Raw genomic sequence first — 69,079 nt, 5'->3', positions numbered from 1 at the left:
ATAAGGGTAAACTTGGAAAGCAAAAGTTAGCTTGTATAATATCTTAATTACATTGTTTTAAGTGTAAGGAGAATGACACATGTCAAGCAAAAAATGGAGAAGGTCCAAAGGAGAAGGTTAGAGAGAAGGTTGCTAGCATTCCCCTTTGTTAAAAATGTATAAATCTATTTTTTTAGGTGTTCTTAAAATGTTGGGCTCAATATACCGTTTCATTTTGAAGTAGGCAATATTGCATTGTTGGGAGAGTAGGTATATTTTGCCTACTTATTTGTCTCTTCCATGAGAGATACTCTTAGACACCGAAAAACATGACTATTAGTATCATTAGTCACCAATATAGTCACCAAAAAAATGTGACCACTACTCACTTTTTTTGTAGTGACTGTGGTCACATTTGTAATATATATTCTAGGGTTAATGACAGTTTTGTACCTTCTGGTTGCACTCGTAAGGCATGTTAGTCCATGTTCTCTCGATTTTTGCAATTAGATACCCCGGTCTTCTAAATTTATTACAGTATGGTTCAACCGTCATATTTTTTGTTAGTTACCTACGTGGCACTTATAGATCCCACATTTTTCATTTACTTTTTATTTAGGCGTAATAAAATATTTATAGATATTTAAAAATCAATTAAAAACATAAGAAATTAAAAATTTTAAAAAAAACCTATCATCCCAACCCTCTTCCCCAATTTCTTCTCTCTCTCTCTCTCCTTTTGTATTTTCTTCTCCCCAATAATCCAGACCACCCTCAGCATCAGTGGCAACCCAGGCCCCACCCACCCCCCCAGCCGCAACCCACACCCCACTCCCACCTCTAGCCCCCAACAACCGCAACCCTTCGCACAGCCCCCCTGGCCTCTCGTTCTGTCGAACCTCCAGCATCTACAACCCACCATCTTCATCTCGCTGAATTCAGAAGCCATCAAATTGGGTTGCAGACCTTCGAGTACAAAAATTGTGAATTTTTGTTATTCAATTTGTTGGCTTTTTGAAGTTACAGAGAGAGGGATAGGTTGGGTTGTGGTTGGGCTGAGAGTGGGGCCCGGGGGTAGGCCTTGGTTGCCACTGAGGCTGGGGGTGGGCCTTGGTTGCCACTGAGAAGAAAATACATAGGGAGAGAGAGAGAGAGAGAGAGAGAGAAGAAATCTGGTTGGATTCTGCCGGTAGGGGTAGTGGTCTTGGGGGAATGGGGGAGAAGAAATCGGTGAAGAGGGGTGGCTTGGTGATGATGGGTTTTTATTTTATTTTATTTAAAATTCTTATTTTTTAAATTGATTTTTAAATATTTTATTATATATAATTTTAAAATAAATAAAAATATGGGACTCATAAGTGCCACATAGGCAACTAATAAAAACCCTAACGGTGGAATCTCATTGTAACAAATTTAAAAAACTGGGGCATCTAATTGCAAAAATTAAGAGGACATGGACTAACATGCCTTACGAGTACAACCACAGGATACTAAACTGTCACATATTTGTTGTTTGCTATATAAGCATTAAGTGCTTTTACTAGAAGTACATCAGAAAGTGCTTTTATAACACATAAACACTTTAATTATTTCTATCTAATGACATTGAAAATACTTTTAATTATAAAAAATTATTTTTGACATTTCTAAAAGCATTGTCAAACATATTTGATTTTTTTTTTTTTTTTTAAAGTCATCTTACAATAGTAAGATGTTTTTAAATGCTATTACCTTTCTACAACACTAGTAACTACCATTGTATTGGTATTCATGTGTACAAGCAAGGGCGGACGCACAAAGGAAAAAATGGGGTTAGGTGACCCCATGGCATTCGAAAAAAATGATGGTGAAGGTCTCAAGCGGCCACAAGGCTGACTGGTGTGCGACCCTAAGGCACACACCACCTGTTCGATGAAATGTGCAAAAGAGCCTGCATGTTGTTGCCTTGTGCAGCGTGCGCGAGGCCAAATTTTTTATAAAAAACACCAGGCTAAAACAACACCGTTTTGGTCCATACGAGTTTTTTTTTTTATATAATTTTTTTTAAAAAAAAAACCTGACTTCAAAACGACGTCATTTTGAGCCAAATTATTTTAAATTTCCCTCTCCTCTCTCAAAACCCTAACTAATCCTTGGATCTTCACCACCACCATCAACCACTCCATGACGTCGCCGACCACCTCTTGCCCTCCGCCACAGCCGCCACCACCACCACCAACCAAGTGAGTTATAATTCTTTACTTTACATATATTATTTTGGGCTTTGGATTTATCATTTTAATGAAATTGATATAATTTTAGAATTTATTGGTATGATATTGATTGATTTACTTATTTCTTATTTGGATTAGAATTTTTATTGATTGATATGTGGTATTTTTTATGAATTAGAATTTATTGATATGATTTTGATATTGATTGATTTTGTTATTTGAATAATTGAATTAGAGTTTTATATTGATTGATATTATTATTTAGATTAGATTAGAGTATACAGTACACTTTATAAATTATAATTGATTGAATTAATTAATTAATGTGTAGAATTATCATGGAACGATACTTTAAGAGAAAAGTATCTCTATGGATAGTTCACCTAATCCGTGTAGTTTAAGTGCAAGAGAAGCTATGAATTAGAGGTTTAATATTCATTATGGACCGGTTGGTAGTGTTCACAACCAAACTAGAGACGGTGCTTACAATCTGACGAATCAAAAAGCACACATTGAAACAATTGTGATCAAGCAAACAAATGAAGCTCGTACTACTTATCGCACTTGCTTAAATGCATCACTCAAGTGCGTAAAGTATTTACTTGTATTGATAACGAAGCTATAATGCAACGTTTTCAAAAGATAAAAACTTGTCGTGGACAATTATAGATTGTTTTGTTAGTTTTGTCATGAATTATGAAAGAAAGTACTATCTTTCTTTTCTTTTCTTTTTTTTGTTATTTTCTTTGTAAAAAAATTTCGAGACTTTTATACTATGATCCTATGAGATCATAATCCTACGTCCGCCACTGTGTTCAAGAGTGTGATATTGAGTCTAAACACGTAGTTTGTATTTTATTGTAAGAGATATTTAGTTGGAATATAATAGATGACAGTTGTTGAATAAAAATACAAGTAACACAAAAATACTTGAATTAGGGTTGTGGGTAGGTTCTAACACATCATGTCGAACTTATTGTTGTACAACGTTCATTATAATAAATGAAAAAGGTCATTTCATTGGTGATTTGTTAATGGTTGAATTGAGCATAAGATTATAGGTGGCGTTTCATCATAAGGTCCAAACCCTATTTTTTCCTCAGCCCATCAATTTATTTGCCTCCACCTCTCCCAGACAAACCATAGTCCGAAAAAAACAAAAACAAAAACAATTTATTTGTATTTATTGGTTGCCGTTTTAGGTTAGGACCATTTGCCACATCGCTATATAATAATTAAAACATATCTGCCAAGTTCTCAGCCGACGATAACTCAACAGTCCAAGGAAAGGGATTTGCTATAAGTTCTCAACACAACAACGATTTACATGTGGATATGTTGCTTTTGCTTTTCAAAAAAGCCCGTCCAATAAATTCGAATTTAAGGGCTGTGGTCTCTACAATCATAATGTTATACCTACAAATTTTTCATAGAGAATGTAGTGGAGATGCCAAAAAAATATACGCTTTGTGATTAACTTTCGGTGATGAGACGAGTGAGAAGGGTTTAAATTAGTTTTATTAATTATGAGAACGACCTTGTGTTAAAAAACCATGTGTATAAAATTATATTATATTATATTTAAAATTTGAGAACAAGAAATGAAATAATCAGATGTTATCTACTTTTGTGATATAACAAATAAATATTAATGGGTTATTTATTCAAATGGTTCTCAAACTTATACCAGAGTTGTATTTTGGTCATTCAACTAAATTATTCGCTCAAAGGGTCCATCAACTCTTTATTATTCGATAAATTGTTCCCACCATCTAATTTTATGTTAAATTTAACCAAAATTTAGGGTAAATATGACTTTTCATAATTTAAAAAAATGGTTAAAATTAATACAAAATTATAAAATAAAAAAATTGAAGAACAAGAGGAAAAAAATCCTCATATCCAAACCAACCCCCTCCCCCCGATTTCTTCTCCCACAGACTCCTTCCCCATTATGTTTCCCCCTACCTTTTGTTTCTCTCTCTCCCATTTGCACCCCCTGACAATTAGGGATGACAATTTTCTCCGCGAGTAAGGGTCTTCGCGGGGATTTACCCTAATTGGTTGGGTATGAAGGAAAAACGGGTAGGGGATGGGTACGAGGAATTTTTTGGGTATGGTGTTCGGGGAGGGGAGAAGATGATATTTTAATCCCTGACCCGAACCCTCCTCATTTAGAATATATATATATATATATATATATATATATATATATATATATATATATTAAAGTGATTGTGCCGATTAAATTTTATATTTTCTATTATTATATTATATGTTTATATAATTTAAACGAATCTTAAGCCACACTACTTACATATTTAGTTGAGTTCTAGTCAATTTGTAAACATTCTTATATTGTCTTATACGTATATATTATATATATTCATTATCTTGTATGAATCCTATTTTTTCTTTCAACAAAGTAGTTTTATATTGATTTTTTCTTCCGTAATGAGGCGGGTAGGGGAACTCATTCCTCAACGAAGGTGACAATGGGGAATCCCCGATATGAATATTGCGGGTATGAAGGCAGGGATGAGGGGAAAAAACTGAACGGGGATAGGGATGAAAATGACATACCCACCCCCGATTCGACCTATTGTCATACCTACTGGCAACAGATCCCTTTCCCCCTCCTCATAGAAGTACACATACTTTGTATGTGGGAATTATGTGCATACTTCCGTATATAACATTCGAGCAAGCATGCTTCTTTCGCTACATGGTTTGAACTCAAGCTCTGTTTTTGTCTAGTAGTTACTGGGCTGGCTGGCTACCAACTTAACTCTTTGTACATAGAAATGTTAAAGGACGTTAGCGAGCCAGACAAGAAAAGAAAAGTTCACATGCCCGTTGAGAATTCACCAGACAAGAAAAGTTCAACACTTTATTTATTACGTTACACCAACTTAACACTTTATTTAAGTTTTTTTTGGTCAAATAACACTTTATTTAAGTTAGACTAGGCTTTTAGCCACTCTCTCTCTTTTAATTGTTTCAAGGACGTTAGCGAGCGAGAAAATTCTCCTCCCCTTCAGAAGAGGAGGCCCAAAGCTACATTACAAAACCCTACTACCTTTTCCTTTTTGGCTTCTTTTTTTTTCCTCATGTCATCACTCAAAATGGAATTACAATACTGTATGTATATGTATAAGCCAAGAGCCATGCACCTGTGACGTGATTAAAATACCGTATGTATATGTATCGTTTTGTTTCATACCACAAGCCACCCTGCACATACAGAGAGAGAGAGAGAGAGAGAGAGAGAGAGAGAGTGATTAAAATACTGTTACGTCCCGGAGGAAGATTTTGCATTAATGTCACACACCTCGAAAGAGGCACAAGTAATAAAGACAATCTGAAGTAGGATTGAATTGTCAAAACTGGCAGAAGTGATTTTGGAACTTGGCTTGGCTTCATTGATTTCTTGGGATTGGAACTGATCTTTCATATACGAAAGCAATCTGACATCTTTTTTTTCTGGTCTGCAAGACGTGCAACACCGAATGTGCACAAATAATTAATACATTGTCTTCCAATAAAATACTTTCCTTTGTGAAATGTAAAACACTTTCCATTCATCGGACGGGGAAAACTTCGGTGCAGTCTAGTTAAAAGTGGGGTTATGGAATGATTAGGTGGTGCTTTTTGTCATGTTTCGGAGGAAGATTAAAGGTGGTCTTTCTTCTTTTGTCGTCGTTTTTTAGTTTTTAGTTTTATTCTCGTTTGTTCAACATAGTTGAGTTTGCTAGATGTAAGTAGTCTCTTTAGAAAAGTCTTTCTAGTTAGTAGCTGGTTTTGTCATAAATGTAATTGGATTTTATTATACAGGATAAGGATAGCTTTGATTTGTAATTTGGTTCAACCGAATTCTAGCAAAGATGGAGAAATTAGCATCTAGTTCCGACACAATTATGGCGGTACATATCTATACAATGTACCAGAAGATGAATATAAAGACGTGTGTCAGTTAAGTAGTTGTTGAAATGAACTTGATTAGACGATTCAATTCAAACTGTGCTTCTGAACTTTCAGTGTTCAAACATGGCTGCATGAGACATGCCAATTACTTAAAGTGACTGGCACGATCTGCCCAGCCCAACCAAACCAGTGAATATTGAAAGTGAAAGTGAAAGCTGCCCTCTCAACTACTTGCTTTCCAGCCGTTTTGACTCAAATTACTTAATGAAGACGAGGACCTGGATCACTTGCATTGAGTTTGAGACTATTGTTCAACAGAGTTTCAGAGAAATACCTGCAAATCATTTCATTATATAGATTGGAAAAGTATCTTTTTCTTTTTGAGTATCTTGAATAACCTCATTGATGAATGTTTAGAACTCAACAGTCCAAGTAAAGGCCCCTTGCTATAATGGGACGACAATGATTTTGCATGATGATTTACTTTTAAAAAAAGCCCTTCCAATAAATTCAAATTTAAGGGCTGTGGCCTCTACGATCATAATGTTACACCAACAAATTTTCATAGCGAATGTAGTGGAGATGCCAAAAAAATCCACACTTTGAGATTAACTTTCGGTGATGAGATGAGTGAGAAGGGTTAAAATTAGTTTTATTAATTATGAGAATGACCTTGTGTTATAAAACAATTTGTATAAAATAATATCTTTTTTTAATTATAAAATTTGAGAACAAGAAATGAAATAATCAGATGTTATCTACTTTTGTGATATATAAAATTAATATTAATGAGTTATTTATTCAAATGGTCCTCAAACTTATACCAAAGTTGCATTTTGGTCCCTTCACTAAATTATTCGCTCAAATAGTCCATCAACTCTTTATTATTGAGCAAATTGTTCCCATCGTCTAATTTTCTGTTAAATTTAACCAAATTTTAGGGTAAATAAGACTTTTCATAATTAAAAAAAATAAAAATATGGTTAAAATTAATACAAAATTAGAAAAAAAAAATTGAGGAATAAGAGAAAAAAAATCCTCATACCCAAACCTAGCGTCCCCTCCCCCCGATTTCTTCTACCCCATTCCCCCACAGACTCCTCCCTCTTCTAGTTTCCCCCATCTCTTTCTCTCTCTCCCATTCGCACCTCCTAGCAATTAGGGATGGCAAATTTCCCCGTGGGTAAAGATCTTCGCGGGGATTCGACCCTAATGGGTCGGGTATGAAGGATAAAAAAAGGGTATGGGGAATTTTTTGAGTATGGTGTTTGGGGAGGGGAGTGGATGGTATTTTAATTCCCGACCTGAACCCTCCCAGTTTAGAATATATATTATAGTATATATAAATTTGATATTAAAGTGATTGTGCCGACTAAATTATATATTTCCTATTATTATATTATATGTTTATATAATTATATGAATCTTAAGCCACGCTACTTATATATGTAGTTAAGTTCTAGTCAATATGTAAACATTCTTATATTGTCTTATACGTATATTATATATATTCATTATCTTGCCCCAATCCTATTTTTTTTTTCTTTCAACAAAGTAGTTTTATATTGATTTTTTCTTTCGTATTGTTGTACTCAAAGTGCACAGAAATCTGACTCACTAACCATATATGTTTGTCCCACTAAAACCAACTATATGTATATGTATCGTTTGTTCCATACCACAACCCACCCTGCACCTGCACAGAGAGAGAGAGAGAGAGAGAGAGAGAGTGAGAGAGAGAGAGATTAAAAGCTTTTTATTTCATTTTTCAGTATTGATTTATTTTTAACATATGAAATGATCAATTTGCCCTCACGTTTAACAGTAATATTGACAGAATGTAACGGTGGACCAATTTGCCGAATAATAGAGAGTTGGTGGACCATTTGAGTGAGTAATTTAATTGAGGGACCAAAATGCAACTCTGGTATAAGTTTGAGGAATATTTGAGTAAATAACCCTAATATTAATATGTATGGAATAACATCAATTATATTTAGTACAAAAAATAGTCTAAATTATAGGATAGGAGTTTTTCACACACACATATAACCAAGATGCCAAAATATCAAGATTCTTTTTCACCAAGTTAGACTCCATTGGCTAATTTTATGTTTTATATTTTGAGGACACGAAATGAAATAATCATATGTCCCTTACTTTTGTGAATTTATTTAACCTCTTACAATGAATTTCCACACCTTATAAATGGCAGAATACATTTTGGAACTTGGGCTGGCTTCATTGATTTCTTGGGAGTGATCTTTCATAGATGCAAGTAATGCAACGTTTAATTTATGGTCGGGAAGAAATGCAACACCATAAATAATTAATACATCGTCTTCCAATAAAATACTTTCCATATCACAGGGGGAAAAACTTCGATGGCAGTGCAGTTAGTTAAGAGTGGGTCACGGAGTGATTAGGATAGGAGACACTTTCTATTAGTTATATACATATTATTTATAATAAGCATTAATCTCATATATACACCTCGAAAAGAAGTACAAGTAAAGACCATCTGAGGTAGATTGAATTGTCAAAAATGGCAGAAGTGATTTTGGAACTTGGCCTGGCTTCATTGATTTCTTGGGATTGAATATGATCTTTCATATATGTAAGCAATGCGACATCTTTTTTTTTTAGGTATGCAAGACATGCAACACCGAATATGCACAAATAATTAATACATCGTCTTACAATAAAATACTTTACTTTGTGAAATATAAAACACTTTCCATTCATCATACGGGAAAAGCTTTGGTGCAGTCTAATTAAAAGTGGGGTTATTGAGTGATTAAGTGGCGCTTTTTGTCATGTTTCAGAGAAAGATTAGCGACAGCTGCTCTTCTTTTGTCTTCGTTTTTTAGTTTTGTTATAATTTGTTCAATATAATTCAGAAATTCTTTGAGTTGTCAGTTTTGAGTTTGTTAGGTGTAAGTAGTCTCTTTAAGAGAATCTTGCTTGTTAGTAGTTGCAATTAATTTGGTTAATTTAACTCGTGAACAAGAAACAACATATATCTATATAGTGTACGAGAAGATGAGTATAATTTATAGTGCCCTCTCAACTACTTGCTTTCCAGCCGTTTTCTGAATGTTTAAAATTTTGATTGGCTGAACTTTTAAGGGAAATTTTTGAAAATATCAGCTCAACTTAATACACTACAGTTTCATTTTGTCGCATTAAAGAAAAATTTAGGAGATATGCAAACTGGTGGTTGGCTTTATTTTTTTTGTTTTTCTCAAATTTTCGTTTACTTTTTACTAAGCGAGACATTAATTTTTAAACAAATTTTTTTTTTCACTCCTTGTTGAAACTGTTGATAAATAAAATTTGCTATTGTCATTTATCGTTTTGGTTAGCCTAATGTTTTTCTTTGAATAGCCACTTTCAATTAAACTAACTACTTAATTGATTCCTATAAATGAAACTTTGGATTCTCATCCTAGATCTCCTATGTTGAGACCACAAATTGTATTTAAATGGAATTTAAAATTTTGGTTGGTTGTTGCTTGAGGACCATTGTCCAACAATGGACCACCTCCCTAATTTCCACCTTCAAATTGGCATTTCCTAATCTCCCTGTTTGCAAGTGAAGACCAATAAACTTCCCTCCTTCGGTTCTGTTCTTATCTTGTGAAATCTTTCCGAACTTAAAGAACAGAAATTAACTAGGTACAAAATAAATTAAAAGAAGAAAAGAAACACACAAATGAAGGATGGCCCAAGAGGACTACACTGGGCCAGCCCGTCAAGGCCTAACCAGTTCATGCCGGGCCTGCGCGACACACCTGAACGGCGTCGTTCCTCATTTTGGCGGGTAAAAGAAATCAAGCGCGCCATTAAAAGCTCTGGGAACTGAAGTCTCTGAGTTCAGCTTCCTCACTCATTACGCTTCGAAACCCTAGCGAGGCAGGCAGAGAACCATAACACGTCGTCGTTTTCCCTGCCAAAATCTGGGTCTATCGTCTGCCCTTTTTCTAGCATGTAAGTCTCTCTCTCTCTCTCCCTCTGTCTCTGTTTTGTCATTTTCTTTAGAAAGTTTGTCTGATTTCTCATTTGGGTAATTGGGTTTGTGCAAAGATGAAAATGTTGCAACTTGAGAAATGTCACCCAAAAAAAGAAAAAACAATTGTTTTACTTTCGGAATGACGTTATGCGATGTTTGGTTTCCGGGAAAACATAGGAAACGAGAGAAAATAAAAAGAATCTGAATTCACCTATTGGGTTTTAGGGATATGGGAAACTGAAATGTTAGTGTGTTGTAGCATATAGCTGGAGCATGATTTGGGCTTTGCTGGTACTTTTATGAACAATTTCAACACGGTTAAATCTCTTCATCATGATTGACTGATTTTTACAATTGCCTCCTGCAAAAGAAAAATTCAGCTCAGAATTTAAAACATTTTCTTACACCATTAACTCGAAGCAACTCAGTTCAGAAATTAGAACTCAAGGCCCAAAGGCCAACGGGAATTCCTCATCTTGGCTTCAACTATTGAGTATTTTTTGGTAGTGGAAGTTGGATTCTCATGTAATTGTCATTCTCATTTTGTCCTTCAGAATCACATCTCTGTGTGTAGAGAGAGAGAGAATGGAACCACCATATCCAGACCGCAACGGTGCAGAAGCGGTACTAAATCTCCAACCGAGCTCATCAATTCCTATTACGTATCACCCTCTCTTTGGTCCTCACGATGATCTAATCCTCCTTGAGCTCGATCAGAAACTTCTCCCTGATGTCCTGCACCAAAGGTGAGGAATAACTTAACTCTAGTTTCTAGAGTCTTATTTCCAATTTTTTCTCGCGCATTGAATCTAGTTTAAGGCTTCCTCTTGTTTTTTTTTTTGTTTTTTCTTTCTCTAGAGTAACTGTTAGAGGACAGCCTGATGAAGATGCGGTCCTCTGCACGGAGTCAAAAACTTATGCAATCAAATCCGTTGGAACTTCAAATTCTGTTTTTCTCATTCCCCCATCAGGTCAATTTAATTCTTTTGAAAGCCCATTATGTTGTGATGAGAATTATCATGATCCGCAATCTGTTGCTTCTGTCATTAAGATTGCAACTGGTAACATGGAACTTGTTGAAGTTGCCCCCAGACTTGACAAGCTAAGGTCGCTACTTTTTGAGAATCCTTACAGATCTGAGGAGGACGTAGAAATGGTGGACTTGGAGGAGATGGAAGGAAAGAATACAGGACTGTATAGCTGGGATGATCTTATTGAGAAGGTTCAAGCTAGTGATGATGAATTAAGGACTGGGTTGCAGGCTCTTTCGGCAGTGGAGATTTATGGATATTGGAGAATTGTGGATGAGAAGTACATGGACAGAATTCTTAGGATGCTTTTGCACAATTCAGTGCTGAATGACTGGTCATTGTCTTGTCTTGATGAAGACGACGTTGTCAATGTGTTGGAATCAGATGGCTTTCCCCGCAAACTTGCAAACCACTGCTTGCATGTTTATGGTAGCAAGGTGGTTGAGGGTGTGAGCACAAGTAGTATATGGAAGTTGGATGAGAGGAAGGTATGTGTGCATTTTGCAAGAGACATCTTGAGAGACGGGAATAGGAAGATGGAGAGGTTCATGGAGGACTGGACGCGCAAGGTTCCCGAAGGGATGCCAGCAAGTTTAGACATGTTGGAAGGTGAAGTTTTGATAGAGAAGCTTGGCGCAGAGACATGGATTCGAGCCTTCAGCGTATCATCTCTACCCTACAACCCTGCAGAGCGATTCTCCGTCCTCTTTAAAGAGCGTCCAAAATGGGAGTGGAAGGATCTACAGCCCTATATCAGGTTAGTTTATATATTCTTGTGATCATCCTTTTTATTTTTCTCCTGTCCTGCATTATTGTTTCTTAGATTTTACTCAAAAGTAATATACTTCTTCCTTGTGTGCATCTACTTCTCAGGGACTTGAGAGTGCCGGGTCTTTCTGCCGAAGGTTTGCTTCTCAAATACACTAGAAGAACACAACCAACTGCTGATGCAGAACCCGTTTTCAGCATAAGATAGTGTTAAAATATATGTTAATTGTCATCCGCATAATTTTATTCCATGTGTCCTAATCAAAAGATTACATGATTTTGCTAAGAAACTGATATAATATCTTCAGATGCATCCTTTATTTTCTTTTCATCTTTGGCATAAGAGAAAACCTGAGCAAGCTGGCATTGCAGTAACTAACTGGCCACTTAGCACAACTCATTAACACAAATTGCCACCTCTGCTTGTGTTTTGGTTTATTCTCATTAGATTTTACAACTTTCATTGATTTCATATTTCTCTTTATCCCATGAGTGAACGTTAATAGAAATGTCAATTAAATTGAAATCTATTGAAGTTGATGTAAGCATTATTACTACAAAAATAAAAATAAAAATTGCAGGTGTCCAAAGTTCATTATAGACGAACTAAACTGAACCAAATCGAAAAATTAATTTTTGGGTTGGATCACTTTGGTTCTCGATTTTTTGTAAGTCCTATACAAGAATCCATCATATACAACCTAGGATACTAACTTGCAACAATAATCGGAAAAATTGAACTCCAATCATGCTTCTCTTTTGCCCATTTGAAAAATATAGGATCACCCCCTAGTGTTCAATTTTTTGTTATGCAATTTGGTTCGATTTTCGATTTTAGAGATAAAACAAGCTGACTCGGACTATGCCCAACCGTAATGTTTAATAAGTGGCTTATTTGTTGATTTGCCTCTTATGTTTTGCGTTAAATCTCACTTCCCTCTAATTTACAATTGACTCAATGTGGCCCCTAGGCTTTTGTTGCGTGTCCCATGTTCCCGTATTTCGTCAATTCAGTTAGTTGCACATTGACAGAAGAACCTGAACCTGAACACAGAACAAAAGTATAGGGGCACGTTGAGCAGTTGCAAACTCAGGGGAGAAAGTGAGATTTAGTGCAGAGCAGAGGGGCAAAATGTCCTTAATAAATTTGGGGAGCTTCTACAATGAGGAGCTTAGGGTGAGTAGCTTATTTGAGGGGTTCAATCCCACCATCAAATCATTTAAAATGTTTAAGTTCATTGATTTTCTCACATTTGTTGATAGTTGGATTAAATCCCTCAAATAAGCTCCTCATTATAGCCTTTTCGATGTGATGGACATAAATTACAGGCTCTAACATTGGGCCATTGAGCCGGGTCAGTTCATCTTCACCCGTAAGCCCAACTCCGCCCATTTTTAATTTTTCTTTTTGGAGCCGTATGCTTCATTTGGGCGGGAAAATCACAAATCAGCTTATAAGCACCGAAACCCCCAAATTCCAATCTCTCTCTCCCTCAATTTGAACCAGCACACCAGAAACTGGAAGCTACCACACCATTACTCTAATGCCTCCAAGAAAGAAACCCCTTTCTTCTTCCACGACGTCTGCTAAGAAATCCAACTTGAAAGTTCAGCCTCAGCCGTCCAAGTTCGGCATCCAGCATTTCTTCGAGCGCCACACCCAGAACTCTCAGAACCCCAAAATCGCCTTAGTTTCTGCTCCTCAGCAGAACCCTAAACCCGCCGCTCGCGCCTCTTCCACCGTTGCTCCGGCACAATCGGTTCCGGAGATCCAAAACCCTGCGCAGATTGATACGAGTAATGCGGTTTTGGCTTCGGGAAGTCATGAGATTCGGTCGAATTTGCTGTCAAGTAGTAACAACAGTATGTCGCAGAATACGCCTCCAGAGAATTTGAGGGCGGTCGGAGTTGTTGGTGAGGAGGAGAATATGGAAGATGAGGCCTCGCCGGAGATTTCAAAGTCCAAGTCTTTTAAGCGCTTCAAGTTCTCGCCAGGAATGGTAAAATTTTAGCTTCAACGTTTTATGATATAGTTTTCATATTCCATAGCTTTATGCTACCATTGATGGAAATGCTTGAGGTTTACTGATAGTATTACGGGAATTAGCCTCAATTTGTTGTTTGCTTTACGTGTGAACGCTTAATCAATGCTAATTTTATGATATTTATATGCGTGGGAAGACATTTGGTGTTTTAATTGCAACGAACTTTTCTTTCCTTTTATAATTTGATTTTGGGAATGTCAACATGGTGATAGTTGATAAAGCAGAGCCAGGATGATGGAGGTGATGAGGTGACATGGAGGATATCTCCGGTAAATGAAAGACTCCAAGCTGTTTCAAAGCGCATGCCGGAGATTATTAGAGTGCTGGCGGACTCTTCAAGGCTTAAATCTTTAACCATTAACCAATGCTCGCAAAATAAGGCATGTTTATTTGTTAATTTCTTTTTCTTTTAATGGTTTTATTATCAGATGATTAACCAATGATGAAATGTACAGACTTCTCCGGTTAAAGCTGGAAAGGTTGAGAAGTGGCTTCCTTCAAAGACACTGAATACTTCTGAAAGATCTTTGGTATCCCTGAATAAGGTTGGCGTAAAGAGGGTTAACCCAGATCAGGATATGGATAGTAACGGAAATGTGAGCGATATGACTATCTCTGGAAGAGCTAGTAGGCAGAGTCCATTCCGAACACCACCTTCTCTATCGTACTGCCATGATAAGGTAATTATGACTTCACAGTGAACATATTTTATTATTTATGGCTTTGTTTGTACTTTGCAATTCATGGAAATGGAGAAAGCGAGAAACGGAACATTCTCTTAGACTGGTGTTTGATTAGGACCCAAGAGAAAACAAACAAAAAGAACAGAAAAAACTATATCTTCTGCATCTGATACTTTGTTTTGTTTGCATCAGTCATGTTCTAAATTAATTTTCCTCTGTTCTTTATTTGATTCAAAATATATCTATACTATTTCTATGACTATATCCCTTTTCTGTCTTTGGAGCTGCTAAGTAGAGGTCGTGGAATGATCTTTCTCTAATTGTGCTTTAACTGAAATGCAGCTTACGAATGGTGTTGCATGTAATGAAGGTTCTGATCAGCCGGGGTTTAGGCAGCATAAAAAGGTTTGAATGTAAAAATTATCTATTTGAGACCAAATTCTGGACCATGTTGCTCGCAGATCAATCAATATTTATGATATATATTCTTTCTCCTGATTTAATTAATAGATTTTCTCATGAGTCATACTTCAAAAAACAATTAATCAGTTATTTTTCAAAGTTGCAAGTCTGCCTGGTTTTTCTGAGCTGTGTGGCAGGCATGAGTCAATTATATCTTCTCATGGTCTGGTGCAAATTTAATTTTTTCTCTTTGGTTTTTGACTATTCTTTTAGGCATTGCTTGAACTGTTAGATCAAGTGGAAGATGTTATTTCTGTCGAAGATTCAGTATCTAATAATGTGGAGGAATCTCCATTTCATGTTAAAGATAGAAAAGGTGATGATATGCATGTCAAATTGCATCGGAAATCTTCCTATTGTAATTTCCTTGTATTGGAGGTATGGTTTACCACTTTAGCATCTCTTTGATGAAAGAACAGAGAGTTTCTTCAAGATTGGTTATCCTGCAACTTTTTTGTTTTTTCTGCTACAGGTATCTGACTGTGGACTTGCTGACTCATCTGATGCTCATAAGGTTTCTAGTAAGCAAAATCTTCAAATTTGAAAAATTTGTTCTATGATTACTTATGATAATAAAGATGTCCCATCGATTTTAAGGTTCTTCGGTTACTGGATGAGCAATGTGGAGAGGAGCATGCTGTCTATTTACAGGATGAGTGGTAAGTAGTTCATGATGTCTTGTTTCGAAGCAGTTTAATACTCATGCTATTGTTTCTTCTGAAATCATTTCCCAATAATGTGGTTCTCTGTCTTATGAGTATTCTTCAGAGTTTGATTATTTCACCCCAAAATAGAAATGCGCTTTCTGTGTGATTTCAGCTTGATCCAACCTGATAGGGAACTTTTTCTAGTATTAGCATATACCTTGAAAGGCTTTTCATGGTTTCATTGGCCTCATCTCCATAGTTATCCACTTTAGGTAATAATGCTCGAGCATACTTAAGTGTAAGTGTGGTGTATTGGCTGTAATTTGGGTTTACAATTTCTGAAGTTGGGCTAGGGGATGAGTCATCTTTACGGGCATCAGTTTCCCCTGTCTTTAGAGACATTCCTTTTAATATTCTTCATTTTGGATTGTGGACAATCTCTTGTCAACAGCTAAGAACATTTTTCTGTAACTTTAGAATTTTAGCATAAGGTCTTTGTTTTGTAAATTTTAAGTATCTCAAAGTTTTGCACATTCGGATAAAAATGAATGCTCTTGGTAGGAAACAAGACTAGTACAGTAGAATTCAAATCATGTGTTCAAAATATGATTAGTAACAATGTCACTCTTCTTTTCAATTCTATTTTTCTCAGGTTTTACAGTGTCATTGCACCTGGAGATACTGTCAATGTTATTGGTGAATTTGATGACAAAGGACAGTGTCATGTGGATCATCACCATAATTTTATAATTGTTCATCCAGATGTGCTAGTGGCTGGAACTAGGGTACTACGGCCTGCTTGTTCAAATATTCTGGACATGTATTTTGTGAGTATTGTTGCCCTATTTAGTTATAATAAATAGAAACACTTTTAGGTTGCAGCTAGCTTCAGTTGCCCGAGGCGAACTGTCCTGGATGAGAGGCTAAAAGGCAATGAGCATTCAAGTGCAGCACTAAGTGGTACAATATTGCACCAAGTTTTTCAGGTCTGAGAACCACCCTATGATTTTGTAAACTTTTTAATATATACAGGCTTGGTTATGTATTTTTTTCCATGAAATATCCACTAAGCTTTGTTCATCTATAATGTGTAAAAGTTCTTTGTTTTTGTAGGCTGCGCTTGTGGAGGAGACACCTACAATAAATTTCTTGGAGGAACACACAAGATTTGTGCTCCAGAAAAACATTGAGAACTTGTATGCTTGTGGAGGTTGGAATTTTTAAGATGTTACTTTGAAATAATTTCTAATTTCTCTGTCATCATCATTCAGGTTAATTTCTATATTTGTGGTAGATTGTTATCCTCTTGAATTGGCTTGTTAGTAATTTTTTAAAATTTGATTAGTCAATTTTATGGATCATCTTATTAAAACTTCTCCTCTTTCATGTGGACTTTTCAGTGAACGAAAAGGGCATGTACAAAACGTTGATTGAGGCTGTCCCAAGAATATTGAAATGGGTTAACCTATTCAAAAACACCCAGGTACACCCATTTTATTTATTTATTTATTTTCTGTGTCCACAATTAAGGTGAAGAATTTTTTTAAATTGCACATCTTAAAGCAACAGTAGAGTTTAGAGACTCTTAATCTGAGACTAATGATATTGTGGCAGAATTCAGAAGTTCCTTCTGTTGATTTTGGATCTGACAATGGGATAAAAAAGGTCAAATTATCTGAGGTAAGGCATCACAGTTGGTATATTTGTAGGTAATTCGTTGGACTATCCTTTAACAATTTTGCATCTGTGGATATGTTTCCACATATATTCAACTTTATGGATCATGTACATGGAATTCATGCAACTTACCCACTTATTCGGCAGCATGCATGAGTTAGGTACCTTCCTAAGTTTGAGAATTGACAGGTTTTCCTAATACTGGATATATTCACCTTGCATGTATATGCATCCATATGCTAATTGACTTTATAATGGTTTCTTGTACTTGTATTTGCCAGTCGAAGGAATTCCTGGTTGTGCGAAGTTTGCACTTGTAAACATGTTTCTAATTTGTGATTGTTGTATGTTTTCTTGTGTTATTGTATAATGATGTGCACTCTTTTCAGAAGCATTATGCCATCTCTGAACTAGATCCATTTTCTGTAGGTAATTGATATTGAGGAGATGGCCTGGGCTCCGAAATATGGTCTGAAAGGCATGATTGATGCTTCTGTCAGAGTGAAAGTTGAATCTAACAAAAATGAATCTCATGAGATGGTTATGCCTTTAGAGTTCAAAAGTGGGAAAATACCTAATGGCCAGGCAAGAATAATCTCTTCACTAGTTTACTGAAACTTGTCTAAAATGATATTAAACTTGTGTAATGTATTCCGTACTATTAACTTATGTTGCTTAAAGCTTTTCATACAGCTGTATACATATGTACAGCACTCAAGGGCTAACCAATTAGTAATTTAATATAGCGCCAACCACTTGTTGGACCCATTCCACAATTTATGGTATGATCCAAACTGTTCATTGTTTATATTTAAAAATCGTTAGTTACCTAACTATGATAAAATAAATAGATGAATCCAATATTTTGATAAACAATGAAAATATTCATGGTAAGAATCAAATGGCTTAATGATTTCCGATTTGGGAAATTATGTAGGGATGATCCTTGAATGAGGACCTAAAAATTGAAAGGTCCGGATTCTAGGATTACAGAATGGAGTGAGCCCAAATGAGTGGTTAGCACTGTATTAACTTATTATTTAGTGCTTGAATGCTCTTGTATATAAACATATATTTCTTTATTTTGGCTCATGCTTGTGATGTATGCAGTCATCCATGGAGCATACTGCGCAAGTGACATTGTACACTCTTCTTATGTCGGACAGGTTCTTATTCACACAATTTTGATTTCCAGAGGGCCCTGGCTCCTTGTACAAGTTATTATCATTCATAAAGATTTTCATTCATTTGCTCTGTATCTCTTGTCTTCAGGTACCAGAAGCATATTGATACTGGTCTTCTATGTTATCTCCAGTCAGATCAGACACAGGTAGTGTCAAGTGCACATGCATCATGTATTTCTCTTTAGGTTTTTAGGGCGTATCGATGGAAAAGAGATTGCACTTGTTGAATTAATTGATTATTTTTTAATAAAATAAAACAGGGAGTTGCGGTTAGAAGATCTGACTTGGTCGGGATAATCATGCGACGTAATGAACTTGCAAATGATATCCTCAAGGCATCACGAACACAAGTACTTCCCCCAATGCTAAAGGTATGGCGGTTGCTGAAAGATCAGCAGTGTTTTCATGAAGCTCTTTGCTGACTGTCGTTTCGGTTCTTCCATTTTTTTCTTTTCCTGCTGTAGAGTCAGAGCATGTGCAGAGGTTGTCGCCATCTAAATGTTTGTACCATCTATCACAAGGTAATTCTATTTATTCGTGAAGGTACTGTCGAGCATGAATAATCGTTGCTAACAGTGCAAAAAAAAAGTGTTTATCATTGGCCATCACCTTTAATGCCACAGGCACATGGAGGAAGCTCAGGGAGCAGTGGATTGGGAGACTTATTTGATTCAAATACTCATCACCTAACAAATGCTCATGCTGCTTTCCTAAGGCTGTGGGATTGGTTGATTGATTTGGAAGCTAAAGAGATGCAGGTGCCAATTTTGAAGTCACTATTTTGATAGTGTAAAAATGGTTAACTTCCAAATTTTTCTATTTGATATGCTAGCACCTTTTTCCCTTCTTCAGCTTGTAAAGAATGAAATATGGCGGTCACATAATTTGAAGAGTGATTATGCCGCGGGTTGCCTTTCTTTTGTTGTTCTTGATTGGAAGCTTCCATATTCGAAGTCTGAAAAAGATAACAGATTCGTGTATCATTTTCTGCGTAATGGTTTGCCTTCTCTCAGCGAGAGGACATCTAAGGGAGATTTTTTGAATGCTACTTCATCTCCAACAAAAGAGGTGGATTGCGCACTAAGATGTGGTGACTTTGTGGTATGCTTTCTTTTCATAATGTTGTTTCTGCATAGTTCAGATGAGGCTAGTTGTACAAGTTTGACAGAGTGCTTACAATAGGTGTGCACTCTTTGCACTCAAGGTTGTTTATGTAGAGTTGTCTGAACTATAAAAGAACATGTAATGTTTATTATTCATTTTCAAGAATCTTTTGCTTTCACTGTCATCTTGTATTTTCACCCTATTACATATTTTGATGCATGCCAGTTTATTGCTGTATGGAGTTAGATATGTAAGATGATTTCCTTTTCATTAAGATCTTCAGATTTTTAGTTAAGATGTCCAGGGCAAGTATCTATGAAGCATGATTTCTGTTCTCTGATCAGCTATTCATATCTGTCTCAAATCAGTATTTGGATAATATTGTAATAATACTTGTTGGACAATCTTGGGGTATATATATTTAATATTTAGTAAATGCATAAACACTTTGACAATAAAATTTGGAACTATAAAAATTGATCTGATACTTTTTTTTTTTGGGTTGAGAAGAAGGAAATGTATATGATACTACTTGCCTGCAATTTTCTTGATTACATTTATGCCTTTTCAAGTTATTTTTCTTTCTTTCTTGGATGGGGTTTCTTGTTCTGCATAATAATATTGCAAGACTTGTTTGGCTTTCCTGTCATTCCCTAAGAACTCAATCATGTAAAATAAACCAATTAATTAAATATAATAATTCATTTTTTTTTTCAAAAGAAACTATATTAAATAATCTGTAATGATCAAGGATTCCAAGAAGTGGCAGTTGGCCTGTGCATGCGTGCATGCTTGTTCTATGCAAGATAGTTGTTACAACTCCAATTCTGTTCTCTCCTGTTTTCATGTTAATGCATGAGAATTAAAGAACATGACACAATTTTTCACATATGTTATATATTGGGAAATTTGCTATTACATAATGCGTAGTTGTTCGTATCTAGCTTCACTAACAATTTAAAACTTATTGGTTTTTTGTTTATTGTGTAGATACTTAGCAGTGAATCTAGTCATCTACCTGTTGCAAGTGGGATTATAACGGATATAAGTCACTCCCATGTATCTGTAAGGATAATATCTGCCATCTTTCTGTAAACTCAAAATCTGGCTTATTAGTGCTTACCTGCCCTTTTGGCAGATGTATGTACTATAGCTAGTGGATGTTATAGTGTTAATCAACAAATGAATCAGTTTTATAATTCTAATATCTTCTGCAAAACTCTAGGTTTCTTTCTCTAAGCTCTTACGACTTCCTGGGAGCAGTAGTTCTTCAGAGGCAAGTCATCTCCTTCAGGAGATCTGGCGGGTTGACAAAGATGAATTCATGACATCATTTTCAGTAATGAGGTATTGCATGACTATAATTATGCCCCAACTCTTTTGTGAAATTTCCTTTTCCAAACTATCTGTCATAATATAGATGTCATGTACCCTGTCTAAATTCATGCTTGATTTTGTTGCTAGGTTGAACCTTGTTCAACTTTTTCTTCAAAGTGCACAAGCTGCTCACGTGAGAAAAATGATTGTTGACTTAGAGGTGAGGTTGGGTGACTTGTATTGCATAAAATTTACCGTCTTTTTGCTAACTCCAACTCACATTTCTGTTGGTCTGCATCTGTGCATTCCTTTTAGGCTCCTAGATTTGACAAGGGACGTATATTGAGCCAGGATCCAGCAATATCTTATGTCTTGTCCCAGAGAAATTTAAATGTTGATCAGCGGCAAGCCATTCTTAAGGTTTCCTATAATTTTTTTATTTTCCTAATACTCATCATCTTGATTTTCCCTCAAAAAGTCTGTCTTCCTGAGCCTAAGTTTGGTTGGTACTAATATGTCAATATCCATTGCATGTGGACATTCACTAATTCAACAAATTTATCCAGATACTTGCAGCAAAGGATTATGCACTTATACTAGGAATGCCTGGAACAGGCAAGACATCTACGATGGTGCATGCTGTGAAAGCCTTGTTGATTAGAGGTGCATCCATTTTGCTTACGTCCTACACAAACTCTGCTGTTGATAATCTACTTGTCAAATTAAAGGCTCAGGTCATCTCTATTTCACATCTTTTCATAAGCATATTTGTTTTTGTTTTCTTTGTTTTTTGTTTTTTGGGCTGGGTTGGGGTGCTTTCTTTTCATGCCATGCATTATGTCCAGGAAACGCACGCTGCCCTGAAACCAAATTTCTTGTTGCTATTTACTCCAATTTTCTTTACCATTCGTTCTAACCTGAGGCCATTCTTACTCACGTAGCACTATTGGGCATGATACTAATCTTAGTTGATGGTTCTTTTTGTACTCTCCTTAAATTTATGGCTGTGTGGTTTACCCGTTTCTGTGCCATATCTCGCGTCTAACACTACATTGGGTTTCTTTCCATTGAATTTAAAGCATTGCAGAATATAGATTTTTTACGCATTGGAAGACATGAAGCTGTGCGTGAGGAAGTTCGAGGGCATTGCTTTTCAGGTCAGGTTTTATATAATAGAGAGCATTTTCTCAATAAATCTCTTGATTTCTTCTCAATGTTTTAACAGTGGTTTCCGTGACAGAAATGAACATACAAAGTGTGGAAGACATTAAATTAAGACTAGACCAAGTCAAGGTGGTAGCTGTTACATGCTTGGGGATCACCAGTCCCTTGCTTGCCAATAAGAGATTTGATGTATGCATCATGGATGAAGCTGGACAAACCACCCTTCCAGTACGTATATACTTAGTGATGGATGTCTAGACAGTGCAGTTATAGATAAATGCAACTGGAGTAGGATTTATATGGAGAGATGAGATGCTTTTGGACAGTGCACTTTCCCAAAAGTTTATATCAGCTGAGGATTATTTTCCTGTTGTTAACACTTCAGACTTTATGTTAGTATTTATCTTGTTGACAATAAAGATTTTAAAAAATTTCATCTCAGCTTGTTTTTCATGTTACATTAGTTGGAGACGGGCTTCAATGGGTTGAGTTTATTCAATGTTTCTTTTTAGGATTTATTTTAGTCTAGATGAAAGTTAAAGTCACTGTTTATCAAGAACCATCTCAAAGTTAAGGGATTCATGAGAAATTTTCTTTCCTCTCAGGTATCTCTTGGGCCTTTGATGTTTGCATCAAAGTTTGTTCTGGTTGGCGATCATTATCAATTACCTCCTCTGGTCAAGGTGTATATCTTTGTGTGTGTTTGTGGGGTTCTAATTAGTTGTTATGCTCTTAATTTTGTTCAATGAAATGCTCTATGCTTTTTTCTTTTTTTTTTTCTAGAGTACAGAGGCTCGAGAAAATGGAATGGGGGTAAGCTTGTTTTGCAGGCTCTCAGAAGCGCATCCTCAGGCAATCTCAGCCTTGCAAAGCCAGGTTATTATACATTTACAATTAAAGATATACAATTTTAATTTTTGTATCACTTTCTGTAGCAGTGATACTTACCAAGCTGTTTGCATCCAGTACCGTATGTGTCAAGGCATTATGGAACTGTCAAATGCCTTGATATATGGCGATAGATTGCGCTGTGGCTCTCCTGAAATAGCTAATGCCAAACTCAACTTTTCAAGTTCAAAGTCTCGTTCGTCGTGGATACAGGAGGTTTGATTGATTTGCAAAGCAATTCCATATTCCTATTGAATTAAGTTGTCATGTCTATACATGGTGTGTGCTTGCATGAAAAATTATACCTGGAACCTTGTTTGGCCCATTGATATGGGGTAGTAGTAGTATAGGATATGGATATCAGAATCTTTTGACACAGCTTGTACATCTTTCCTCTGCTTCTATGTTTCAGATACATCCTTCCAGGTTTTCTACCATATCGTGTTGTGGGCATGGAAAACTAATGAAATATCATGCCGAAGAATTATGACATGATGTTGATTACAACCTTTTAGCATGTTTTAATCCTAGATTGTGCTTAGGGACTGTGCTTAGGGAATTCATTAAGGTGTGATTTTGAAATGGATTAGGTTCAAGCCTATCGGTTAGATGAGAAATATCACTTGAAGAGGTTTAATAGTGGTATCTGTTTATTTTGTAGAGCAAAGTGTGTCTTGTCATCCACAACCTTCAGGTTGTGTGAAATAGAAGGGATTAGTTTTAAGTGAATGCATTAGATACTCTGCCCTAATTGAAAAACTCGTTCTATGAAATTGTTGTTTTGGTTTGAAAACTGAATGCAGTTTTCATGTGTGAAAAACTCATTTAATTCAAATGTTTTAGCAATTTCTTATCTTCATGGTTGCAGGTGTTAAATCCAACCAAACCAGTTATATTTATTAATACAGGTTTGTGGAAGTACTCTTGTTTGCTTTCCATAATCCTTTCCACTGAATAAACAAACAGTATTGGTTTGTACCTTGGGTTTTCTAATCTTCATCCCTTTTCACAACATAGATGCTTTACCTGCTTTTGAGGCAAAGGATCACAAGATTGTGAATAACCCGATGGAAGCTCACATAATTGTACAGGTTTGATCTTTGCTTGAATATATAATGCAAATAATGCTCGTTGCTTTAGGAAAATATGTTTGTTCCTTTTAAGTTGTGTGAGGCAAACCGTTTAAGTAGATTGTACTGAAATAAAATCCTCATGTTGCTTATAGGTTGTGGAGGAACTAGTTAACAGTGGAATTAAGGAGGAAGATATTGGCGTCATCACCCCATATAACTCTCAGGCAGAGATTATCCGGCTTTCCATAAATCATACCTCTGTGGAGATACATACCATTGACAAATACCAGGTCAGGTTGACAGGTTCATGTCTACAATGATGTCTTACTGCTTTCTTCTAAGTTTGTTTAAATTCACAGAACTTCTATGAAATAATAATACATATTGGTGTAATCTGTACAGGAAGTGTTGTAGCTTTTAATAAAGCTGCAAAGTTTAAGAGCCTATTCAATATCCTAGTAATTTTGCTCTAGCTTTTGGTTTTGAAACCAAAAGAACAATGACATAACTATAAAATTTCGATTATCATCAGTCCATTATCTCTTATTTGCAATTTTGGTTTATCCAGGGAAGAGATAAGGATTGCATACTAGTGTCTTTTGTTAGGTCAACGGAAAATCCAAGGAATTGCTCTTCTTCACTGCTTGGAGACTGGCATAGGATTAATGTGGCTCTTACTCGTGCCAAGGTAAGAATCACATTGGTGGTCTGGTTCGATTAGAAAATCCCATTCCAACGTAAATTTCAAAATATCTTGCACATGGTGGTTGCATTTTTAGTATATCTTCTTTTCTGTGCTTGATGATTTATCATGAAAGTAAACTATGAGATTAAAGAGAACAAAAGAGGAAAGAGTTAAGCATCCTCAGTTTTTTTGTTTGTGTTGTTTATGGGGATAGAGAGCATCCTCAGTTCTTAAATTTAAGAGAAAGGGGTGTCTGAAGCTGTCATCTATGTTTTTTTGGAGTGATCTCAGTAACATGTTTTCTATTATTTGTTTTGTAGAAAAAGTTAATAATGGTTGGATCATGCAAAACCCTATCAAAGGTTCTGCTAATGAAGCTTCTTATTGAGAAAGTTGACCAACAATCCGGCATCCTAAATGTATCCAAGAAGGATATCAACTTTAAAGGAGACCTAAGGAGATGCTCTCAGGCCAGATGAATGTAAATTTTCGATCTTGTCCAGTTTTTGTTAGTGTACATATGTTGGTTATTTCTGCAGAATATTTGAAAAATGTATAGAAAGAACACACTCTCTCTCTCTCTCTCTCACACACACACACACACACACACACACACGGATCGCCTGGGCGGGGCGGGAAGACATGCCTTTTGTCAGTCCTTACGCTTTCACGACATGAAGATTAATTTGAGTGCATATTTAGTGCAAATGTGACATGCGACTATTTTCAAGAGAAACCACTTATATTCTTGAATTTTATCTCCCATCTAGCATTGGCTTTAAACTTAGCGAATGGGTCACTCTCTGAACTGTAAACTATCAAACCAACCAGTTATGAGTTTATTTTCACCCAATGGACGGGAAAGTAATGGTGGCAATCACCCTTCCCCTTGAGGAGATCTCTCTCCCCAAGTCGAAATATGTACAATTTTGCACAGTTAATTGACACCTCGTGAAGCTGGGTTTCGGTCTCATTTGATTTAGTGTGATGCTCCCAATGAACAATTCACACAAGATTTTTTTTTGGTTCTTGTTTTATAGGAAGCAAAATTTTATTAAAAGAAATACATTAGTACAACCAGAATTTTACAGTACTGCAGAGGGCAGGGTGTCTTTTTATCTGACGACCAAACCTAACAGGTACACATTAAAGCATGTAAACTGCAATACAATAACCAGCCTTCATTCTAGGTTATGGCGAACCCCCACACGCAGGGGAGGAAAAAAACAAAAACAAACAATAGTAATTCTCTAAATTGTATAGAAACTGAAACCTGCAAGGAAGACCACAAACGAACTTTATCCCACAATGTCTCCATCCCCTCTTCCCTAAGAATCCTGCCATCTCTTTCCAGCATCGCATGTAAACGATCATGTCAAATCTCATTTTCTGTTTCTAGTCACTTAAATTACAGATATCCCTCAAGCACAACATTCTCACTTGAAACCTTAGGCTTCAAATTCTTCACTTCTAGTCTTTTTCTTAGACTCTTCAATGCAATAGGAAAGTTCCCACCATCATTTGCATCCCACAGGGGCAATACTTCTATAACGATTTTTTGCAACAAATTCTTCTCAATACCGTCTTGGAGAAGCTCTTCGAAATCACCTATATTTCCCCTTAAATCTAACAAAACGCTACACAATCCTCGAGAGTTACAAAATTCCAAAATAGCTTCTAAATTTATCCGATCCAACACCACCGTTTCAATACCTGTTTGAGCTCTTTCTAGTTCTACTGTTGTCTCTTTGTCTGAAAAGATTATTAGCTTACCAATTGGTTCAATGGTCAGAGCAGGGATTTGGATTGGAGAACTGCTATTCCTAGCTATTATAATCTGGACTGGTTGATTGGCTCCAGCTTCTTGGGATACTGGAATAGAGACGTTCTCGATTATTGAGGAAGAAGAAAGAATAATTGCATCATATTCCTGTAACAATTGTGAGTAGTAACCACCAGACTTAGCAACTCCTTCTCCAAGCTGATCTAGAAAGTGTCCGTTGACTGATATAGAGTATCTGCTAATGAGAAAAAAGGCTTAAATATGATAATGGTAAACTTCAGAGTACCAGCAAATGAACAGAAAATTCTTTAGGTAACAAATGACTAGCAAATTCTAAAGAAAAGATAGCATAACATCCATTCATGAACTATCAAATCTCAACAGTCAAAGACATAAGGCATGATTTCCACTTAATTTAATGTTCAATGATGGTATTTTTACTATTGACTAATCCAAACAGAATAAATTTACCTCATAGTGACAAAAGGATTCCCCGTTAGCATATGATGGATATAAGCCTCGTTTAACCTCTTACATGATTCTTCTTCTACACCCGTAGTAACTTCAATTCCCGCATCTCTTAATCTATCCAACCCCTTTGATGCTACGATTGGATTTGGATCCACCATTCCAACCACCACCCTTTTCACTTTGGCTTTAATTAGGGCTTCACTGCATGGTGGAGTTCTCCCATAGTGATTACATGGTTCCAAGCTCACATATGCTGTTGCATTCTCAGCCAAATCCCCGGCATCCCTCAGAGCAAAAACCTGAAACATTTGACTTGGTATAAATTTTCATTAACAGATGAAGTTCATGTAAAACAGAAGATAAAGTTGGCATAGATCATCATAATGATCAAACCTGTAAATTATATAAGTCTAAGCAATCATTTAGTAACCATCTCTCTTTTCGTTCTTCGAAGTTCTAACTGATCTCTCTCTCTCTCTCTCTCTCTCACACACACACACACACACACACACACACAGAGGGACCCCACCATAGCTAAACTAAACTTCTAGAACTTCAGATTATTTTCAAAAAAACCATCCATAGCAAGAACTGAAATAGGAAGAGAATTCAAGACTGCCATCTCATACAAACCATTCAACTAAATGTTCCACTAGGTTGTAAAGAAAATACCAGTGGAAATTTAACAAAAACAAAGGGAAAAAAACTAGAATGAACAGAACCAAACTTGAAAGAACCAGACTGTCAGTTAACTTCTACGCAACTAAAGAAAGAGTAATGTGACTGAAGATTCTAGCACAACAATTCATCACTTGCATAGACACATTTCAGAAGGAAAATTAAAACAAAGAAAATACAAAAAGGAAAAGAAGTTTACTTCGGCATGTGGCTGGCCAGCTTTAGGGTGAAAGCCTTCACCAACAACCTTGCCGTCCTTGACAATAACACAACCCACCATAGGATTCGGGCTGGTACACCCGATAGCCTTTCTTGCAAGCTCCACACATCTCCTCATATAGAACCCGTGATCAGTATCTTCTTGCTGTGCCACTCCACACCTGACCCCCACCGAACCACCATGGCTTCTCAAACCAGTTGGTGATTTGAACACCATTTTGAGCGAATTGCAAAACCCAGATTTGGAATTTGGATTCAACCTCAAAATCTTGGAGGAGAGTTGCTGTGATGGTGAGACACTGGGTGGAGTGAGGGTGTAACTTGGAAGTGAAAGCCTTTGAACTTGCATTTCTTTTGTTTTAAAACCCAGAACACAGTTTTGCAATTTAGGAAATTTTGTAAAAGTGACTCCGGTAGAGTTTGGGGTTGCTGCGATAAATAAAAAAGCAGCTTTTAATAAAATTTTTGTGTTCCAACCCGTTTGGTAAAACCAAGAAAGGCTGACTTATTTTAAAAACTCAGGTCAGTGGCAGCAGATTCTCAAAGCGTCAGTGGCAGCAGATTCTCAAAGCAGCCAAGACCTGCTTCTCAAAGCTGCTTTGAACAAAAATTAACCGGTCCTTTAATGAATATTTCATATTCCTCATAACGCCCCTAATAACTTTCTAAAATGACAACACATATCCTTAGGAAAGAATAGAATCTCGTTCGAATTGGTTCGCGGCCGAGTCCAAATTCTCCAGTCCACCTGAAAATATAAAACTTTAGATCCCTGAAACGATGACGAAGATGATGGACTTCTTCTAAAGACTAGAGAGAGAGAGAGAGAGAGAGAAACAGAGAGCTCATTGATGAACGAATTGGCTTGCAGAGCAGAAACTCTCTGACTTCCGCATTGTATCCTCTGCTGCGGCGCACACACGAGAATATTTCCCAATTGCTGGCAGCTAGCGTCTGCTTTGTCCGGCGAATCAAAGTTTCGGTCTAGATTTGATTGTGATTGGCTTGATGATGATCATGGCGTGGTGAGCTCTGTTTGGAAGGAAGGAAAATATCGAAGGAGATTTTTGGGTTTTTTCACGGGAAAGGGTGGGGGTGTACGGTGGGATGGGTTTGTTTCCTTTTTATGTTTAGGTTACTTTTTTAATTTAATTTTGTTTATATATTTGTTTACTTAACCCTTCTTATTAATTATTAAATTTCATTACAATAATAATTTAGAATTTATGGTAAAATATGTGCGTTAAGTGTTAACAAAAGAAAAAAAATTATATGTAGTGAAGTTGGTTTCCTTTTATTATTAAAATAAAAAGAAAAAAGGGACAATTTCATCATCATGTTCTTTTTGGTCATTATATACACTAAAAGCACTTTTGATAAAAATTTACCAAACACTTTGACTCTTCACAGCACTTTTTCTAATACAATTTATCAAACGCCTAACTGCTTTTATTCACAGCTGCTTATTCTCGCAGCGCAGTAGAAACAGTTTTTTTTAAAAACACAACAATACCAAACTAGCCCTGAGTGATTCTCGGGTTGTTTCCGCTCTTTAATGTCTACGTTTTGACTATAAGAGACGAGCAGCGTAAAGATACCTTCGTTTCACTTTCTCAGAAATTGTGTTTCTGCCAAATGCAAATAAATCAAAAACAAAAGAGAAAGACTAAAACCCAGATAAACAACATCTTTATGGAGTAGTAGCCTGTCAGAAAACGGTTCCTGCATGAACACTTGTGTACTGACAATATCTTCTAATAATAGATAATGGGACTTGTTTTAAGAAGGCTTCTCAATCTAAACCCAATCATAACTACAATACAATACCTCCAAACCACAGCATTAACAAAAATAGTGTTTCTTTTCTTCTTTTTTCCCCCTAACAAAAGAGAAACTCCAATGTTCTTAAGGCAACACACTTACACACGCATTTCGTCAAACACCTAAAGTTCAACATAAACTGTCAAACCCACAAACAACTAAATTGGGATATGCGTACGCTAGATGAAGAACCCAAGACACAAAATAACACGTGCAATAAGAATTTGTGCCTGTCAAATGCAATCCCATTCAATGCCCTCATCCAATCACTGCCACAACAAGTTCAGTTCATAAAATTCTAAGAGTTGCGAAAAAAGTGAGCAAAGCCTTTACCAAAAAAATTGATGTGGTTGCAACTTGCAATCCTTCCCTTAAAATGCAACAATCAGAATGATGTGTTCCTCACCAAAAATTTGAAGAAAAAAAACAAAAACAAAAGACAAAGACTGTTGGCAGCCAACCTGGGAATGAAAGAAATGGAAAAAGAATCAGACAAGACAAGGATGCGACGTGATAAAATGGTATATCCAGAATTAGAAGACTGAAAAAATGTCTGAGCCCGGGTTCGAACCGGGGACCTCTAGTGTGTGAGACTAGCGTGATAACCGACTACACCACCCAGACAACTTAGTTTGAATTTGTAATCTGATCTATTTAACAGGTGTGAGCGAAAAGAAACACCATCATACGTTTAGAAAAGAAAATAGTAGTATGGGTTTTTTTTTTTTTTTTTTTTTTTTTTTGAAAATTTGAACTCACAATACATACGAAAACATCATATATATCAAAAATTATATTGTATATTCATCACAATCATAATTGTTCTCATACAAACCATTCATAATCATATATATCACATATATCAAAAATCATATATGCATTTTAATTCATCACATCATATATATCACATATATCAAATCATATTGTATATACCTTTTGTTGCAATTGTGAACATTGTGTTGGTCAATTTTTATCAATATCGATATTTCCATTGAAATTTCCATGTTTTTGGTGTTGAGAGTTCTTGTTGACAGAGAAGGAGATGTCAGGCCATGTAAGGCTTAGGTATTGGAGACCACCAACAAGACTACAGTATGGAGGTTGCATCAGTTGGGGAGGAGCCATCATGGAGCACAAGTGAGTCAGTGGTGGAGAGTGGCGTACTGACAGCCTTTGCACCATCCATCTTGGCATTGATCAGGAGATCATGAATGTATTTTTGCTGAGAGAGAAACAGACCAGTGGCTGTGGGAAGGACCTCAACACCAAGAAAGTAATGTAATAAGAGCCATAGACTTCCTTCTTGTACTTCTTCCCTTACAAGCCATGGTCCATTAGAACTTTATAGTGATGTTTGGGGCCCTGCCCCGTATTCTTCCATTGATGGTTTTTCTTACTATGTGATTTTTGTTTATCATTTTACCAAGTACATATGACTTTACCCTCTCATTCTACCTTCACCACCTTTAAAGCACTTGTTGAAAATTATTTCAAAACTAAGATCATCACCTTACATGCTGATGATGGAGGGGAATTTGTCAAACTCAAAAACTCTCTCTTCCACTGGTATCTCTCATCTCATCACACCACCAAATATTCTCAATATTTGGACCATCGATATTTCCAAAACCATAGATATTTTAGACCTTGGTTTTCATATTTTGAAATCATTGCATAATAGCCTCATCATATGCAACCAAACAATCATTCATCCACTAACTCAAGCTTTGATTTTCTTTTGAAAAAAACTTTCGCTAATGAAAAACGTTGGTCAAGAAATCATGATAAGCAAATTGGAATAGCAAGCACAATTAAGATATTTTTCGGTTTGAAACGAAAATTATGATATTAAATATTATAATACTAGTAAAATAAATAAATAAATAAAATTAAAATAGCACTTACTTGAACTTGAAAGTTGGAAGGATGAGTTTAGTTGTAAGGTTATGGTCTGATGTGATGGGGATGTCAATGTCAGAAAGATGTTGAGAAGATCTTTATGAGAAGATGGAGGCGTTGAACAATTAATTAAAGTAAACCTCTTGGGCTGCCCTAAGCTGCCCACCTTTTCAGTTTTATATAATATTAATTAGCTCAATAATCATTAAAGTTGAGGCAGCCACTTGCAAGTGAAAAAAACACCAAAGAGCTGCTGCACGTGGCTTTAAGTTTTGTCAATTAATACATATCAAAGCTGCAATAGCATTGGATTGATCTGACGTTTCACCTTTAGTGTCAGCATTTTAATTAAAATCCAGTCATCCTGATGTAAGCAAAACAGTATATATATAGGAATAAAGTAAAATTAAAAATTGACCAACACAAATGTTCACAATTGCAACAAAAGGAATACACAAGTTGTCATAGAATATATTAAAATGCATAATAACACAATACTTTTTTTATATAATAACAACCGAGTAGGGGCCTAGGATCACTCTGGTCCCAATGTGCCTTCGCCCTCATCTACATTTAGATATTGTACATTTACCCGCATTTTATAGGGCCAATTTGGCATTATTGTGCTGTGAAAATAATCGGTGTCAGATTTGCTGTGCGAGAAAGCAGTTTGGCGTTTGGTAAACTTTTTGTTAAAAGTGTTGTTGGTACTGATTCCCGCATAATCAGAAAATGATTGCCGCATAATCAATAAACCCATCGCCTCTTCGAAACTGATTCCTGCATAATCAGAAAATGAAAGCACCTCATTAGCTGTTTTCCCTTATAGCTTTCTCTCACAACAATTTTTAACAATAATTGATTTTCTCATAGTTTACCAAATGGGTTGGGCTTCCCAAAATTTTTTAAAAATCACTTATCATGATAAGAAATGCCAAATGGGCACTACATCTCAATCGTCTTAATAATACAACCACTAGGGTGAATTTGAGAGAGTAGATTAGGATATGTGAGACGCCCAACATAGGTGCAACCAAAATCAACGTGGAAAATGGAAGACCGGTTTACTAACTTATCCTTTAGCTTAATCTAAATCATTAGATCATTTAAATGGTTGGAATAAATATACGATATCTAAATGTAGAGGTTCGAGATAGTAATTTTTTGAGATGTTCCAATTGTATGATATTTTCTCTCGATTCTGTAACATTAGAATAATCCAATTTTATTGTCATATTCTCAATAAATCAGTCGCGTGTCTTAATAATTTAAGCATTCAATTGCAAGATATTTCCCTAATTAAAATTGAAAACAGATTAGACCACTAATTTGAGGTTAATGATTGAAAAATCAACCATTTTTGCACAAAAAAGGACAAGTAATTGCATTGACTTATTTTTTTGGTAATAATTTCATTGACATTGCTAAATATTCAAGAAATTTCCATATCAAACCCCACATATAGAAGGTCCTTAATTATTGCAGTTATATTTGTAACAATCGGGGACTGCTCTGTTATGGAAAGATATCACAAAATCAAAATTATAGCAATCTTTAATTGGCCTCAAGGACCAAAATTTTACTATAAATTTGAGATTTGAAAACCTTGTTTGTCCATTTATAGCTTTGCAGTTACATTCATCTTCCTCATTATATTTCCCTAGAGTCATCATGGCTTCCAGCAAAGTCTTTGGTTTGCTTTGCTTGTCTATGTTTCTATTGACTCATAATTCAGTGCTTGCTTCATTTGACTATGGGGATGCTCTCACCAAGTCTTTGTTGTATTATGAGGCTCAACGATCTGGAAAGTTGCCTCCAAACCAAAGAGTGCAATGGCGTGGAGATTCTGGGCTTAAAGATGGTAGTGATACTGGTGTAAGTTTAATACATAGTTTGATTCTCCCATTTGTTATAAACCATATTATGTCGAGCATCTACGCTATCATGTCGATGTTTTTTCTTATAGTTAGTTTAGTGGTATTTCTCTTTCTAATATTGAGGTCCTGGTTTCGAATATACTTACCTTACCATATTCATAAAAACCAAAAAGTCACCATCCATATATTTATTGACATAACAGGTTGATCTTGTGGGAGGATATTATGATGCTGGGGACAATGTCAAGTTTGGATTTCCCATGGCATTCACAATCACAATGCTTTCATGGAGTACTATAGAGTTCAGGAGCAAACTTGACGCCAAGAGTGAGCTCTCAAATGCATTGGATGCCATCAAATGGGGCACTGATTATTTGATCAAAGCACACGCTGCGCCGAATGTCCTCTATGGCGAAATTGGCGATGGTGATTCTGATCATGAATGCTGGCAGAGACCCGAAGACATGACCACTCCGCGGACCACCTTTAAGATCGATGAGCAGCATCCGGGAGCTGACCTTGCTGGTGAAACCGCTGCTGCTTTGGCTGCTGCTTCCATTGCTTTCAAGGATAAAGACTCTAAGTATGCGTCTGAACTTTTGACCCATGCTAAAGAGGTAATACTACTAACTCTTCTGCGAAATTAAACATCGTGCATCCTATTACGTACTCTTTGTACATAAGAATTCACCCGATCAAAGAGTCGACATTTATGGTGTGATAACATATCATGTCAGATTTCACTTCAGTGCGTAAAAACATTTCCTAATATATAGTGATCATTATAAGACATTTGAGATACTTAATTATTATTTTTCTATTCACAAATCTCTTTTATGCAGTGCTTTTACTTTTCAAATATAATCAGTGTAACAATATCTAATTATTATTTTACTTTTGTATCTGTTGTTGCATTAAAAAAATTTGCAGGTATTCGAGTTTGCTCGTGATCACTCTGTTGTTTATCAGAATAGCATTAATGTAGCAGGAAAATTCTACTCCAGCAGTGGATATGAGGTAATTTATATATATATGAGAAAGGGTTTATGCAAATAACAAAGCTAATTAATCAATTAAAAAGTCGTGATCGATCAACTTATTTGTTCAAATATTTTACTAAACTACAAATTTTGGGAATTAAAATTAGTGTATTTTTCTTTGTGATCAGGATGAACTATTGTGGGCTGCTGCCTGGCTTCATCGTGCTACCGATGATAAAACATACCTGGATTATCTTGGTCAAGCAGGCAATACTGGTGGTGCAAGAACTGTGTTCTCTTGGGATGACAAGTTTATTGGTGTACAAGTGCTTGTTGCAAAGGTAAATATATCGCGATATTTTTTTTTTGTCAAATAGTTTGATATGATATGTTATTAGTTAGACAATATGAATCAAAATCCGAATAAATGAATGCGGTGTTCCATTTATAAATTTGGCAAGAGAACGTTCCTCTATATGCCTTAGACGTTTTTTGGTATATTCACAGCTTGTGTTGGAGGGCAAGGTGGAGTCTTCAGGCACATGGAGCCAATACAAGAGCCAGGCTGAGCAATTCATATGCTCTTGCATTCAGAAGGGCAACAGCAATGTGAAGAAGACCCCTGGCGGGTTGTTGTGGTTTTTGCCATGGAACAATCTTCAGTACACTTCAACTGCTGTGTTCGTCGCAACTGCTTATTCTGAATACTTGAACGCCAAGCATGCCCCCATTCAATGCCCCGGCGGCATTGTCCAGCCTAAAGATCTTATTGACCTGGCACAATCGCAGGTATGATTATCCTTCCTTTCTACTTAGTATATATATATATATATATATCTAGTTACAATTTAAGGTAGAACAAAATTAATCTTGTAACAAAACTTGGGGTTCTTGTTTTGGAAAAGTAGACTTTGATCCTTAGATAATTTCCAACTTATACATTCATAAACATAAATCATATCAGATTTTAATTTTTTTTAAGTAATTTTTTGTGTGGATTGTCTTCCTATAATGCAGTTGTGTATTACATACGGTTTTTTTTTTGTCCCGATTTTTAGGTATATTTAATTTCCAGTAATAGATCTCTTTAAAAGTCAATACGATTTGCATTTACTTTTCTACTTTCATCTAAAGAGAAATTGCATTTATGTCTTCCTTTTTGTTTTGGTATAATCTCTTTTTTTTTATGTACAATTATCTTCCATCATGATGAGAGGAAATCAAGCATAAAAACCAGCCCCTAATAATATGAAACAAAAAAAGATAAAAAAATTGAGTGCTCCTATTTAGACTATATTTACTGATCGCTTCTCTAATACAAACGAATCCCGATTATATTAGCGTGGCCCATATATAGGATAATCTTAAATTAACTATATTATTTTCATCATTTACTAGGTGGACTATATCTTGGGTTCGAACCCCCATGGCATGAGTTTCATGGTTGGATTTGGGCCAAAATATCCAACTCAAGTGCACCACAGAGCAGCATCCATTGCCTCCATCAAGAAAGATTCAGCTCCTGTTTCATGCAAAGGTGGCTTCGACTCCTGGTTCAACAAAAACTCACCAAACCCTAATGTACTGGATGGAGCAATTGTCGGAGGCCCGGATGAGAATGATGCTTACACAGATTCAAGATCAAACTACCAAATGGCTGAACCAGCAACTGTTTCCACAGCTCCACTTGTTGGCGTTCTTGCTAAACTCGCCTGAGTCAAACAGATACGACTTAAATTTTGTGTGTTATATATGCCACATTTTAGTTTAAGGTTTTAGGCTAATACTTTACGTCAATGTAAGTCCTGTGGCTTAAATTATATCATGTGTGGTTTATGTTTGTTACTTGTTTACCAACATCTTAATACCGACACATATATCATGTGTTATCTCGTCTTTTCTAATAACTTATTTTATATATTGTAAATTAGCGTTCTTAATTAGCGTTTTTATGACAAATGGTCTTTTTTTTTTGTTTTTTTTTTGCAACAAGCCCCTTAAATAGTTAAGGACTTATTGATTGATTCTAATTAATAGGACTGAAATGAGAACTTTTGAAAAGTTGAGTAACAACCTGTGATAAAAATCCTTGGGTTGGGAAGTATGAAAAAAGAAAAATATAATTAAATTTTTCCGAAAATTAGAAAATATGACATTAATAAAATCCTATAAATGACAACCCCATAAAACTGGAGAGGCCATCAGCAGAGCCGAAAGAAGGCAACCAATCCATTTTCGAGAGAGAGAGAGAGAGACATTCGCATAGAGTAGCATCACTCTTTTTTCTCTCTCACTGCTCACATTCCGTACTATGCAAACTCTTGCTTCTTCTCATCTTCTTCAGTATCGCCGCCTCTTCTCTGACCACTTCCCCAAAACCCATTTGCAGAAATCTACAGTTCATAGACAAAACCTCACTCAATTAGGCTCTGCCTTTGTTTCCAGGGCTTCCGTTTCATCCAATGCTCACCCAATTGAGAGGTATTTAGCTTGATTTAATTTATTGGGCATAATGAATTTTGTTCGTTTCAATGTTTATTGTTCTTTAGTGCATGTATAAACTGTCAATTGGCAATTGTCTGCTATTTCTTCTGCAAAGCATAATCTCCTGGCCCTGTTGTTTTTTTCTTCAAGGAAATTTGAGAATGGTCTTGTTCGTATGCATCACCATAGGAAATAATAAACTTGATGATTCAAATGATAGTGGTTGAGGATAAAATGTGAATTTTTTTGAAAGCATTGCAGTCTTTGTTCACAATTTATGAACATTTCGTTTTCATTTTCCTTTCTAGCTGTTTTAGGCAAAAAGGGGTCCCCTAGGTTCGTACTTGACTTAGTAGTCTTAGATTATCCGATGAACTTAATTTGAATGAATTAGTTTGAATTCCAATCTTAAAAACCAGATATGTTTGAGAATAGCCTTGTTCGTATGCATTTAATATTTATGAAAGTCCTTCCTTTTTCTTTCTTCAGAAAAAAATATTGGGGTACATTGGCAAATTTCTTAGCTGAGAGGTTGCATCAGCCTTTTCCAGGGTGACTCACATGCCTCGTCAATATTTAGGTAGCTGATCATAGTCTTCATAGCTAGACATCGATTGACGTGTAGTTGAAAAATGAGTGATTTCAATGTTCCTTGGCCAAAATGAGTTTAGGCGATGAACAAAATGTAGACCTTTATGTTAAAGCTTTCTGTGTTTAAACTGTTTTCAGCATTTGCAAACTGCATCTAAAATTTAAATGTGCTCTTCTCAACTTTTGGAAAAGTTCGGTCTGACTAAAACATCCCTTTTTCTTTGTGGATGGTGTTGGGGGATGATGTCTGTTTAAGCAATTCAAAGGTTTTCCATCTCTGAAATAAATTTTTTTTTTTTTTTCTCCATTTGATACATATGGATCTAGCACATGAGTGAGATCTTGACTCAGATTTGGCATATATGTTGCAGTATGCTTATTCCCTCATCATATTTTAGACTCACAAAACTGATATAATTGAAGTATAACCGCAGACCCTTAACTGTGAAGTTATTTTTTGCACTATGGGGAGGCTTGGGATGTATAAAGTTTCATGATTGATATAATGGATAGTTCAAGAAGTTTGAACAAAAATGTCCACTTCTTGTCCATTCATAGAATTGTAACCCCTTCGGACTCTGCTCTTGGGTCTAAGGCATAATCCTAACTTAGAAAAGTTGTGTTTTATCCGGTTATCTTGTTATGAGCTATACTTTGCTAACTTAGACATAGCAAAAGTTGAGTATAGCTGAGACCCGAGACTAGAGAAAAGGTTGAGTGGAACAAAAGATCCAAAGCTCTTTATGATCTTTGTTAAAACTGGGTCTTCTTCATCCTTATTTTACCGTTAGTGATTTCATATTATATACATAATTGTATTGGAGATACTTCTGGATGTATTTTTTTTCAAGTGTCAACATAATTCACAAGAAATTTCACAGTTGCTTTATTGAGCAGTTCAAGATTTTTTAACTGTAATATGTCTAAACAGAAAGGAATGTTTACTAGTTTTCCGAGCAATGCTGCTCATTCTGCACCAACCACTGGACAAGCATCTGAATTTCATTTTCTTTATATTTTCATTCTTGTTTTTCTATTTCTGGCCTTAATCACCTCCCATTATGTGATGACAGAAAATCTTCTCTAGCTTTTCTCTCTCCTCTTGAAGCAATTCTATTTGATATTGATGGAACATTGTGTGATTCGGATCCGCTCCATTATTATGCTTACTGTGAAATGCTTCAACAAGTATACTTCTCTCTCTCTCTCTCTCTCTCTCTCTCTCTCTCTCTCTCTCTCTCTCATTTAGAATCTTCCAAGACTCATGCATTGGTGTACCACAGGTAGGTTTTAATGGTGGGGTTCCTATCACTGAGGAATTCTTCAGTGATAATTTAAGTGGAATGCATAATGAGAAACTTTGTAGTATCCTCTTTCCTGAGTGGGATATCCAAAGAGCAAGAAATTTTTTTGAAGATAAGGAAGCCATGTTTCGAAGGTAACTTCTAAAAACTGTCACGAACTGAAGGAACTGTATGCTTCATTTCATATTGTCAGTACATAATGCTGTGGTATTACTAATAGGGGATTATGTTTTCTTATCAATTTTTGGAAATATGGTTTTCGACTATATACTCAATCTTAAGTGTTCCAGTATAGTTTTCTGTCAATACAAATTATGAATGGAAAGGACCAGTGCGACGACCCTATATTTCTGAAAAACAATGCTTGATCTGTTTCATTTTCTCTTATCCAATGAGACCAGGTCTGAGCTTGATTTACTGAGTGATATATGCAGATTGGCATCTGAACAACTAGAACCTGTTAAGGGCCTCCACAAGTTGCGCCAATGGATTGAAAATCAAGGTTTGAAACGGGCTGCAGTAACAAATGCTCCAAGACCAAATGGCGAGCTATTAATATCAACGGTGGAGCTCTCGAATTTCTTTGAAATTGTTGTTGTTGGAGATGAATGTGATCGAGCAAAACCATTTCCTGACCCTTACTTGAAGGCTCTCCAAGCACTTCAGGTGTCACACAAGCATGCTTTTGCCTTTGAGGTTCGGCTTTCAGAATTCTGTGCTTTCCAACATTAGCAATAACATTCTCCATGAAAATTTTGATATGCCTTGCAGTCATCTGTGTTCTGTTTTTGGTTGTTAAGGATTCTGTTTCAGGGGTGAAAGCTGGAGTAGCAGCTGGAATGCCAGTAGTGGCCTTAGGCACAAGGAATCCTGAGATATCATTGATTAATGCCGGAGCAGCCTTTGTTATTAAAGACTTTGAGGACCCAAAATTGTGGGAAGCACTGGAAGAGTTTGAGAGGAAGGCAATGTAACAACAGTTGCAACTTGAAATGGCAATCAAATATGAGAATAATAAGTAGCAAAAGGTGTGAAAGGCAATCCATCGTAAATTTCAAGATAAATAGCCATTTTCTACTTCTGTTCCTGTGTAGTGCTCAGGCATTTGGACAAGGAGGGCCATAACGAGAAAATTGTTATCCTATTCTTTGTTAGTTTTGAGATAATACTCTTAATTAGTTGTACAAGGAGGGCCATAACGAGAAAATTATTACAAGTGGTCCCATTTCCATTTGTTTGTTGGCAGTTGCAGCAATTATTTATAGAGCACCGATTTTACAGATGTGAAATTGATTGTTTGGAACTGGCAGGCAGCAAGGTGGGATGAGATTATATTTAGTTGCAGGTCATGGTGGTTAAAGTAAATCACAAGGTAAGTTACCTGTAAAATTCACGATTTGGTAATAATTAAGATTATCACGATGAATTATTCATTTAGTTTATATATATTTTTTAATTTTTTTTTTATACAAAGCGATATTGAGGAAGGTATAATTGAACCTAGAATCTTAAGTGCATGTAAATATTTTAATCAGTTAAGCTATAAACTCTTTGCATTTAGTTTATATATTTGGGTGACATACATACGATGAAAATTCGTTAATCACAAAAGAATGGACAAAATAACTATTACAACCTTATCCAGAATCCAAAGTACCGCGTGATATCCATCCACAATTATTCCATACAAAATTTTTGTTATAATTTTTTAAAAAGTATTCCATCCACATTTATTACATGCAATAATTCCATAAAATTATTATTAGCTTTTGACGCCAGCCATTGACATTTCTGTATAAGTTCCTCCAATCACACGCCTTTCTATCTAAAAATCCCTCACAACCTTCTCAGAGATACAATCTTACTCTACTTTTCTAACCCAAACTAAGCATTCCGTTCTCTGTTTTGAGCAACACTGAAAGAAAATATGGCTGCAGAGTTTCTTACTTTTGGTGCTGAGGGAACTCTGACGAGGGCGGCTTCACTTGCTGAGCAAGAACTCAGTCTTCTCTGGGGATTCAAAGGAGAGCTAACAAGTCTACGAGACTCACTATTCAAGTTGGAAGCTATGCTAAGAGATGCACAACATTTACAAGTTCGGGGTGAGAGGGTGGAGATGTGGGTGAAGGATCTGGAAGGCATAGCTCATGAAGCTGATGATGTGTTGGATGAATATGAATATGAACTTCTCCGGCGGAAAGTGGAGATCCAAAACCAGATCAAGAAAAAGGTGCTCAACTTCTTTTCACGCCACAATCCCATAGCATTTCGTCGCAAAATGGCACATAAAATTAAAAACATCAATGCATCTTTGGCAAACCTGAAGAATGAGGCAGCTAGTATTGGACTGGTTGATAGGTCAACATTGGTCAATGCAACATCTCATGATATTGGAGGACTTGACAGGGAAACCGTCTCAAACTTTAATCAAGATGAAAAGTACATTGTTGGAAGGAAGGAGGTTGCGTCGGACATAGTTACAACCCTGATCAACTCTGGCAAGAACCAAGAGAATTGTCTTTCTGTTATGGCCATTGTGGGGATGGGAGGCTTGGGCAAGACAACTTTGGCTAAATCCATATATAATGATCCTGAGATAGGTAGACACTTCGATCAAAAAATATGGGTATGTGTATCTACTCCTTTTGAAGTCAAAAAGATTTTAAGCGAGATCTTGGAATGTCTTAAACCAGAGAAAGCTGGGATAAAGGGTAAAGCAACAATATGTGAAAACCTGCAAGAAGATTTGAAAGGGAAGACATATCTTCTCGTGCTTGACGATGTTTGGAACGAAGATCCTAACAAATGGGACGATTTGATGAGTTGCTTGTTGAATGCTACAAGCACTAAAGCAAGCAAAATCCTTGTCACTACCCGCAAAGCGAGTGTTTCATCAATTGTACAAACACTTCCTACATGTGGTCTGAGAAAACTATCGGAGGATCAATGTTGGCGCATATTGAAGTATAAAGCATTTCCAGATGCGAGTGCTGTTTTGAGTGAAGATCAAGAGAGAATTGGAAGGGAGATTGCCAAAAAGTGTGCGGGTGTACCATTAGTGGCAAAGGTATGTGTTGAAGTACTTTTTGCATGCATTCTTCTTGTTCTCATTTGTTCTTATTTGTTCTTCATTTATAAACCTCTAACCCACAAGAAATTGATAGTGTTCTTCATTTACTAGTTTTTTTAAGACGAAAAGATTGGTGGAAGGGGTTCTGTCTATTTTATATTTCATTCTAGCACATACATAAAAGGCTCCAACATAATACCACTTCCTAGCAAAGATTAAAATATGTTTATATTAGTATATATATATTGGTAGTAGAATAGAATACCAGTACTAGTCGATATATTGGTAGTTTTGATTTAAAAATGACAAAAACTTGCTTTAAACCTTCGAGAAATGTCCATTGAAATATAATACAGCATTTCAATTAGAAAAAAAAAAAAAAAAAAAAAACCTTCAAGAAAGGTTATAATAATCAGCAATGCATAAGTTAGGCATGTAGGTTTTACAAAATAGCATATCTATTGGAGAATTTCACTGAGAGCCCGTGAGGTCTGGCATAATTATAATCAGACTCAAATGTTTTATTTATTCCACTTACACCTCGTCTGTTAATTTTCTTTTAATAGAAAATTAGGTTTGACTGACGAAATGTCAGTTCTACCCCTCAATTTTTTTGGCTCTCCCTCGTACACTAGACCTGGCATTCGTGTCGTGTTATCAGTATTCGGGTCGTGTTCGTGTCAACCCGCTTTTCTTAACGGGTTGACACGACACGACACGATAAGAAAACGGGTTGGAAATGCTCAACACGAACACGACCCGTTACAATTCGCGAATCACACGACACGACACGATTTACACGATAAGAAAAATAAACAATTTTAAAAAATATATTTTTAAATCTTCAAATAAAATATCAATTACTGACAGACAATACATTATAGATGCAGGAAAAAATTCCCAAAAAAAGCTTAAAATGTATTAAACATTTACACCAAAATATAGACATGGCATTAATTCATGTCGTTCCAAACAACACATTATATTATACATGCCCAAAAAGATCATTAACATTCCCAAAAAAAAACTAAAAATATATTAAACATTTACACCAAACTTGAGATAACAAAAAAGAAAACAACATGTATAGCATCCATGAATGTGATCCATACGTCAACATTTCACTTGCAATGTTCCTGGAAGAAAAAAAAACATAGACAACTATGAGAAAGTATACAATTATTGAGAAATATTATATTGATAAAATATCAATTACTCATCCATACCTCACATCAATCATCAAGAGAAATACTATTGGAGCATTGTCCCGATCTAGTATCTTCACAATTAAGTTTGAAGACATCTTCAGTAAGGATTTCTATCTCTTCCTCCATGGCTAAGCATTGAAAACCCAAAAATTACAAATCATTATTAATTCACATAATGAAAAAAAAAAAACAGACTAGTTTTTAGTTATATAATTAATACCTCCTTTGCCAAAAAGCCAATCTCGAGTACACAACAAAGCTTGAACAATTTCAGGCAATAACGAACTACGATATTGATCTAATACTCTCCCTCCAACACTAAAAGCTTATTCCGATGCAACCGTAGAAATAGGAATTGTTAACACATCACGAGCTAGATGTGAAAGTATTGGATAATGAAAATGCTCCATTTGCCACCAAGAAAGAACATCTATGTCTTGCTTTCTATCTAGTCTTTCCTCATCCAAATACTTATGCAATTCATTTTTCCTACTTGAACTTGGACCATTTTTGTAACTAATATCAAAATCCTACATCATACAAAATGAAGCATACAAAAATTAAGGAGACATACAATATGCAACAATACATGGTATATATATAAAAGTAGTTATGTTACCTCAAAAATGGTATCTCCACCTTCCGTGTGATTAGTCGTCTCATTCATTCCATAATTCAAATTAACAAGATGAGATAAACTTTCTGAGTACACATCAAAAAGAGAAGCCAATGTGTCTCTAACACACTTAAATTCTTCAGAATCCTTACCATGAAGCTTGGTATAAGCCCACTCTACAAAATGTAACTTATAACGAGGATCCAAAATAATTGCAATTGCAAGAATCAAGCTGTACTCTGACCAATACTTCTCAAACTTTATATTCATATTAGTTCCCATCTTGTTCATGAAACCATCAATATCTTCCATGGCTGCCTTAATTTGGTGCTGGATTATAAACACCTTAGGGAAGAATAAATTTGATGTGGGGTACTTTGTCCCAGAAAATAAGCATGTAACATCATAAAAGTACCCCAAAAACTTGGAAATCTTCTCTATTTTAATCCACTCTTGGGGAGAAGGACAACTACTGAAATTTGAATCAATCAACCCTAAATTAATAAAAGCACGACGAAAAAAGAGTGCACTCTCAAGCATGGTATAAGTTGAGTTCCATCTAGTAGGGACATCTTGTCTCAATCCTATCTTATTACCCATGATTCCAACTTGTGAAACACATTCATAGAACTTTTGTTTCCTCCCCTCAGAACCCTTTATATATTTGATGCACTCACGAATCTTTATCACTGAAGAATCAATTTCCTTAAGTCCATCTTGGACTATCAAGTTTAAAATGTGAGCACAACAACGCACATGAAAAAACTTGCCACTCATCAACAAAAGACCTCTAAAGTTCAATTGATTCGTTAAAATATCAACAAAAGAAGTATTTGCAGAAGCATTATCCAAAGTAATAGAAAGCAACTTCTTCTCAATCCCCCACTCAGTTATCAATGTATTGATTTTTTCAGATAATGCAATACCAGAATGTGGAGGAGGCATATGACAAAAATTTATAACTCTTTTGTTCAATCTCCAATCTTGGTCAACAAAGTGAGCAGTAAGAGCAAGATACCCATCAGTACATATAGAGGTCCATAAATCTGAAGTTAAACAAATTCTTCCCTGAACTGAGCTTAACAAACTATGAAGTTTCTGTTTTTCACTTTTAAACATCCTCAACACGCATGCCTTAACGGTGTTTCTACATGGCAGCTTAATATCATGAGAGATATATGCAAATAAAGCCCTAATGGAGTCATATTCAACAAAGCTAAAAGGCAAATTATGCTTGATAATCGCCTCTATTAACAAATCACGAAATTTCACATGATCAAATTGCGGGGAACGCAATCCTGAAGATGACATAAGTAATTGTTTCACATCACCATGTGACTTCTTAAGGCAATTTTTAGCATGATTCAACAAATTTCCTGTACCATACCTACTATCACATGCATATATAATCCCACAACTTTTACATTTAGCACGCTTTTTTTTATCTTCACCCATAGGCAATAAATCAAATGATTCCCAAGCAGGAGATCTTAGTTTACGCCTACCCACATTGACTCTAACCTTTTTCTTCGTAGGGCTTAACTCTTTATCTTCTGTATTTTCAGTAGTTGTATCAATACCCATTGAAATGTCAACAGACTCCTCATCATTAATCTCAAAAACATTGACAGCACTATTTCCTGTAACATCCATCACACCCCCTTCAAAAAGAAAACAAGAAAGACATATTAAAATATCATTAGAAATAACAATTCAAAAGATGGCCAACGGACATGATCTGAAAAGGTAATTCTTTACTTTATTCACACACAAAAAAGTAGCTTTTGTCAATTTAATAATATTGCAGCCATCATTAGTATTTAGTACCACTTACAACAAGTAAACACCGAAAATCATTCACTTACAGCAAGTAAACATCGAAAATCATTCACCGAAAATAATATTGCAGCCATCATTAGATTTTCTCAGTTTCTTCAACCAGACCAGACATCAGAAAAGCTTTGTAGAGACAGAATACTTAGCAAACTCGAAAAAACATATCTTCAGTTAGATGAACTCATTAATCCAGACCAAGATTATGAGAATTTCAAGCAAAATGGATTATAAATCCTTAAAACCACAGACCCATAAAAAGCTATGAATCTATGATAGCAGCAACATAAGTAGACATGAACCAGAACAGAGGAATCATATACTGTTTACCAAACATGATAATGTTAATTAATGATGCTAAAGCAGAAAAGAAAGAAGATTCCACACAAATATGAAATATCTGAAGAGAAGATTGTTGTACCTGCTTGACTTGAGAGAGTATTTCAGTCTCAGAAGAGAAATGATGATTGACAGAGAGAAAGTTTGAGAGAGATCGTAGGAAGAGAAGAAGATGAGGTTTTGAGAGAGAGAGAGAAAGTGAACTGTGATTGTGAGTGTGCGGCGGAATGAATGAGACGCAGAATGCTATTGTGCTAGGGTTGGTAAGGATTTTAGAATAGACAATTACAAAACTACCCCTGCTTAACGGGTTGGTTCGTGTTTTCGCGAATGGACACTGAAACGACCCGTTAGCTTATCGTGTGGCTAATGGGTTGACACGATAGCAACACGACACGATAACACGAACACGAATACTGAATTTTTTTTGCGAATTCGTGTCGTGTTATCGTGTTTCGTATGATATTGCCAGGTCTATCGTACACGCAACCAAAACAAATCGTGCAGCCCCACCCCTCTCCGCCAAAACAACCACCCACTACATGCATGCTTGGTGGGGAAGAAAATCATGCAAGAGCAAAGAAGAGCTTGGGTGGTGGGGTGGGATTTTGGGGGTGTATTCAATTTAGATTTTAAAAGATTTTAAAGATGTTTAAAAGTTTAGGTGTATTTAATCACAATTTTATAGAGGTCTATTCAATTCTTGGTATATTCAATTCAGACTTTTTAAACTCTATTCAAATTTGGATGTATTCAATCACGACTTTAAAAGACTTCATAAAAGTTTGGGCGTATTCAAAAACTCATTAATTTTAAAGGAAATACAAAAAGTAGGGGATTTCGTTTGATAATAAACTAATTTTAGGCCATAACAAATCTTTGCTTTCCCCCAGAGATTTTGATAGATATATTATTTTTATTTTTAAGATATGATTTCACCACTTCTACTACCACCATCTTATCATGATAGATATATTATTTTTATTTGAGTAATGCTATTTGGACACACAACATTGACACACTTAGTGACACCTGCTGATGTGTCAATATATCATTCGCTGAACAGAAAACGAGGAGAAAAGAAGAGCAAATGATACATTGACACATCAGCGGGTGTCACTAAGTGTGTCAATATTGTGTGTCCAAATAGCATTACTCTTTTTATTTTTAAGATATGATTTCACCACTTCTACTACCACCATCTTATCATGACTATCACCATAGCTGCCCCGCTGTGACCACCACCGCTACAGTCATCATCGTCGCCGCCACCACCACCACCACAGTCATCATCGTCAGGAAATTTGATATGCATGTGATAGTAGGTATGGTACAGGAAATTTGTTGAATCATGCTAAAAATTGCCTTAAGAAGTCACATGGTGATGTGAAACAATTACTTATGTCATCTTCAGGATTGCGTTCCCCGCAATTTGATCATGTGAAATTTCGTGATTTGTTAATAGAGGCGATTATCAAGCATAATTTGCCTTTTAGCTTTGTTGAATATGACTCCATTAGGGCTTTATTTGCATATATCTCTCATGATATTAAGCTGCCATGTAGAAACACCGTTAAGGCATGCGTGTTGAGGATGTTTAAAAGTGAAAAACAGAAACTTCATAGTTTGTTAAGCTCAGTTCAGGGAAGAATTTGTTTAACTTCAGATTTATGGACCTCTATATGTACTGATGGGTATCTTGGTCTTACTGCTCACTTTGTTGACCAAGATTGGAGATTGAACAAAAGAGTTATAAATTTTTGTCATATGCCTCCTCCACATTATGGTATTGCATTATCTGAAAAAATCAATACATTGATAACTGAGTGGGGGATTGAGAAGAAGTTGTTTTCTATTACTTTGGATAATGCTTCTGCAAATACTTCTTTTGTTGATATTTTAACGAATCAATTGAACTTTAGAGGTCTTTTGTTGATGAGTGGCAAGTTTTTTCATGTGCGTTGTTGTGCTCACATTTTAAACTTGATAGTCCAAGATGGACTTAAGGAAATTGATTCTTCAGTGATAAAGATTCGTGAGTGCATCAAATATATAAAGGGTTCTGAGGGGAGGAAACAAAAGTTCTATGAATGTGTTTCACAAGTTGGAATCATGGGTAATAAGATAGGATTGAGACAAGATGTCCCTACTAGATGGAACTCAACTTATACCATGCTTGAGAGTGCACTCTTTTTTCGTCGTGCTTTTATTAATTTAGGGTTGATTGATTCAAATTTCAGTAGTTGTCCTTCTCCCCAAGAGTGGATTAAAATAGAGAAGATTTCCAAGTTTTTGGGGTACTTTTATGATGTTACATGCTTATTTTCTGGGACAAAGTACCCCACATCAAATTTATTCTTCCCTAAGGTGTTTATAATCCAGCACCAAATTAAGGCAGCCATGGAAGATATTGATGGTTTCATGAACAAGATGGGAACTAATATGAATATAAAGTTTGAGAAGTATTGGTCAGAGTACAGCTTGATTCTTGCAATTGCAATTATTTTGGATCCTCGTTATAAGTTACATTTTGTAGAGTGGGCTTATACCAAGCTTCATGGTAAGGATTCTGAAGAATTTAAGTGTGTTAGAGACACATTGGCTTCTCTTTTTGATGTGTACTCAGAAAGTTTATCTCATCTTGTTAATTTGAATTATGGAATGAATGAGACGACTAATCACACGGAAGGTGGAGATACCATTTTTGAGGTAACATAACTACTTTTATATATATACCATGTATTGTTGCATATTGTATGTCTCCTTAATTTTTGTATGCTTCATTTTGTATGATGTAGGATTTTGATATTAGTTACAAAAATGGTCCAAGTTCAAGTAGGAAAAATGAATTGCATAAGTATTTGGATGAGGAAAGACTAGATAGAAAGCAAGACATAGATGTTCTTTCTTGGTGGCAAATGGAGCATTTTCATTATCCAATACTTTCACATCTAGCTCGTGATGTGTTAACAATTCCTATTTCTACGGTTGCATCGGAATAAGCTTTTAGTGTTGGAGGGAGAGTATTAGATCAATATCGTAGTTCGTTATTGCCTGAAATTGTTCAAGCTTTGTTGTGTACTCGAGATTGGCTTTTTGGCAAAGGAGGTATTAATTATATAACTAAAAACTAGTCTGTTTTTTTTTTTTCATTATGTGAATTAATAATGATTTGTAATTTTTGGGTTTTCAATGCTTAGCCATGGAGGAAGAGATAGAAATCCTTACTGAAGATGTCTTCAAACTTAATTGTGAAGATACTAGATCGGGACAATGCTCCAATAGTATTTCTCTTGATGATTGATGTGAGGTATGGATGAGTAATTGATATTTTATCAATATAATATTTCTCAATAATTGTATACTATTGTATACTTTCTCATAGTTGTCTATGTGTTTTTTTCTTCCAGGAACATTGCAAGTGAAATGTTGACGTATGGATCACATTCATGGATGCTATACATGTTGTTTTCTTTTTTGTTATCTCAAGTTTGGTGTAAATGTTTAATATATTTTTAGTTTTTTTTTGGGAATGTTAATGATCTTTTTGGGCATGTATAATATAATGTGTTGTTTGGAACGACATGAATTAATGCCATGTCTATATTTTGGTGTAAATGTTTAATACATTTTAAGCTTTTTTTGGGAATTTTTTCCTGCATCTATAATGTATTGTCTGTCAGTAATTGATATTTTATTTGAAGATTTAAAAATATATTTTTTAAAATTGTTTATTTTTCTTATCGTGTAAATCGTGTCGTGTCGTGTGATTCGCGAATTGTAACGGGTCGTGTTCGTGTTGAGCATTTCCAACCCGTTTTCTTATCGTGTCGTGTCGTGTCAACCCGTTAAGAAAAGCGGGTTGACACGAACACGACCCGAATACTGATAACACGACACGAATGCCAGGTCTATATTTAGGGCGTGCGATTGTAATAAATGAAACATTTGGCTCTGGCTGTAATTATGCTAAACTTCAGGGGTTCTAAGTGAAATTTCATGATTTATGTATGTATATTTTTTTTTTGCATATGGAACAAATATATTGAAGTTTTATGACAGCTTAAATTAATTGCGTACTTAACAGACCTAATAAGAGGATTAATGATTACATATGATGATAATATTTTTTTTGTTGGTAAATACCACGAGGTGTCCCCATACCCGATGGGTGGTATTAATTCCTGCTCGGGGTTCGACTTACCCCTGGCCACAAAGTATTTCCAACGGGTTTCGAACCCCTTCCATTGAGGCACTAGGTAGCTCGCCAGCTAGAGGTGGTAGTTTGCCAACCGCACAACACCTTGTGGTTATGATAATATTTTAAGTGAGGGGTGCATGATGACTTTTCTGGAGTGCTAATAACTTCTTCCGTTTTATATTGCTATTATTTTTAATTTACCTTATTATCATTTAATACAAATTCAAACTCTCATGTACACTAGGTTTTGGGAAATATGATGCGTTCCAAAGATACTGATGGATGGCGGTCAATTCTAGAAAGTAGAATATGGGCTTTACCGGAAGGAGAAAAAAGAATATTGTCAGTTTTGATGAATTGAAACCACCATCTTTGAAACAATGTTTTGCATATTGCTCAATGTTTGTCAAAGATTTTCGAATTCAAAAGGATGACTTGATCCAACTTTGGATGGCTCAAGGATTGCTTTACCCTTCTCCTCCCAACAGACATAATCTAGAGATGGAGGATATAGGAAATGAATATTTTAATATCCTATTGAACAACTCTTTCTTTCAAGATGTTATAAAGTATTATGATGGTACTATAACATACAAGATGCACGACCTTGTGCATGATCTCGCAGAACATGTGTCAAAACGGAAGAGCAATGACTCCAATGAGACTCGACATATGGCACATATTCCTACCTCAGTGCTACAAGGAGTTCCAGAAAGAAGTGCTCATAAATTGCGCTCACTTTTCTTGAATATTGAAGGTCTTGGTGATATCTTGCCGAACTTTAGAGGTTTGCGTGTCTTAAATTTATATAAAGCTGATATTGAGGAGTTGCCAATTTCAATTGGAAAGTTAAAACACTTGAGATATTTGGATGTTTCCCATACAAAGATCAAAGCACTCCCCAAATCCGTTGGAAAGCTTTATAATCTTCAAACATTAAGAATGCACGAGGTCGAGCTTGAAGAGTATCATAAGAAACTGCAAAATTTGATAAACTTGAGGCTGTGGGGGTCTTTTTCTGCTGGAAGGCTTAGCTGGGCCGGATGGTCGCTAGTCTTAAGTGAAGCCTTCAAGTCCCCGTTTCTGAGTTAGCGAGAACTAGGCCCAAAGCATCCCGAAGGGAAGGCAAGCCCTAGGGGGTACTCTGTTATTCTTACAGCAGCTCCATATTTGACTGGCTTTTGATGCTAATACGTGGAATAGATGGACGGCAGCTCTAGACGGTGTACACTGCTGCTGGATGGTGTACGGCTTCTCTGGAAAGAGTTGAGGATGATGCGCTAGTGTTGCACAGAGATAGGTTTGGCATGAGAGTTTCCTCTGATGAGTTAAGATAATGAGCTTGGCATGAGAGGCTTGTGGTGTCGGAGCTAAGAATCCATAAGTTTAGCAGGAGAGAGTATTTTGCTTGAGGAACGAATGATTATGGCAGTGTATTGTGGAATGATTGGATGGTGTTCAATGCTTAAGGTGATATTATGGAAGAAAATGAGAATAGGGAGGTTAATGCCTGGGTTTTGTGTGTTTATCTAGAGCACAACAGTGCATGGTCTGCTGGGTTGTTTACTGTGGCTAAAGCACGGCAGCAAAAGAAAGGTTACGGCAGCAAAATGAAGGTTACGGCAGCAAAATGGAAGCATGGTTTGCTAGAGTACGGCAGCAAAAGAAAGGTTACGGCAGCAAAATGAAGGTTACGGCAGCAAACATGGTTTGCTAGAGTACGGCAGCAAAATGGAAGCATGGTTTGCTAGAGTACGGCAGCAAAAGAAAGGTTACGGCAGGAAAATGAAGGTTACGGCAGCAAAATGAAGGTTACGGCAGCAAACATGGTTTGCTAGAGTACGGCAGAAAAAGAAAGGTTACGGCAGCAAAATGAAGGTTACGGCAGCAAAATGAAGGTTACGGCAGCAAACATGGTTTGCTAGAGTACAGCAGCAAAATGGAAGTTTGCTAGAATACGGCAGCAAAATGGAAGCATGGTTTGCTAGAGTACGGCAGCAAAAGAAAGGTTACGGCAGCAAAATGAAGGTTGTTTCTGGGTTAAACCTTGGAGTATTTTGGAGTGAGCCCGCAGCAAGAGTATGGCAGCAAGAATGGTTGTTGTTTCTGGGTTTAGAATGGCTAGAGCTTGGTCGTTTTGAGTGTTCCCCCGGTTGTCTCCTCCGGGCCCCCCGCCATGGATGCCCCTTCCGGCTGTGTCTCCTCTCCCTCTTATAGGCCTTGGGAGTTCACTTCTCTATGCACGCATGCTACTCCGACATCGAGGTGGTCGCGCATGCTACTCCGGCATCGAGGTGGTCGCGCATGCTACTCCGGCTATGCACCCTTGTCTCCCAGTTGAGATGACAAGGCTTCTTTATTCTATGTAGGTGCCGGGTGGTTGGTTTTTGGGAGAAAAGATAAGGTTTAGGTGTCGTATGGTTGGTTTAGTGTCGTATGGGAGAGGTGCTGCACATATGGGTAGGTGTTGGGGGAAGCGACCGGTCACAAGGGATGAGCGACCGGTCGTTTTGAAGCAGATTAGAAGAAGCTGGAAATCGAGACCAGCGACCGGTCGTAAGGTGCAAGCGACCGGTCGCCGCAGCTGTGTTGTTTTGGATTTTCGATTCTGTGCAAAAGCGACCGGTTGCCCAGTTCTAGCGACCGGTCGCACAGAACGTGCTGGTGCTGGGCTTTTCTTTCTCTCTGCTTACCCATTTAGTGGGCTCAAGAAAATGGGCTTGGATTTTGGGGCTCCCAAGCAGCCCAAAACCTGCATTCTCTTGAACCTTTAATGGGCCTCATGGATCCTTGTAACCATCCACACCACAACCCGCTCAGCAAGCCCCAGAGCATGTATGTGGCTTGGGCCCACTTAAGCTTGTTGTGTAATTTGACACTAAACAGGGGGTTGCTTGGCATCGCGTGTTATTGCATGCTTATGCTTGGGCTATGTTGTATTGCAGTGGCTTTGGGCTTTGCTGTATTGCAGTGGCTTGGGCTTGTGAAACCTTGTAATTCTTACAAGTTTGCATGTAAAAAGTGGTAAACTCGTACCACCACTCCCACGTGTCAAATTGTAGCCTTGCTTGGCATGGCATGGCATGCTGCTTTTATAACCTGATAATGCATTGGGCTTTAAAATATGCATGGGCTTTTCTTGAGATTTTTTCAGGCCTTAACAGAGGCATATTTATTTTTATCCGTATCGTATGAAATTTCCAGCAAGGATGGGGCAATTGACTAATCTCCGAACATTAGAATATTTCATCGTGGGTAAGGAGACAGGTCGTGGAATAGAGGAGCTGGCTGGCTTAAACCTGTTAAAAGGCAGATTAACTATCTATAATCTAGAGCACGTGAGAGATGGAGAAGAAGCCAAGAAAGCAAAATTAGTGGAGAAGACAAACATATGTCAGTTGGAGTTTGTATGGTCGTGGGACAGGTCAAGCATCACCAATGATGAAGAGGTACTAGAAGGCCTTCAACCACACCCTAATAAACTGGAATTTTTAGAGTTCCGCAACTTCATGGGCGATAAATGCCCATCATGGATCATGAGTAGTTCGTTTCCTGCATTGAAATATTTAACTATTTCTAAAGCCAGGAACCTAACTGAATGGCCAGAAGCGGGCATAGTGGTGTTTCCTTGCCTTGAGGAGCTGGTTTTGAGGAATTGTGATAAATTGAGAAGTGCTCCCAGCCATTTTCCATCTCTCAAGAAGTTGGAGATAGATTCCATGGGTAGCGGCATGCCAATAGCAAACATAAGCAATAAGCTGACCACTCTTACTTCGCTCACAATAAAGAGCATAAGGGGACTTGTTTCTCTACCAGAAGGGATGCTAAAAAACAACAAGAATCTTGCATACTTGACGATAGAAGATTGTCATGAGCTAACTTGTATTGCTCATCCTGATGTAGTTGGCTCTTGCACATTTCTTGAGTCAGTGCGTATTTCCAAGTGTCCTATTCTTGCTTATTTGCCTGATGAGCTACTCACGACATCTCTTAAGAACTTGATTGTAAAATATTGCAATAGTCTACAGTTGATTCCAATTACACAAGCCCTCCCATCCCTCTGTAAATTAGAAATAAAAGGCTGTCCGGAGTTGTCAAGTCTACCGAGTGGGTTAGATTATTATACCTCTCTTCAGGAGTTGGCAATATCAAATTGTGATATGCTAACATCCGCTTTGATTCACAACCTCCCAACCCTCCGGAAGTTGTCTATATTTGATTGCAACAGGAGTCCAGAGTCTGTTCCAAGTTTACTCGGCTTCACATGCCTTCGTGAATTGAGAATCGAAGATTCCCATGGATTGACAAGTCTGCCAATAAGGCTAGAATCCTGTTCTTCTCTTGAGGTGTTGAGAATAAGCAATTTGTTGAATGTAGAATCTATTCCAAGTTTAGACAACCTCACAAACCTCCATAAATTGGAGATATATTGTTGCGATGGATTGAAAAGTCTACCCAGTGGGTTAGCAATAACATCCTGCCTCACCCACTTGAAGACATTGGAAATTGGTGGCTTTTGGAAGGAGCTCGATTCATTCCCTGCTTTTCAGGTTACATCACAACTTGAAAGATTAAAGTTATGGGGTTGGCCTAAGCTCAAGTCTCTGCCTGAACAAATTCAACACTTCACTTCTCTAATATCTTTCAAAGTGGAATCCTTTGACGAAATGGAGGCTCTTCCAGATTCGTTGAGAAACTTTACATCTCTTAAGTACCTGTATATATATTGTTGCAAGAATATGATGTATCTACCTACACTCGAAGCTATGCAATGTCTCACCAAATTAAATTTAATAGAAATTTATGATTGTCCCCTTTTAAAAGAGAGATGCAACAAGGAGAGCGGCTCAGAATGGCCCAAGATTTCTCATATTCCAAATAGGCTTTTTATCACAAATGGTCCTTAACGTTTACCAAATTATCACGAATGGTCCATGAGGTTTTTTTGTGACACTAATAGTCCTTAACGTTTGAGCTTTTTATCACAAATGGTCCCTACCGTTAGAAATTCTGTTAAGTGTCTTATGTGGAAGATAAGTGGAGCCCACATGTCCAATTACATTATGACATGTGGATTAAATAAATAAAGAAATATTTTTTTTTATAATGAAAATCCATTAAAAACCATTTAGCCTCTCTCTCTCTCTCTCTCTCTCTCTCTCTCTCTCTCTCTCTCTCTCTCTCTCTCTCTCTCTCTCTCTCTCTCTCTCTCTGCGGCTCTACCCTCTCTCCTCCCTGTGGATTCCAATTTACATCTGTTGGCATTGATTTTGGTGACTTTGATTCCAAAAGCTCCCCGACAACAGCATGGTTCTCTCTCTGAAGAATTATGCAAGGGAATTTAGTTTCAACGTTAAAACTATAGGCTTTACTTTATGTACATAAATAAAAACCTAAAAACTAGAAATAAGAACACATTAACAATCAGAAAGTAACTCACACCAAATCCGAACAGCATCTAAAATTGAAGCAAGAAGTTCTTTAGCCGTGGCCTGTGCTTTCGTATGGTTGTATATAGGATGGGCATGGCCGCATGGGGTGGTTGGGTTGTAGAGGCAAGAAAAAAAACAGAGGGAGAGGGAAAGCATATATATATATATATAGAGAGAGAGAGAGAGAGAGAGAGAGAGAGAGAGAGGCTAAATGTTTTTTAATGGATTTTTATCCAAAAAAAAAATATTTATTTATTTAATCCACATGTCATGATGTGATTGGACATGTAGGCTCCACTTATCTTCCACATAAGACACTTAACAGAATTTCTAATGGCAGGGACCATTTGTGATAAAAAGCCCAAACGTTAAGGACTATTAGTGTCACAAAAAAACCTCAAGGACCATTCGTGATAATTTGGTAAACGTCAAGGACCATTTGTGATAAAAAGCCTTCCAAATATAATGGGTATGTTTTTATTTTTCCTTTTATTGTTTTTGGCTCTTAAATTAATTATTTGTTATGTCGTATGTCTCTTTTTTCTTTTTCTGTTTCATAACCTAATTCTTTCCCCGTTACAACATAATGATTTCTAATATTTATGTTTAAATCTCTAGTTGACTGGGTACAGTTGTAGCTGCCAAATTCAATATAGTCTGAGAAATGCGAAATAGTTGAAAGTGGTGTGAATTGTTGTTGAGAAAATGATTCAAGTCAAGTGAGTGACTCTGCTTCTAAAGGTATCATTCTTTTTTCTTTCTCTAAAAAGAATAAAACTCTTTTCTATCACATTTTCTTTTCCTCTGGCATTCAACTCAAGTCAGTTGCTTTTTTCCTTGAGACAGGTGTTGGTGTGGAGAGTTGATTGAAGCTGTATATACATAGCCTACTAATTATAATTAGTACAAGCAACTCCCTAGCCTCTGTTGTTATTTGGCATAATTTGAAGGTGGGTTTTTAATTAGGAGGCTTTGCCCTTTGCCTTTCCACCAGATTGTTTTTTTGTTTTTTTTTGGAGATAAGGCACAGATATTATATTAGGGTACGTTAATTCATGAGAATTACTTTTTCTGTTTTTTGTCTAACAGCTTTATAGGGTTGTTGGTTGCTCGTGTTGTGAAGGTATTCAAAAGCACTCCAATTTCTACAGGTATACATTCCACTCTGTATATTTAAATCTTAAGGAAAAAGAGTACACAAATTTATTTCCTCTTTAGGCCTGCAATTATAGAATAACTTTTACGTGTGTGAAATTCAGGCCCGATCAAAGAGATAGACTACCGATCCACTATGACCAACAACAATTTTTAAGGAACCTACAAAGCCTAGCAGGTGTGGAATTTTATATTAATAATGAAAACATTCATTATATATTGTATTTTAATTTGTCAAATTCTGTGTCCAAAGAAAACTAAAAATTTATTTAAATTTTAACATGGGTGTCCAAAGATGGATTTTGGATACAAATGTGAGCTCCCTAACATTTAAAGCACAACAACCCAAGAACCAGCATCCTATTGCTCCACTCTCTTTCCCTTTTTTTGGCTACTGATTTTTGCACTCCGTTTTTGTCCACTTCCCTTTTGTATTTTTAAGTGTAATCCAAGAATCAGCATCCAAGTGAACAAAAGAGGAGTGGAAAAATCAACTCTTTTTATTTTTATTTTTAATTTTTATGTATTTTGTATTTATGTTACAAATCAGATTGCTATGAATTTCTTGTTTTAGAAGATTCTTTCACAAATCTTCTTCTCATCAAAAATGTTCTCTCTCCTCCTTTGTGAGAGCCTCTCTCTCCTTTGTGAGAGTTCCTTTCACCGCTTGCTGGCTGGTGATTAATTTCCAACCCCAACCACTCAATTGATGCTCCCACCTCCCTCTGAACATCACATTCATTGCATCCCTAATACAAATCTCTAACAAATCGTCACTTTCATTACCTCCAGGATACAAATCTATTACAAATCGCCGCTTCAGACCTGCTGCTCTTTAATTTCTTGCTCCTCGAGAAGCAAATCAGGAACATTAAAAGCTGTTATACTTCCTCACCCATCCTCTGATCTGCAGCGCCATTAACAACAGCTTTAATGGCTTGCAACTACCTCGTACCCGCAGACTCATCCCATGGAACTATAAACAAACCTGCTTACATCCCCAACCTTCTCACCAGTCCTCCCCACAAGGAACTGTACCCTCTTATCATTTTTGCCCTCATATACCAGATTTTCAAAAATCATAAACACCTCCACAATATCAAACAGAAACAAACCAGACCACACCACAAGCATCCCAAACACAAAATTTCTTTCAAGGCAGAAACCCAATACACACATTTGCCCCAACCAAAAATGAGTGAATGGAGGAGAGCTGGTCCTGGAAGGCTGGAAAGAGGGAGACCCACCACGGAGGAACTGGTTGAACACCTTGAGGAATCCTTGGGGATCTCAAACTTGGAAGAAGGGCCAAAATTGGTGGGTGCAGTGATTGCCCAGAAACTACCCAACAAAGGGGCTATCAAGAACATCCTAAAAGCTGCATGGAAGAATTATGGGGAGACCAAAATTGCATGGGTCAGGGATAATCTTTTTGCCATAACAGTGACAGACGAAGGAATGGCAAACAAAATCCTTGAAAACGGCCCCTGGTCGGTGATGAAGTGTTGTTTTGCAGTCAAGAGGTGGCCTCCAGCCAAAGCTATTGAAGAGGTGGACATGGACCTGGTGCCCCACTGGGTTCAGATTCGAGGTATTCCACTGAACTTGAGCCATGAAGAAAATATGATCAAGTTAGGAGAGAAGGCTGGGGCTGTTATGGAGTATGAGAACCCAGCGAAACTCAGGGGTTTCCTGCGAGTGCGAGTCGAAGTGGACACAAATCAACCACTTGTTGCTGGTTTCTGGTTACCAAGGCCCGACGGCTCCGAAACATGGGTGGAGTACCAATATGAAAGACTTGCGGACTTTTGCTACAGATGTGGAAGAATTGGACATTGTATGGATGCCTGCAACTTTGAAGTTTCACCAGAAATAGATGCGAAGTATGGAGAATGGACAAGAGCGAGGATAATCAGAGAATTCGTCGACCCAAAGCCACCAACTAAGACACCTTGGGAGAGAAGAAGGGCTGCTACAGTCAGGAGGAGGCCTGGTGGTGATGGAGCGGCGCGTGAAAGCAACGACCAAATTGGGCAAGGTGAGGTGACTCTCGAAAATCACAATGCCCAATCAGATCAAACGGCGTCTGCCACAGGACAGCTGGGGACTGATGGGAGCAGCCATGATGTTGAGCTGTCACACGCAGGGGAAACTGATCTTGAAGAAAGGTACGAGGATCTCCTCGGCACAAGACAAAAGGAGCCTCTGTATCTGACACAGGGCAACCAAAGTCCAAGACAAATCTGTGGAGGAGCAAAGAATCCAATGAATGCTGTGATTTTGTTTCCAAATGATCTAAACACGGCTGCCAATACCTCTGGGACCTGTTTTAGTCAAAACTCAACAGAAAAAAGTCTTGAATGGGCCCATACCCATATGACCAAAGAAAAGCCCTCTGTCACATATTGGTGCAAGCACGGGCCCAATCACGGAGAAGATACGTTGAACCTTGGGCTCTTTGGGCAATCAATCCAGGTGGAACCACATTTCAAAAATCCTTTTGGGCCAGCAATTACTGTACCTCCTACAAGGGTTGTCTCACAAGTCAGCACCATGCTCCATAATCTAGGTTTGAAGCGCCACAATGAATATGGGAGGGGACCCCACGTTGGCTCTCCTGGAAAAAAGCAGAAGAGTACCCATAGGAAAGGAGATACGGAGGAAGGAGGACAGAATCAAAAAGAGAGTGCTGCAGATGTGAAGTCAAAAAGGAGGGTGTATAAGCCAAGGAAAACCAACCATGGCGATTCCAGTACCACTAAAGGCACAACAAGAAGATCTCAAGTGACTTTTGAGGAAGAAAACCTTACGGAAGTGAATATCATCCAAGCGGAGCAGTGGGAACAGGGAGGCAAACGAGTGTCAAGCAATGAGGAGGGTGCTTCGACCCAAGGCGGTGGCGGCTGGCCTACAACAGCCGCAGGGGAGCCATGATATACATCTTGTGGAACTGTCAAGGCCTTGGGTCGGACTTGACAGTTCGTGCTTTGCGGGAGATGATCCGCAAATACCGGCCCACTGTTGTGTTTTTGATGGAGACCAAATCAAAAAACAATAGAATGGAGAAAGTAAGAAGAAGTTGCAATTATCAGCATGGCTTTTGTATTCCTCCCATCGGTACTGCAGGAGGGCTATGCCTATGGTGGGATACGAATATTAACCTCGAGATTTTGAGCTATTCTCAAAATTTCATTGATACAAAAATATCAGATATGACTACTGGCACACAAGGCAGAGCCACCTGGGTTTATGGGACGCCATACAGGGAAGATAAGGAGATCTTTTGGAACAGAATGGAGCTAGAGCTTCAGCCAATGAACCTTCCATGGTTTTGCGGCGGAGACTTCAATGAGATTTTGTGGTCTTTTGAAAAGAGTGGGGGGCAACTTCACCCACCAAATCGTCCGAGATATCTACGTGATTTTATGGAGAAGGTTGAATTGGTGGATCTTGGATATAATGGGTCATGCTTCACATGGCGTGCACGAAGGCAAAATAATCAGTTTATACAAGAAAGGCTTGATAGAGGCCTAGTTAACATTTTGTGGCAAGAGGAATGGCCAAACACAACGGTTACCCATTATCCTGCAATTGGGTCAGACCACAATCCTATCATTGTGGAAACAGATCATCATTTCAGCAGGGGGAAACGAGTTTTTAAATTTGAAGCCCTTTGGGTGGAGGATCGCGAGTCTCATCAAATTATTGATCATGGCTGGAGTACTAATGCCAACGGACAATGGATTGACAAGTGGCAAACTAAGCTTCAAAAGTGTACTGAGTTGCTCACCCAGTGGAGCCGTGAAAAATATACAAATAACAGGAAACGGGTGCAGCTCTACAAGCTGAGCTTCAAGATCAACAAGGAAGGTGGGAGGAGAATTATGAGGAGATCAAAAGGATCACTAGCAATTTAAATGACGCTTGGGCTAGGGAGGAGACATATTGGCACCAGCGATCTCGAGTGAAATGGCTCAATGAAGGTGACAGGAATACAGCTTTTTTTCATCACTCCACCATTGCTCGACGGCGACAGAACCGAATTTTGCGAATCCAAGGGAATAATGGCCAGTGGTACTCCGGGCAAAATGCTACAAGAAGAGTGATTGAGGAACACTTTAAAGGCCTATTCTCAACTGATGGCGTGGAGGATGATTTGGATATCCTATCTTGTGTGGATCCTGTTGTCACAGAGGACACTAACACTGCTCTATTACAGGAAATTTCCTCTCAAGAAATTAAAGATGCAGCAATGCAAATGGGATCTCTTAAGGCCCCGGGGCCGGACGGATATCAAGGGATTTTCTACCATCATTATTGGGACATAATCCATAGGGAGGTTCAAGGCTTTGTGAAGGATTTCTTTGCTGAAAGCTGTAATCCCACTATCCTAAACAGCACCAACATTGTATTAATCCCCAAAGTCCCAAATCCTGAGTCTGTTACTCATTATCGCCCAATTAGCCTATGTAACTATTCCTACAAAATTATCTCTAAGGTTATGGCCAACAGATTGAAACAGTTTCTACCTGAGATTATTTCCCCTGCTCAAAATGCATTTGTCCCAAACCGACAAATACAAGACAATATCCTTCTTGCTCATGAGGCTTTCTGATCGGTTCATAATTGTATATTATTTCTTACCCTTCTAGCTTATGATTTGGTTATGTTTTTGAGTTAAACTTGTGCTTTTAATCCTTTTTGTGTTTGTATTTCAGTTAATTGAGCTTTAGGTAACAATGATGGCTTTGGAGAACATAATTCATGCAATTCAAGCATGTTAAGGCCTAATTTGGATGAATTGATGAAGAGCTTAAAGACAAATTCATTATGGCTACAGCCCCCTGCCAGTCCAGTTCCGTAGGTCATATTGAAAGCTTTGTTTCAGCAACCTACATAGCTCGGATGAGGCCACATTCTTCATGAAAGTTGCTCCAATTGGTGTGTACTATAACATATCCAAAATTCAGCCCCATTGGATAAATCTGGAGTCCGTTACCTAGCAAACACAGAACCATGCTCAGGATGGATCTTATCAGCGCGGAAAATGAGTTAGCAATTTGTTTCGGCCTTAACTTCTTCCTCCGACCTTGGATTGGCCCAAATAACATATGGCTGGAAAGAAGACATTCTGAACTTCAATTTAGAGTGCTTAAAGTCCTAATTTGATTAAGAGAAGCCCAAGTTGTAAGCCCTTGAAGTTGCTGGTCATGCTGACCTCAGCATGTGCTGGTTGGATGCTTGGTCATGGTGAGCTAGGTATGAGCTATCATTTCTGGTTGGAAGCTTGGTCATGGTGACATGAAGATGAGCTAGGGCTGCTGGTGGGATTTAGTGGTGAAGTGCATCAACCAATTCAAGATTTTCTAATACAAGTGCATCACCCATTTCAGATTTTCTAATACAAGTGCATCAACCATTTCAGATTTTATAATTCAAGTGTTGTATGCATTAGTCTTATTGAATTCTGATTTTCACTTCCCCTAGGCCTATAAATAGGGAAGTTCTCTAAGCTTGTAATAACACCCCAAGGGGGGGGAGCTCTCAAACACTTCTCTAGAGCTCCCTTCCCTTCTCTCCCTCAAATTCTCTTAGTTTCCCTTTGTAGTTCTCAATTGTTGTAATAAGATCATTCTATTAAATTTTCTTTGTACTAAATATCAAACACTTTTCCTTTCTCTTCTTCTAATTCTCTAAAGCTTTCAAACACATGTTCTTCCAAAATCCTCAAAGTTCTCAAACATCTCTCTACTTCCCTTCTCTTCCAAAAGTCTCCATGTCTCAAACACTTCACAAACACATTTCTCTTCCTTCCCTAAGTTCTCAAATTCTCCAAGTTCACAAACATCCTCCAAGTTCTCAACCACTCTCTTCCAAATTCTCAAAGTTCCTAAACACTCTCTTCCAAAATCCACAAAGCTCTCAAAACACCTCTCTACTTTCTTCTCCAAATCCTCCAAGTTCTCAAACACTCTCTTCCAAATTCCCCATGTCTTAAACACATTCCCTTCCAAAATCCTCAAAGCTCTCAAACACATGTTCTTCCAAAATTCTCTAAAGTTCCCAAACACTTTCTTCTCCCTCCTCAAAGTTCTCAAACACTTCCTTTCTTCCTCAAAGTTCTCTTAGTTTCCTTAATGTTTTCTTAGTTGTAATTTATTTTTCTTTGTTATGTAAATTCTTTTCTTAAGTTTTCAAGTTGAATTAGTTTCCAAGTTTCAATTATGGTTTTTGTTCTTATTCATTATGCTTATAAGTTAATATGCTAGTTTGAATGATTGATCACCATTTAGGCTTGCATGTTAGCTATCTTGGTTTGAATTAAGAGTATACACCATGCTTTAATTCGAATTGAACTATGAATAGGAAGAGTATGTATGGACATTCGACAACAGGGATTAGATACATACTTGGTTGTTTAAAATGTTCTTCTATGCTTAATGGGTTCCTAATGCTTAATTTTAGGTTAGACAACAAATGATCAAATTAGGGAATTAGGAACACAAGGTTATGACCACACACCATGGCTTAATCATACTTTAGCTAGAATCAATCCATTAATCTAAATTGAACTTGGGAACTTATCTGCTTGAGTTAGTTATTTTCTTTCTTCCTTGTTTTATGTTCTTTGTTTTTGTTTCTATTTTGTGTAGGGAAACTAAATTGGATCATTCAATCACCAATCCCTGTGGAATCGACCTCGCACTTACATATGATATACTACCAACGGTTCGTGCACTTGCGAGTATCACAAGTTGAGGATGCAGCTTAATCCATTTTGGTGGAGCTAAATCTACGCAACAAGTTTTTGGCGCCGTTGCCGGGGATCGGTAACATTGTTTGATTCTATTTGGCTTTCCTACTTTATTTTTTTTGTTCTTAACTGGACAATTTCAAGTTTTAAAGTTAATGACATTAATGGACAAGTTGTGTTTGTAGTCCAACAGAAAAGGACAATTGCCCAACAAGCAAGAGAACTGGGTTTAAGTCCCAGCTTACACAACCCATTGGTGCTTGTTGCTTTGAAGCATGGAATTGGACATGTGTTGATTTTTCCTTTTCATTTTTAGTTTTTTTTTTTTTTATATTTCGTAATCCTTTAATTCTGTTTCAAGTTTTTTGTGTTCGTTTTAGCAATTTATGATAGCTTAATAGAAATGGAGAAAGATGGCAACCTCAATCATAAGAATGGGGAATGTGGAGCAGTGGGAGAAGTCGCGACCTCCAAATGCATCATGCTCGACCTAATCGCTTCAAGGGGGAGTATTCCAATCCTTTCTCTTTAGTTGTTTTGTTATTACTTCAGTAATTTTAATTTTCTATTTCTTTTATTAAAAAAAAATTAAAAAAGATTTTTTATATTAGCTGACTCGTGGTAACTCCAGTGAGCGTCTCCGTCAATACAGTGTCTAGGAGTTCTTTAGGCGACACCTTCGGTGTCTAAGAAGTTTGGGTTTTAAGTGGGACCTTTGTGACCCCTCCAACCTTCCCGGATCCCCTGGCTGTGTTTTCTGAGGCCCTTAACTGGTCATCCATGAGTTGCTTGTATATTTGTGTGTTTTTTTTCAAAAAAAAAAACAAAACAAAACAAAAATTAAAAAATTAAAAAATTAAAAAGTTTAAAAAAAAATTGAAATTTGAGTTTTTATTTAATTTTCCTTGTAAATTGCAATTTGGAACTTCTTTGTTGTTTTTTTTTTCTTTGTGTGGTCAGTTAGTTGTAAATAATAATAAATTAAAAAAAAATCAATTTGGAAGTTCTTTGTTTTCTTTTATGTTCTTTTTTTTTGTTTTGTTAGGTTAGTTTATTTATTTACGTGGTGTGGTTAGTTAGTTTATTTCTGAGTGTTAAAAACACATTTTTATTTCATTTCAAACATTACAAACAAAGAAAAAAAAAAGTAAAACAAAAAAAAAAACAAAGAAAACAAAAAAACAAAAAAAACATTCAAGTAAATTAAAAATAAAAACAACTTCTTCATCTTCATCTTCATCTTCATGGCATGCCTCTATTGTCTCTTACTTGCAGAATCTGCAGCAGCTCCACATGGTCCTCATTTTTTCTCTGCAGTGCTTCCACGTGCTGATTGGCACAGTAGAGCCGCTTCTGCAAGTCCGCCACCATAGCCTTCAAGGAAGTTATTTCCTCGCTCATCGCGGCACACTCCCGTGTTCTCGCCAGCAATCGCATACCCAAATTGGTAGCCGAGACCGCATGGAGAACAGTTAAATTATTGGACTCCTCCACCGCTGCTTTGTCAGACCTCTGTGCCACATGCAGATGATCTGTCGGTGTGAGCTTGCTGCCAATCATGCCTCCAAGCAGCGCTGCTCTGTTCGGCATTGCCTCAGAAAAGTTCGGTATTACCTCAGCAAAGTTTGAGGCCGTACCGTGATGATATGTGGAGTTTGGGAAGACATGGTTTTGAGGAGCCCTTATCTGCGCATTCGGTGGTGCAAGGGACAGTTCAAGGCTAAGATCATCAAGGTGAGTGCATGAGGATGCCATTGTTTTGTTTTTGGATTTTTTGATGTTTTCTCTAAATTTGCAGGAAGAAATGCGGGGTGCTCTTCTACTTCACCGAGATGAGTTTAAATAGACTTATGCAGATGAGGGAGCCGAAAGCACTTCGGATCTCGAGGGTGCTATCCTGTGCTCTTTTCTCTCGGATCCCTTCATTTCTGGCGCAAATTGCGAGCACGTTTTTTTTTTAAAAGGGAGCATGTCTACACTTTCACTTACTTTTGCCTCCCTGTTTTCTGATGTTTGTGTTTTTGCTTTTTCAGTTTTTATTTTATTTTATTTTATTTTATTTTATTTTCAATTATTTTCTTCTTGTTTGACTGGTTTCTTAATAATGTAGTTGGAAGAAGAGACAAAATTAAAGATGCGTCTTGGACACCTGGTGCAAGAATCCCAACTCTTCTTTTAAATTATTGTTTGAATTGCGTGTTTATTTCAGTTTATTTATTTATTTATTTATTTTGTTTTTTATTTAATTAGGTAGTATAATTTAAAACTCATAGGATATTCTTTGAAGGAGCTAAATTTTTGGTAACTCCAATGAGCAACCGCAGTCTATACAGTGTCTAGGAGTTCTTTAAGGCGACACCTTCGGTGTCTAAGAAGTTAGGGTTTTAAGCGGGACCATTGTGACCCCTCCAACCTTCCCGGAACCCCTGGCTGTGTTTTCTGAGGCCCTTAACTGGTCATCCTTAAGTTTTTCTCTTAAAAGAAGAAGCAGTTATTTGTGTATTTACTTAACTAAAAATAAAAAATAAAAATAAAAAAAAATCTTGTTTGGGTCTTCGTGTTTTTGTTTGATTGTCGTTCTTTACATTTAGGGTCAATCGTTTCTTTGAGATAGCTAACGTTTTTATTTCCCAATTAAAGAAAAAAAAAACACACATACACTTTAAAATTAAATAATAAATAAAAACTGAAATCATTTCTTCTTGGCGCTCGGTGTCTCGACCATAGGAGCTTTGAGTTTGGCCCTCTGGCTGTCCTCTTCCGGGGCTTCACGCACAGCCTCTTGGGGCTCATCACTTGAGCTCCCAAAGATCGCAATCTTAGCTTGAGCGTAACTACTCTCGCGATCCGCTTGCTTGCGTTTACCCGGTCGGTCTAGGTCCTCCAGTTGCTTTCTCATGTCGCGAGAGTACAACTCTACCATCTTTGATAGATTTTTATTCTCGTCTCGCAATACTTCTAGCTGGTGCCGATTCACCTCCACAATCCTTGACCTCTCCCTTTTCAAGCTTTTTATAGCACTCTGACAGTCTTCAACCAAACTTCGCTCCGCCGCCAACTGAGCTTTAAGCACCTCTACCTCATGGGACTTCGCAAGTAGGCGATGACCCAAACTTGCGACACATGCTGTACTCTGCACGCTCAGTGCCAGGGCATCACTCGTGACCCGGTTGTCATCCCTTGTCCCGAACACACGTATATCTTTGGGAGTCACTAAATTTCTGCAAACTCCAATGGCAACATCGTTGTCCAGGAGTATTGAGTCATTGACAGTCACAGGCCCCCGTGCGGAGGCAAAGTAGGGCATCCATACTGGTGCTACTGCTTGGCCTCGTGTCTGAGTCGGTGGAGCTAGGTTGAGATCTAACGAAAAGGGGTAGGAAGAAGCCATTTGATTTCTCACTTTTTTTTTCTTTTTCTTGCTTCTTTTCTCTTTTGTGTTTCTGAGTTTGTGTGTTTTTTGTTTTTTGTTTTTTTTTCCCTTCTTTTTCCTTCTTATAGATGAAGTCTTTGACAAACAAACCCTAGCCGTTGCAGCGTCTAAGCGTTTTCTGAATATCCAGCGTTCCTCGAGTCCCACAACCTTCTCACTTTCCAACCGTTTCCAACACATTTGTCACGACTTGCTTTGTCTGAATGGACGCGTTCAGCAAAGTTGTCGCGCCTTTCCATGAGCCCGTAATTTTCGCTTGTGGATCTGCGGCGCCTCTATGCGTCGACACGTGGCTCCTGCTTTCTGCCCGTGACTATCCATGAAACGACATCAGGGACCACATTCCCTCTTTTTAGAAATCCCGCTTTGCGCTCATAATTCACATTTTATCTTTTTAAGAAAAAAATTAAATTTAAACGTGTGGGCTTCAGATTTCATGTTGGGTCGGGTTTTACCGTTGTTGGGTTAATTTCATTTTGGGTTGGGCTTTCAATTGTTTGGGTTTCAGTTTGTGTAAGATTATCTGTTAGGGCTTACTGTTTTGAGTGTTTTACTGTTTCGTGTTTTTTTATTTATTTATTTTATTTTATTTTATTTGATTGTTTGTTTTGTAATTTTTATTTTGTAATTGTTTTATTTTATTTTTGTATGTTTTGTGATTTTTATTTGCTTTAATACCCTTCATTTGTTGTTATGACATTGGTTGTGGCTAATTTTTAAACATTGAGGACAATGTTCATTTCTAGGTTTGGGGGTATTGGAGTTTAGCAAGTAAATTTGGTTTTTCTTAAAATTAAAAAAAAAAAAAATTGAAAAAAAAAAAAATTATTTATTTTTTTGCTTGTTTTTATTTTAAGTATTGTTTTGTTTTGTTTTTGTTTTGAGTCACTTTCCGAACACTTATGATGAGATAGTGATAAATGTTTGCATGACTTAAATAAAAATTGGATTTCATTTTATTTTAGTGTTTTTTTTTCTTTATTAAAAAATAAAAAAAAATTTGGCATTGTTCTAGCATGATATGTTTGAAACCTTCTTTACACTTGCCATTTGTTTCATAATTTTCCAATTAAAGGATTTTCATGACCCAAAGAATTGTATCAAGCACAAATTAGACTTATATAACCATATAAAGTGAGCTTTTGAGCCTTGTACTTCAATTCATGAGTGTTATATACATACTCTTATTTTCTTGTCATCAAAGTTGTTGTTTGATCTCATTATTTATTGATTTGGTTGAACACTTAAAAGTCATTCATTCTTATGCAATTTGACTTCACGACATTTAAGAAGTGATATTAAGGCCCTCTTTGGATCGTTTGTGCCTTTCAAGCTAACCTTATGCATGCTTAAGCATGATTTTCCATTGTTAACCATTTTGAGCCTACATGTAAACCTTTTCTTTCATTTAACCAATTATATTTCCTCGCCTTAGCCTGAAAAACAAATATTTACCTTTCTAAAGAACTCATGAGCTTTAATTGGGATGTGTTTTTCATACTAAGTTTGGGAATTTCGAAGAAAAAAAAAAAAAAAAATCACACAATTGGTGAAAGAAAAGAGAAAAGTTGTGATTAAGTGGTGGTTGAATGAAATTTCATTTTTGGGCCTTCAAAATAAATTGGTGGTTGTTCAGGAAAGGAGTGAATCAATGTAAATGAAGGGTATAAGGAGTTTTGATCAGGTAAAAGAAAAAAATCTAATCGTGATGATTCGAAGTCTTGTAAACAATTATTTTATGCTCTTGCATTGCGAGTTCCTTGGACTTTGTATTATCCATATCCTTCATTTCTTACTCACCTTACACCCTTGGCCCCATTACAACCCATGTTAAAGACCTAAATTGATCTTAAATGTCATGTGGTTGAATTGCATTCATTTTTCTACTTTTAAGTGTTTGACATCCTTCTTGAGATCATATTAATGCAAGTTCTTCATATTTCTATTGCGAGTTAAGTCCCTTATGGTTTAACTCTATTCTCATGTTTATAACTGAGTGTGCATTATAGCCCTCTTCTGAGTGATTCATTTGTGAGAGGACAACTTTGGTGAGATTTGAAGTTGAACTTATGCTT

The 69,079-nt window shown here is 36.9% G+C and overlaps 8 protein-coding genes, 1 non-coding gene and 1 pseudogene across 13 annotated transcripts; 8 read left to right on the top strand and 2 right to left on the bottom strand.

Moving 5' to 3' along the window:
• Positions 1 to 9,726: 9,726 nt before the first annotated feature.
• LOC110757363 (zinc ion binding protein) lies at positions 9,727 to 12,258 on the top strand. Of its 2 annotated transcripts, none has more exons than XM_088248116.1 (4): positions 9,727 to 10,106; positions 10,705 to 10,874; positions 10,987 to 11,916; positions 12,033 to 12,258. In XM_088248116.1, exons 2-4 carry the CDS (start codon positions 10,714 to 10,716, stop codon positions 12,133 to 12,135), a joined length of 1,194 nt encoding a protein of 397 aa, XP_088104242.1. In that variant the 5' UTR covers positions 9,727 to 10,106; positions 10,705 to 10,713; the 3' UTR covers positions 12,136 to 12,258. The 2 variants fall into 2 exon arrangements, with proteins under 2 accessions (XP_088104242.1, XP_021814644.2); XM_021958952.2 differs by having other exon boundaries at positions 10,683 to 10,874.
• A 1,092-nt stretch (positions 12,259 to 13,350) lies between these two features.
• EMB2411 (DNA replication helicase) lies at positions 13,351 to 25,609 on the top strand. Of its 2 annotated transcripts, none has more exons than XM_021958971.2 (34): positions 13,351 to 13,927; positions 14,185 to 14,352; positions 14,428 to 14,652; positions 14,998 to 15,060; positions 15,331 to 15,495; positions 15,590 to 15,631; positions 15,715 to 15,776; positions 16,417 to 16,549; positions 16,640 to 16,750; positions 16,878 to 16,974; positions 17,165 to 17,247; positions 17,379 to 17,444; positions 17,871 to 18,026; positions 18,552 to 18,607; positions 18,714 to 18,771; positions 18,886 to 18,996; positions 19,090 to 19,146; positions 19,249 to 19,383; positions 19,478 to 19,726; positions 20,720 to 20,794; positions 20,955 to 21,076; positions 21,194 to 21,266; positions 21,362 to 21,466; positions 21,613 to 21,709; positions 22,126 to 22,203; positions 22,287 to 22,438; positions 22,816 to 22,893; positions 22,994 to 23,086; positions 23,177 to 23,314; positions 23,967 to 24,006; positions 24,116 to 24,189; positions 24,324 to 24,461; positions 24,740 to 24,859; positions 25,177 to 25,609. In XM_021958971.2, exons 1-34 carry the CDS (start codon positions 13,472 to 13,474, stop codon positions 25,333 to 25,335), a joined length of 4,035 nt encoding a protein of 1,344 aa, XP_021814663.1. In that variant the 5' UTR covers positions 13,351 to 13,471; the 3' UTR covers positions 25,336 to 25,609. The 2 variants fall into 2 exon arrangements, with proteins under 2 accessions (XP_021814663.1, XP_021814662.1); XM_021958970.2 differs by having other exon boundaries at positions 21,613 to 21,780; positions 22,134 to 22,203.
• Positions 25,610 to 25,924: 315 nt separating this feature from the next.
• PYRD (Cytidine/deoxycytidylate deaminase family protein) lies at positions 25,925 to 29,121 on the bottom strand. Its single transcript, XM_021958972.2, has 3 exons — positions 27,988 to 29,121; positions 27,111 to 27,409; positions 25,925 to 26,874 (listed from the first exon to the last, which is right to left on the bottom strand). Exons 1-3 carry the CDS (start codon positions 28,354 to 28,356, stop codon positions 26,265 to 26,267), a joined length of 1,278 nt encoding a protein of 425 aa, XP_021814664.2. The 5' UTR covers positions 28,357 to 29,121; the 3' UTR covers positions 25,925 to 26,264.
• A 1,257-nt stretch (positions 29,122 to 30,378) lies between these two features.
• Positions 30,379 to 30,452, bottom strand: TRNAV-CAC (transfer RNA valine (anticodon CAC)). The gene has a single exon. It is a non-coding gene; the product is annotated as a tRNA-Val (tRNA).
• A 2,976-nt stretch (positions 30,453 to 33,428) lies between these two features.
• Positions 33,429 to 36,300, top strand: LOC110757372 (endoglucanase 14-like). The gene is made up of 6 exons (XM_021958962.2): positions 33,429 to 33,602; positions 33,808 to 34,221; positions 34,535 to 34,621; positions 34,773 to 34,925; positions 35,092 to 35,373; positions 35,983 to 36,300. The coding sequence occupies exons 1-6, from the start codon at positions 33,438 to 33,440 to the stop codon at positions 36,298 to 36,300; spliced, it is 1,419 nt and encodes a 472-aa protein (XP_021814654.2). The 5' UTR covers positions 33,429 to 33,437.
• Positions 36,301 to 36,769: 469 nt separating this feature from the next.
• LOC110757370 (haloacid dehalogenase-like hydrolase domain-containing protein Sgpp) lies at positions 36,770 to 40,243 on the top strand. The gene is made up of 5 exons (XM_021958960.2): positions 36,770 to 37,065; positions 38,733 to 38,847; positions 38,943 to 39,097; positions 39,398 to 39,659; positions 39,764 to 40,243. Exons 1-5 carry the CDS (start codon positions 36,896 to 36,898, stop codon positions 39,935 to 39,937), a joined length of 876 nt encoding a protein of 291 aa, XP_021814652.1. The 5' UTR covers positions 36,770 to 36,895; the 3' UTR covers positions 39,938 to 40,243.
• Positions 40,244 to 40,746: 503 nt separating this feature from the next.
• LOC110757380 (putative disease resistance protein RGA3) lies at positions 40,747 to 53,403 on the top strand (annotated as a pseudogene). The gene is made up of 2 exons (XR_015833732.1): positions 40,747 to 42,030; positions 50,475 to 53,403. The product of XR_015833732.1 is annotated as a putative disease resistance protein RGA3 (transcript).
• On the top strand, positions 53,401 to 55,255 carry LOC148296792 (putative disease resistance RPP13-like protein 1). Its single transcript, XM_088248732.1, has one exon. It carries the CDS (start codon positions 53,422 to 53,424, stop codon positions 55,135 to 55,137), a length of 1,716 nt encoding a protein of 571 aa, XP_088104858.1. The 5' UTR covers positions 53,401 to 53,421; the 3' UTR covers positions 55,138 to 55,255.
• Positions 55,256 to 56,096: 841 nt separating this feature from the next.
• Positions 56,097 to 62,286, top strand: LOC148296790 (uncharacterized). Of its 2 annotated transcripts, none has more exons than XM_088248731.1 (6): positions 56,097 to 56,131; positions 56,281 to 56,381; positions 56,509 to 56,612; positions 56,752 to 56,813; positions 56,922 to 56,995; positions 57,610 to 62,286. In XM_088248731.1, exon 6 carries the CDS (start codon positions 57,751 to 57,753, stop codon positions 59,749 to 59,751), a length of 2,001 nt encoding a protein of 666 aa, XP_088104857.1. In that variant the 5' UTR covers positions 56,097 to 56,131; positions 56,281 to 56,381; positions 56,509 to 56,612; positions 56,752 to 56,813; positions 56,922 to 56,995; positions 57,610 to 57,750; the 3' UTR covers positions 59,752 to 62,286. The 2 variants fall into 2 exon arrangements, with proteins under 2 accessions (XP_088104857.1, XP_088104856.1); XM_088248730.1 differs by having other exon boundaries at positions 56,281 to 56,403.
• Positions 60,030 to 61,432, top strand: LOC148296791 (uncharacterized). The gene is made up of 2 exons (XM_088248631.1): positions 60,030 to 60,687; positions 60,801 to 61,432. Exons 1-2 carry the CDS (start codon positions 60,030 to 60,032, stop codon positions 61,430 to 61,432), a joined length of 1,290 nt encoding a protein of 429 aa, XP_088104757.1.
• Positions 62,287 to 69,079: the final 6,793 nt, after the last annotated feature.

Source organism: Prunus avium, chromosome 2, assembly GCF_965620075.1.
Source record: "Prunus avium chromosome 2, drPruAviu1.hap1.1, whole genome shotgun sequence".
In the NCBI taxonomy this organism is placed as follows: Eukaryota; Viridiplantae; Streptophyta; class Magnoliopsida; order Rosales; family Rosaceae; genus Prunus; species Prunus avium.
The sequence above is the reverse complement of the archived record's forward strand: the minus strand, read 5'-3'. Positions and strand labels throughout refer to the sequence as shown.

Excerpts from the sequence above, each read along its gene's own strand:
- LOC148296792 (XM_088248732.1), top strand. The coding sequence starts at position 53,422 with ATGAAATTTCCAGCAAGGATGGGGCAATTGACTAATCTCCGAACATTA.
- LOC110757363 (XM_088248116.1), top strand. The coding sequence starts at position 10,714 with ATGGAACCACCATATCCAGACCGCAACGGTGCAGAAGCGGTACTAAAT. Across the intron at positions 10,875-10,986 it reads CCTGATGTCCTGCACCAAAG|AGTAACTGTTAGAGGACAGC; the intron begins GTGAGGAATAAC and ends TTCTTTCTCTAG. Across the intron at positions 11,917-12,032 it reads GATCTACAGCCCTATATCAG|GGACTTGAGAGTGCCGGGTC; the intron begins GTTAGTTTATAT and ends TCTACTTCTCAG.
- LOC148296791 (XM_088248631.1), top strand. The coding sequence starts at position 60,030 with ATGACTACTGGCACACAAGGCAGAGCCACCTGGGTTTATGGGACGCCA. Across the intron at positions 60,688-60,800 it reads CTTCAAGATCAACAAGGAAG|GTGACAGGAATACAGCTTTT; the intron begins GTGGGAGGAGAA and ends GGCTCAATGAAG.
- EMB2411 (XM_021958970.2), top strand. The coding sequence starts at position 13,472 with ATGCCTCCAAGAAAGAAACCCCTTTCTTCTTCCACGACGTCTGCTAAG. Across the intron at positions 19,727-20,719 it reads TAAGATGTGGTGACTTTGTG|ATACTTAGCAGTGAATCTAG; the intron begins GTATGCTTTCTT and ends TTTATTGTGTAG. Across the intron at positions 23,087-23,176 it reads TCTCAGCCTTGCAAAGCCAG|TACCGTATGTGTCAAGGCAT; the intron begins GTTATTATACAT and ends GTTTGCATCCAG.
- LOC148296790 (XM_088248731.1), top strand. The coding sequence starts at position 57,751 with ATGGCTTGCAACTACCTCGTACCCGCAGACTCATCCCATGGAACTATA.
- PYRD (XM_021958972.2), bottom strand. The coding sequence starts at position 28,356 with ATGCAAGTTCAAAGGCTTTCACTTCCAAGTTACACCCTCACTCCACCC. Across the intron at positions 27,410-27,987 it reads CTGGCCAGCCACATGCCGAA|GTTTTTGCTCTGAGGGATGC; the intron begins GTAAACTTCTTT and ends CAAATGTTTCAG. Across the intron at positions 26,875-27,110 it reads AATCCTTTTGTCACTATGAG|ATACTCTATATCAGTCAACG; the intron begins GTAAATTTATTC and ends TCTCATTAGCAG.
- LOC110757372 (XM_021958962.2), top strand. The coding sequence starts at position 33,438 with ATGTTTCTATTGACTCATAATTCAGTGCTTGCTTCATTTGACTATGGG. Across the intron at positions 33,603-33,807 it reads AAGATGGTAGTGATACTGGT|GTTGATCTTGTGGGAGGATA; the intron begins GTAAGTTTAATA and ends TTGACATAACAG. Across the intron at positions 34,926-35,091 it reads TACAAGTGCTTGTTGCAAAG|CTTGTGTTGGAGGGCAAGGT; the intron begins GTAAATATATCG and ends GTATATTCACAG.
- LOC110757370 (XM_021958960.2), top strand. The coding sequence starts at position 36,896 with ATGCAAACTCTTGCTTCTTCTCATCTTCTTCAGTATCGCCGCCTCTTC. Across the intron at positions 38,848-38,942 it reads ACTGTGAAATGCTTCAACAA|GTAGGTTTTAATGGTGGGGT; the intron begins GTATACTTCTCT and ends GGTGTACCACAG. Across the intron at positions 39,660-39,763 it reads AGCATGCTTTTGCCTTTGAG|GATTCTGTTTCAGGGGTGAA; the intron begins GTTCGGCTTTCA and ends TTGGTTGTTAAG.